This window comes from Lolium perenne, chromosome 4 (genome assembly GCF_019359855.2).
Source record: "Lolium perenne isolate Kyuss_39 chromosome 4, Kyuss_2.0, whole genome shotgun sequence".
NCBI lineage: Eukaryota > Viridiplantae > Streptophyta > Magnoliopsida > Poales > Poaceae > Lolium > Lolium perenne.
In genome coordinates this window covers 364,810,447-364,882,535 of record NC_067247.2, presented here as the reverse complement: position 1 = coordinate 364,882,535, position 72,089 = coordinate 364,810,447, and the positions used below count along the sequence as shown (strand labels likewise).

General features: G+C 44.2%; 3 protein-coding genes across 4 annotated transcripts in view; 1 reads left to right on the top strand and 2 right to left on the bottom strand.

Annotated features, from left to right (window-relative positions):
- The first annotated feature begins 30,093 nt into the window (after positions 1–30,093).
- On the top strand, positions 30,094–32,874 carry LOC127347938 (uncharacterized). 2 transcript variants are annotated; one of them, XR_011744012.1, is made up of 3 exons: positions 30,094–30,459; positions 32,378–32,481; positions 32,686–32,874. XR_011744012.1 is itself a non-coding variant. In XM_051374071.2 (3 exons), the coding sequence occupies exons 1-3, from the start codon at positions 31,493–31,495 to the stop codon at positions 32,693–32,695; spliced, it is 519 nt and encodes a 172-aa protein (XP_051230031.1). In that variant the 5' UTR covers positions 31,453–31,492; the 3' UTR covers positions 32,696–32,874. The 2 variants fall into 2 exon arrangements, 1 of the variants encoding a protein (XP_051230031.1); XM_051374071.2 differs by lacking the exon at positions 30,094–30,459 and adding an exon at positions 31,453–31,897.
- Positions 32,875–36,856: 3,982 nt separating this feature from the next.
- On the bottom strand, positions 36,857–39,470 carry LOC127349153 (WAT1-related protein At2g39510-like). The gene is made up of 6 exons (XM_051374936.2): positions 39,230–39,470; positions 39,053–39,115; positions 38,788–38,904; positions 38,304–38,694; positions 37,603–37,754; positions 36,857–37,168 (listed from the first exon to the last, which is right to left on the bottom strand). Exons 1-6 carry the CDS (start codon positions 39,427–39,429, stop codon positions 36,949–36,951), a joined length of 1,143 nt encoding a protein of 380 aa, XP_051230896.1. The 5' UTR covers positions 39,430–39,470; the 3' UTR covers positions 36,857–36,948.
- Positions 39,471–69,888: 30,418 nt separating this feature from the next.
- The window catches only part of LOC127296713 (WAT1-related protein At1g43650-like), a 2,651-nt gene continuing 450 nt past the window's right edge, over positions 69,889–72,089 (bottom strand). Inside the window, exons 3-6 of the mRNA XM_051326913.2 lie at positions 71,627–71,975; positions 71,006–71,164; positions 70,750–70,901; positions 69,889–70,456 (exon numbers count right to left, since the gene is read on the bottom strand). Of these exons, the coding sequence (XP_051182873.1) occupies positions 70,267–70,456; positions 70,750–70,901; positions 71,006–71,164; positions 71,627–71,975 (850 nt within the window). The 3' untranslated portion in view covers positions 69,889–70,266. The remainder of the gene's footprint in view (positions 70,457–70,749; positions 70,902–71,005; positions 71,165–71,626; positions 71,976–72,089) is intronic.

Below are 72,089 nucleotides of genomic sequence, written 5' to 3'. Positions count from 1 at the left end.
TATGCATAAGCATGTGGCAACAATTATTTTTCTCATATGAGATTGAGGATATATGTCCAAAACTGAAACTTCCACCATGGATCATGGCTTTAGTTAGCGGCCCAATGTTCTTCTCTAACAATATGCATGCTCCAACCATAAGGTGGTCGATCGCTCTTACTTCAGACAAGACGAACATGCATAGCAACTCACATGAAATTCAACAAAGAGTAGTTGATGGCGTCCCCAGTGAACATGGTTATCGCACAACGAGCAACTTAATAAGAGATAAAGTGCATAAGTACATATTCAATACCACAATAGTTTTTAAGCTATTTGTCCCATGAGCTATATATTGTAAAGGTAGAGAATGGAAATTTTAAAGGTAGCACTCAAGCAATTTACTTTGGAATGGCGGAGAAATACCATGTAGTAGGTAGGTATGGTGGACACAATTGGCATAGTGATTGGCTCAAGTATTTGGATGCATGAGAAGTATTCCCTCTCGATACAAGGTTTAGGCTAGCAAGGCTATTTGAAACAAACACAAGGATGAACCGGTGCAGCAAAACTCACATAAAAGACATATTGTAAACATTATAAGACTCTACACCGTCTTCCTTGTTGTTCAAACTCAATACTAGAAATTATCTAGACCTTAGAGAGACCAAATATGCAAACCAAATTTTAGCATGCTCTATGTATTTCTTCATTAATGGGTGCAAAGTATATGATGCAAGAGCTTAAACATGAGCACAACAATTTCCAAGTATCACATTATCCAAGACATTATAGCAAATTACTACATGTATCATTTTCAATTCCAACCATATAACAATTTAACGAAGCAGTTTCAACCTTCGCCGTGAAAATTAAAAGCTAAGAACACATGTGTTCATATGAACCAGCGGAGCGTGTCTCTCTCCCACACATGCATTTATTCAAACAAAACAAAAACAAAAACAAACAGATGCTCCAAGTAAAGTACATAAGATGTGACCGAATAAAAATATAATTTCAAGAGAAGGAACCTGATAATTTGTCGATGAAGAAGGGGATGCCTTGGGCATCCCCAAGCTTAGATGCTTGAGTCTTCTTGAAATATGCAGGGATGAACCACCGGGGCATCCCCAAGCTTAGACTTTTCACTCTTCATGATCATAGTATATCATCCTCCTCTCTTGACCCTTGAAAACTTCCTCCACACCAAACTCGAAACAAACTCATTAGAGGGTTAGTGCATAATAAAAAATTCACATGTTCAGAGGTGACACAATCATTCTTAACACTTCTGGACATTGCTCAAAGATACTGGAAGTCAATGGAACAAAGAAATCCATCCCACATATCAAAAGAGGCAATGCGAAATAAAAGGCAGAATCTGTCAAAACAGAACAGTCCGTAAAGACGAATTTTAAAGGGGCACCAGACTTGCTCAAATGAAAATGCTCAAATTGAATGAAAGTTGCGTACATATCTGAGGATCACTCACGTAAATTGGCATAATTTTCTGAGTTACCTACAGAGAATTTTGCCCAGATTCGTGACAGCAAAGAAATCTGTTTCTGCGCAGTAATCCAAATCTAGTATGAACTTTACTATCAACGACTTTACTTGGCACAATAAAACACTAAACTAAGATAAGGAGAGGTTGCTACAGTAGTAAACAACTTCCAAGACACAAAATAAAACCAACTACTATAGCAAAATAACACATGGGTTATCTCCCAAGAAGTTCTTTCTTTATAGCCATTAAGATGGGCTCAGCAGTTTTAATGATGCACTCGCAAGAAATAGTATTTGAAGCAAAAGAGAGCATCAAGAGGAAAATTCAAAACACATTTAAGTCTAACATGATTCCTATGCATAGGAATCTTGTAAATAAACAAGTTCAAGAAGCATAATGCAACAAGCATAGAAAGATAGAACAGGTGTAGCTTCAAAAATTTCAGCACATAGAGAGGCATTTTAGTAACATGAAAATTTCTACAACCATATTTTCCTCTCTCATAAAGATTTTCAGTAGCATCATGAGCAAACTCAACAATATAACTATCACATAAAGCATTCTTATCATGAGTCTCATGCATAAAATTATTACTCTCCGCATAAGCATAATCAATTTTATTAGTTGTAGTGGGAGCAAATTCAACAAAGTAGCTATCATTATTATTCTCATCATCAAATATAGGAGGTATATTGTAATCATAATCAAATTTATCCTCCATAACAGGTGGCACCATAAGAGTACTATCATTATAATCATCATAAATAGGAGGCAAAGTATCATCAAAGTAAATTTTCTCCTCCATGCTTGGGGGACTAAAAATATCATGCTCATCAAAACCAGCTTCCCCAAGCTTAGAATTTTCCATAGCATTAGCAACAATAGTGTTCAAAGCATTCATATTAATAACATTCCCATTAGCATGCATATAAAGTTCCATGGGTTTTTTAATTCTCTCTTCAAACACATCATGTCCTAATTCAAGATAAAGTTCATAAAGATCTCTCATATTTTTGTTGTTTTCCATTATGCCTAACTAGTGTAAACAAGAAACAAAAAGATGCAATTGCAGGATCTAAAGGAAATAGCTTCGAGCACAAACACAATGGCGCCAGAAAAGTACTGTTACCTGGAACCGAAGTATGAGTGCCTTTTACCTTTCCTCCCCGGCAACGGCGCCAGAAAATAGCTTGATGTCTACGCCCCCTCCTTTTCCTGTAGACAGTGTTGGGCCTCCAAGAGCAGAGGTTTGTAGAACAGCAGCAAGTTTTCCCTTAAGTGGATCACCCAAGGTTTATCGAACTCGGGGAGGAAGAGGTCAAAGATATCCCTCTCATGCAACCCTGCAACCACAAAGCAAGAAGTCTCTTGTGTCCCCAACACACCTAATAGGTGCACTAGTTCGGCGAAGAGATAGTGAAATATAGGTGGTATGAATAAGTATGGCGCCAGAAAAGTGCTTGCTGGCGTGTAGTTGATGGTGGTAATATTGCGGACAGTAGAAACACAGTAAACCAGTAAACAAGCAGCGATAGCAGTATTTAGGAACAAGGCCTAGGGATCATACTTTCACTAGTGGACACTCTCAACTTTGATCACATAACAGAATAAATAGATGAATAGATAAATGCTATACTCTACACTCTCTTGTTGGATGATGAACACCATTGCGTAGGATTACACGAACCCTCAATGCCAGAGTTAACAAGCTCCACAATATTTGATGTTCATATTTAAATAACCTTAGAGTGCATGACAGATCAACACAACTAAACCAAGTACTAACATAGCATGCACACTGTCACCTTCACACTATGTAGGAGGAATAGATCACATCAATACCATCATAGCAATAGTTAACTTCATAATCTACAAGAGATCACAATCATAGCCTACGCCAAGTACTAACACGGATGCACACACTGTCACCATTACACCGTGCAGGAGGGATAAACTACTTTAATAACATCACTAGAGTAGCACACAGATAAATTGTGATACAAAACACATTGCAATCATAAAGAGATATAAATAAGCACTTCACTATGCCATTCATAACAGTGAATAAGTATTATGTGAAATATAGCCTAAGAGACCCACACGGTGCACACACTGTCACCTTTACACACGTGGGACAAGGAGTCTCCGGAGATCACATAAGTAAAATTCACTTGACTAGCATAACGACATCTAGATTACAAGCATCATCATATGAATCTCAATCATGTAAGGCAGCTCATGAGATTATTGTATTGAAGTACATGGGAGAGAGATGAACCACATAGCTACCGGTACAGCCCCGAGCCTCGATGGAGAACTACTCCCTCCTCATGGGAGACAGCAGCGTTGATGAAGATGGCGGTGGTGTCGATGGAGGAGCCTTCCGGGGGCACTTCCCCGTCCCGGCGGCGTGCCGGAACAGAGACTCCTGTCCCCCAGATCTTGGCTTCGCGATGGCGGCGGCTCTGGAAGGTTTCTCGTACCGTGGCTTTTCCGTCTCGAGGTTTTAGGTCCAGGGGATTTATATAGGCGAAGAGGCGGCGTCAGGAGGTCGAAGGGGCGACCACACTATAGGGGGGCGCGGGCCCCCCCTTGGCCGCGCCGGCCTAGGGTTTGGTGGGCCTGTGCCCCCTCTCTGGCGGTTCTCGTGTGTTCTGGATGCTTCCGGGCAAAATAGGAACCTGGGCGTTGATTTCGTCCGATTCCGAGAATATTTCTTTACTAGGATTTCTGAAACCAAAAACAGCAGAAAACAAAGAACTGCCCTTCGGCATCTTGTTAATAGGTTAGTTCCAGAAAATGCACGAATATGACATAAAGTGTGCATAAAACATGTAGATATCATCAATAATGTGGCATGCAACATAAGAAATTATCGATACGTCGGAGACGTATCACTAACCCTTGAAGATTTCCAAAGCCTACGAGATTAGATCTCGTTGTTGCAGTAGACGATCACTTGCCGCTTTCAAAAGCGTGTAGAAGATCTTGACGGTGCCACAATCGGGCAGCACCTCCGTACTCGGTCACACGTTCGGTGTTGATGAAGACGACGTCCTTCTCCCCGTTCCAGCGGGCAGCGGAAGTAGTAGCTCTAATCCCGGCAGCACGACGGCGTGGTGGCGGTGTCGATGGAGATCTCCGGCGGAGCTTCGCTAAGCGTTTGCGGGAGAGGTGTAGGAGGAGGGCGGCTAGGGTTTGGGAGACGGGTGGCCGGCCACTTAGGGGGTGCGGCCAAGCTATGGCTTGAGGTGGCCGGCCCCCTCCCCTTGTCCCTCATTATATAGGTGGAACACCCAAGAGTTGGTCTACAAGTCTTCGAATAAGACCCCAAACCAAAACCTTCCATATAACATGAAACCTACCCAAGGTGGGATTCCCACTTGAGGTGGGATTCCCACCTTTCCTTGGGAGGGGGTGGCCGGCCACCTTAGGTGGAGTCCACCTGGGACTCCACCCCTTAGGGTTTGCCGGCCAAGCTTGGTGGAGTCCCTCCGGGACTCTGCCTTCCATAGTGATTTCTTCCGGACTTTTCTAGAACCTTTTAGAACTTTCCATAAATGTACCGGATCATTTTCAAACTTATAAAATGACTTCATATATATGAATCTTATTCTCTGGACCATTCCGGAACTCCTCGTGATGTCCTGGATCCCATCCGAGACTCCGAACAAAACTTCGAACTCCATTCCATATTCAATATCTACTAATACGACATCAAACCTTAAGTGTGTCACCCTATGGTTCGCGAACTATGTAGACATGGTTGAGATCTCTCTCCGACCAATAACCAATAGTGGGATCTGGAGATCCATAATGGATCCCACATATTCAACGATGACTTAGTGATCGAATGAACCATTCACATACGATATCGATTCCCTTTGTCACGCGATATTTTACTTGTCCGAGGTTTGATCATCGGTATCTCTATACCTTGTTCAACCTCGTCTCCTGACAAGTACTCTTTACTCGTATCGTGGTATGTGGTCTCTTATGAACCATTCATATGCTTGCAAGCTATTTAGATGACATTCCACCGAGAGGGCCCAGAGTATATCTATCCGTCATCGGGATGGACAAATCCCACTGTTGATCCATATGCCTCAACTCATACTTTCCGGATACTTAATCCCACCTTTATAACCACCCATTTACGCAGTGGCGTTTGATGTAATCAAAGTACCTTTCCGGTATAAGTGATTTATATGATCTCATGGTCGAAAGGACTAGGTAACTGACACGCGTACAGCACGCGACCGTTGGGAACCCCAAGTGGAAGGTGTGATGCGTACATCAGTAAGTTTCCCTCAGTTAGAAACCAAGGTTTATCGAACCAGTAGGAGTCAAGAAGCACGTCGAAGGTTGATGGCGGCGAGATGTAGTGCGGCGCAACACCAGGGATTCCGGCGCTAGCGTGGAACCTGCACAACACAACCAAAGTACTTTGCCCCAACTTAACAGTGAGGTTGTCAATCTCACCGGCTTGCTGTAACAAAGGATTAGATGTATAGTGTGGATGATGATTGTTTGCAGAAAACAGTAGAACAAGTATTGCAGTAGATTGTATTCGATGTAAAAGAATGGACCGGGGTCCACAGTTCACAAGAGGTGTCTCTCCCATAAGATAAATAGCATGTTGGGTGAACAAATTACAGTTGGGCAATTGAAAAATAGAGAGGGCATGACCATGCACATACATGATATGATGAGTATAGTGAGATTTAATTGGGCACTACGACAAAGTACATAGACCGCTATCCAGCATGCATCTATGCCTAAAAAGTCCACCTTCAGGTTATCATCCGAACCCCTTCCAGTATTAAGTTGCAAACAACAGACAATTGCATTAAGTATGGTGTGTAATGTAATCAATAACTACATCCTCGGACATAGCATCAATGTTTTATCCCTAGTGGCAACAGCACATCCACAACCTTAGAACTTTCTCACATCCTTGTCCTGCATTTAATGGAGGCATGAACCCACTATCGAGCATAAATACTCCCTCTTGGAGTTACTAGCAAAAACTTGGCCAGAGCCTCTACTAACAACGGAGAGCATGCAAGATCATAAACAACACATAGGTAATAGATTGATAATCAACATAACATAGTATTCTCTATCCATCGGATCCCAACAAACACAACATATAGCATTACAGATAGATGATCTTGATCATGTTAGGCAGCTCACAAGATCCGACAATGAAGCATATAATTAGGAGAAGACGACCATCTAGCTACTGCTATGGACCCATAGTCCAGGGGTGAACTACTCACTCATCACTCCGGAGGCGACCATGGCGGTGAAGAGTCCTCCGGGAGATGATTCCCCTCTCCGGCAGGGTGCCGGAGGCGATCTCCTGAATCCCCCGAGATGGGATTGGCGGCGGCGGCGTCTCTGGAAGGTTTTCCGTATCGTGGCTCTCGGTACTGGGGGTTTCGCGACGAAGACTATATGTAGGCGGAAGGGCAGGTCAGGGGGCCGCGCGGGGGCCCCACACACTAGGTCGGCGCGGCCAAGGCCCAGGCCGCGCCACCCTAGTGTTTGGCCACCTCGTGGCCCCACTTCGTCTCCTCTTCGGTCTTCTGGAAGCTTCGTGGCAAAATAGGCCCCTGGGCGTTGATTTCGTTCAATTCCGAGAATATTTCCTTACTAGGATTTCTGAAACCAAAAATAGCAGAAAACAGCAACTGGCCCTTCAGCATCTCGTCAATAGGTTAGTTCCAGAAAATGCATAAATATGATGTAAAGTATGCATAAAACATGTAGGTATTGTCAATAATGTGGCATGGAACATAAGAAATTATCGATACGTCGGAGACGTATCAGCATCCCCAAGCTTAGTTTCTGCTCGTCCCGAGCAGGTAAACGATAACAAAGATAATTTCTGGAGTGACATGCCATCACAACCTTGATCATACTATTGTAAGCATATGTAATGAATGCAGCGACCAAAACAATGGTAAATGACATGAGTAAACAAATGAATCATATAGCAAAGACTTTTCATGAATAGTACTTCAAGACAAGCATCAATAAGTCTTACATAAGAGTTAACTTATAAAGCAATAATTCAAAGTAAAGGCATTGAAGCAACACAAAGGAAGATGAAGTTTCAGCGGTTGCTTTCAACTTATAACATGTATATCTCATGGATATTGTCAATATAGAGTAATATAACAAGTGCAATATGCAAGTATGTAGGAATCAATGCACAGTTCACACAAGTGTTTGCTTCTTGAGGTGGAGAGAGGTAGGTGAACTGACTCAACATAAAAGTAAAAGAATGGTCCTTCAAAGAGGAAAGCATCGATTGCTATATTTGTGCTAGAGCTTTGGTTTTGAAAACAAGAAACAATTTTGTCAACGGTAGTAATAAAGCATATGTATCATGTAAATTATATCCTACAAGTTGCAAGCCTCATGCATAGTATACTAATAGTGCCCGCACCTTGTCCTAATTAGCTCGGATTACCTGGATTATCACCGCAATACATATGTTTTAACCAAGTGTCACAAAGGGGTACCTCTATGCCGCCTGTACAAAGGTCTAAGGAGAAAGCTCACATTGGATTTCTCGCCTTTGATTATTCTCAACTTAGACATCCATACCGGGACAACATAGACAACAGATAATGGACTCCTCTTTAATGCTTAAGCATTCAACAACTATTAATTTTCTCATATGAGATTGAGGATATTTGTCCAAAACTGAAACTTCCACCATGGATCATGGCTTTAGTTAGCGGCCCAATGTTCTTCTCTAACAGTATGCATGCTCAAACCATTCAACTCATGGTAAATCGCCCTTACTTCAGACAAGACGAACATGCATAGCAACTCACATGATATTCAACAAAGAGTAGTTGATGGCGTCCCCAGGAACATGGTTATTGCTCAACAAGCAACTTAATAGGAAATAAGATGCATAACTACATATTCAATACCACAATAGTTTTTAGGCTATTTGTCCCATGAGCTATATATTGCAAAGGTAAAGAATAGAAATTTTAAAGGTAGCACTCAAGCAATTTACTTTGGAATGGCGGAGAAATACCATGTAGTAGGTAGGTATGGTGGACACAAATGGCATAGTGTTTGGCTCAAGGATTTGGATGCACGAGAAGTATTCCCCCTCAATACAAGGTTTAGGCTAGCAAGGTTATTTGAAACAAACACAAGGATGAACCGGTGCAGCAAAACTCACATAAAAGACATATTGTAAACATTATAAGACTCTATACCGTCTTCCTTGTTGTTCAAACTCTTACTAGAAATTATCTAGACCTTAGAGAGACCAATTATGCAAACCAAATTTTAGCAATATGTATTTCTTCACTAATAGGTGCAAAGTATATGATGCAAGAGCTTAAACATGAGCACAACAATTGCCAAGTATCACATTATCCAAGACATTTTACCAATTACTACATGTATCATTTTCCGTTTCCAACCATATAACAATTTAACGAAGCAGTTTCATCCTTTGCCATGAACATTAAAAACTAAGAACACATGTGTTCATATGAACCAGCGGAGCGTGTCTCTCTCCCACACAAGCATTTATTCAAACAAAAACACAAACAAAAACAAAAAGACGCTCCAAGTAAAGTACATAAGATGTGACCGAATAAAAATATAGTTTCAAGAGAAGGAACCTGATAATTTGTCGATGAAGAAGGGGATGCCTTGGGCATCCCCAAGCTTAGATGCTTGAGTCTTCTTGAAATATGCAGGGATGAACCACCGGGGCATCCCCAAGCTTAGAGCTTTCACTCTCCTTGATCATAGTATATCGTCCTCCTCTCTTGACCCTTGAAAACTTCCTCCACACCAAACTCGAAACAAACTCATTAGAGGGTTAGTGCATAATCAAAAACTCACATGTTCAGAGGTGACACAATCATTCTTAACACTTCTGGACATTGCCCAAAGCTATTGGAAGTCAATGGAACAAAGAAATCCATCCAACATAGCAAAAGAGGCAATGCGAAATAAAAGGCAGAATCTGTCAAAACAGAACAGTCCGTAAAGACGAATTTCTAAGAGGCACCAGACTTGATCAAATGAAAATTCTCAAATTGAATGAAAGTTGCGTACATATCTGAGGATCACTCACGTAAATTGGCATAATTTTCTGAGTTACCTACAGAGAATTTGGCCCAGATTCGTGACAGCAAAGAAATCTGTTTCTGCGCAGTAATCCAAATCTAGTATGAACCTTGCTATCAAAGACTTTACTTGGCACAACAATGCAATAAAGTAAGATAAGGAGAGGTTGCTACAGTAGTAACAACTTCCAAGACACAAATATAAAATAAAAGTGCAGTAGTAAAATAAACACATGGGTTATCTCCCAAGAAGTTCTTTCTTTATAGCCATTAAGATGGGCTCAGCAGTTTTAATGATGCACTCGCAAGAAATAGTATTTGAAGCAAAAGAGAGCATCAAGAGGCAAATTCAAAACACATTTAAGTCTAACATGCTTCCTATGAAAAGGAATCTTGTAAATAAACAAATTCATGAAGCATAATGCAACAAGCATATAAGGATAAAACAAGTGCAGCTTCAAAATTTTAAGCATATAGAGAGGTGTTTTACTAACATGAAAATTTCTACAACCATATTTTCCTCTCTCATAATAACTTTCAGTAGTATCATGAGCAAACTCAACAATATAACTATCACATAAAGCATTCTTATCATGAGTCTCATGCATAAAATTATTACTCTCCACATAAGCATAATCAATTTTATTAGTAATAGTGGGAGCAAATTCAACAAAGTAGCTATCATTATTATTCTCATCATCAAATATAGGAGGCATATTGTATTCATAATCAAATTTATCCTCCATAACAGGTGGCACCAAAAGAGTACTATCATTATATTCATCATAAATAGGAGGTAAAGTATCATCAAAGTAAATTTTCTCCTCAATGCTTGGGGGACTAAAAAGATCATGCTCATCAAAACCAGCTTCCCCAAGCTTAGAATTTTCCATATCATTAGCAACAATGGTATTCAATGTGTTCATGCTAATATGTTCCATGGGTTTTTTAATTTTCGGATCAAACCATCCATGTCTTAAATCAGGAAATAGAATAAGAAGCTTATTGTTGTCCATTATGCCTAACTAGTGTAAACAAGAAACAAAAAGATGCAATTGCAGGATCTAAAAGAAATAGCTTCGAGCACACACACAATGGCGCCAGAAAAGTACTGTTACCTGGAACCGGAGTATGAGTGCCTTTTACCTTTCCTCCCCGGCAACGGCGCCAGAAAAGTGCTTGATGTCTACGGGAGCTTCTATTCTTGTAGACAGTGTTGGGCCTCCAAGAGCAGAGGTTTGTAGAACAGCAGCAAGTTTCCCTTAAGTGGATCACCCAAGGTTTATCGATCTCAGGGAGGAAGAGGTCAAAGATATCCCTCTCATGCAACCCTGCAACCACAAAGCAAGAAGTCTCTTGTGTCCCCAACACACCTAATAGGTGCACTAGTTCGGCGAAGAGATAGTGAAATACAGGTGGTATGAATAAGTATGAGCAGTAGCAACAACACCAGAAAAGTGCTTTGCTAGCGTGTGGTTGATGGTGGTAATATTGCGGGCAGTAGAGATGCAGTAAAACAGTAAACAAGCAGTAATAGCAGTATTTAGGAACAAGGCCTAGGGATCATACCTTCACTAGTGGACACTCTCAACATTGATCACATAACAGAATAAATAGATAGATGCTAGACTCTACACCCTCTTGTTGGATGATGAACACCACTAACTGTGTAGGATTACACGAACCCTCAATGCCGGAGTTAACAAGCTCCACAATATTCGATGTTCATATTTAAATAACCTTAGAGTGCATGACAGATCAACATAACCAAACCAAGTACTAACATAGCATGCACACTGTCACCTTCACACTACGAAAGGAGGCATATATCACATCAATACCATCATAGCAATAGTTAACTTCATAATCTACAAGAGATCACAATCATAGCCTACGCCAAGTAGTACACGATGCACACACTGTCACCATTACACCGTGCAGGAGGAATAAACTACTTTAATAACATCACTAGAGTAGCACATAGATGAATTGTGATACAAAACACATTGCAATCATAAAGAGATATAAATAAGCACTTCACTATGCCATTCATAACAGTGAATAAGTATTCTGTGAAATATAGCCTAAGAGACCCACACGGTGCACACACTGTCACCTTTACACACGTGGGACAAGGAGTCTCCGGAGATCACATAAGTAAAACCCACTTGACTAGCATAATAACATCTAGATTACAAGCATCATCATATGAATCTCAATCATGTAAGGCAGCTCGTGAGATTATTGTATTGAAGTACATAGGAAGAGAGATTAACCACATAGCTACCGGTACAGCCCCGAGCCTCGATGGAGAACTACTCCCTCCTCATGGGAGACAACAGCGTTGATGAAAATGGCGGTGGTGTCGATGGAGAAGCCTTCCGGGGGCACTTCCCCGTCCCGGCGTCATGCCGGAACAGAGACTCCTGTCCCCCAGATCTTGGCTTCGCGATGGCGGCGGCTCTGGAAGGTTTCTCGTACCGTGGCTTTTCCGTATCGAGGTTTTAGGTCGAGGGGCTTCTTATAGGCGAAGAGGCGGCGTCAGAAGGTCAACGAGGCGACGACACGCTAGGGCGGCGCGGCCAGGGCCTGGGCCGCGCCGGCCTACCTCCTGGGCCCCCTGTGGGTCCACTCTGGCGGCTCTCGGGTGTTCTGGATGCTTCCGGGGATTCTAAGATGCTGGGCGTTGATTTCGTCCGATTCCGAGAATATTTCCTTACTAGGATTTCTGAAACCAAAAACAGCAGAAAACAGCAACTGGCCCTTCGGCATCTCGTCAATAGGTTAGTTCCAGAAAATGCATAAATATGATGTAAAGTATGCATAAAACATGTAGGTATTGTCAATAATGTGGCATGGAACATAAGAAATTATCGATACGTCAGAGACGTATCAGTGCACAATTAAAATTTACGTGTTCAGAGGTGACATAATCATTCTTTACACTTCTGGACATTGCACAAAGCTACTGAAAGTTAATGGAATCGAAAAATCCATCAAGCATATCAAAACAGGCAATGCGAAATAAAAGGCAGAATCTGTCAAAACAGAACAGTTCGTAAAGACGAATTTCTAAGAGGCACCAGACTTGCTCAAATGAAAATGCTCAAATTGAATGAAAGTTGCGTACATATCTGAGGATCACTCACTTAAATTGGCATAATTTTCTTAGTTCCCTACAGAGAATTATGCCCAGATTCGTGACAGCAAAGAAATCTGTTTCTGCGCAGTAATCCAAATCTAGTATGAACCTTACTATCAACGACTTTACTTGGCACAACAAGGCACAAAACTAAGATAAGGAGAGGTTGCTACAGTAGTAACAACTTCCAAGACTCAAATATAAAATAAAAGTGCAGTAGTAAAATAAACACATGGGTTATCTTCCAAGAAGTGCTTTCTTTATAGCCATTAAGATGGGCTCAGAAATTTTAATGATGCTCACATAAGGAATAAGAGTTGAAGCAAAAGAGAGCATCAAAAAGCAAGTATGAAACAAATTTAAGCCTAACCCACTTCCTATAAAAAGGAATCTTGTAAATAAACAAGTCAATGAAGAACAAAGTGATTAGCATAGGAAGACAAAACAAGTGTAACTTCAAAAATTTCAGCGTATAGAGAGGTGTTTTATTAACATGAAAATTTCTACAACCATATTTTCCTCTCTCATAATAATTTCCAGTAGCTTTATGAAAAAACTCAACAATATAACTATCACATAAAGCATTCTTATCATGAATCTCATGCATAAAATAATTACTACTCCCAACATAAGCATAGTCATTCTTATTAATTGTAGTGGGAGCAAATTCAACCAAGTAGCTATCATTATTATTCTCATCACCATAATCATCAAATGTAGGAGGCATAGTATAATCATAATAAACTTTATCCTCAATAGTAGGTGGCACCAAAATACCACTATCATCATAAATGGGAGGCAAAGTGTCATCAAAGTAAATTTTCTCCTCCATGCTTGGGGGACTAAAAATATCATGCTCATCAAAACCAGCTTCCCCAAGCTTAAATTCTTCCATAGCATTAGCAATAATAGTGTTCAAAGAATTCATACTAATAACATTGCCATTAGCACGCATATAAAGTTTCATAGGTTTTTTAATTTTCTCTTCAAACACCTCATGTCCTAACTCAAGATAAATACTATAAAGATCTCTAATATTTTTGTTGTTTTCCATTAAGCCTAACTAGTGAAATAAAAGCATGCATGGAATTAAGTAAAGTAAAACAAGTAACTAATTTTTTTGTGTTTTTGATATGGAGTATGCAAACAAGACAGTAAATAAAGTAAAACTAGCAACTATTTTTTTTGTATTTTGATTTAGTGCAGCAAACAAAATAGTAAATAAAATAAAGCAAGACAAAAACAAAGTAAAGAGATTGGATTGTGGAGACTCCCCTTGCAGCGTGTCTTGATCTCCCCGGCAACGGCGCCAGAAATTTAGCTTGACACGCGTACAGCACGCGACCGTTGGGAACCCCAAGTGGAAGGTGTGATGCGTACAGCAGTAAGTTTCCCTCAGTTAGAAACCAAGGTTTATCGAACCAGTAGGAGTCAAGAAGCACGTCGAAGGTTGATGGCGGCGAGATGTAGTGCGGCGCAACACCAGGGATTCCGGCGCCAACGTGGAACCTGCACAACACAACCAAAGTACTTTGCCCCAACTTAACAGTGAGGTTGTCAATCTCACCGGCTTGCTGTAACAAAGGATTAGATGTATAGTGTGGATGATGATTGTTTGCAGAAAATAGTAGAACAAGTATTGCAGTAGATTGTATTCGATGTAAAAGAATGGACCGGGGTTCACAGTTCACTAGAGGTGTCTCTCCCATAAGATAAATAGCATGTTGGGTGAACAAATTACAGTTGGGCAATTGACAAATAGAGAGGGCATGACCATGCACATACATGATATGATGAGTATAGTGAGATTTAATTGGGCATTACGACAAAGTACATAGACCGCTATCCAGCATGCATCTATGCCTAAAAAGTCCACCTTCAAGTTATCATCCGAACCCCTTCCAGTATTAAGTTGCAAACAACAGACAATTGCATTAAGTATGGTGCGTAATGTAATCAATAACTACATCCTCGGACATAGCATCAATGTTTTATCCCTAGTGGCAACAGCACATCCACAACCTTAGAACTTTCTGTCACTGTCCCAGATTTAATGGAGGCATGAACCCACTATCGAGCATAAATACTCCCGCTTGGAGTTACTAGCAAAAACTTGGCCAGAGCCTCTACTAACAACGGAGAGCATGCAAGATCATAAACAACACATAGGTAATAGATTGATAATCAACATAACATAGTATTCTCTATCCATCGGATCCCAACAAACACAACATATAGCATTACAGATAGATGATCTTGATCATGTTAGGCAGCTCACAAGATTCGACAATGAAGCACATAATTAGGAGAAGACGACCATCTAGCTACTGCTATGGACCCATAGTCCAGGGGTGAACTACTCACTCATCACTCCGGAGGCGACCATGGCGGTGAAGAGTCCTCCGGGAGATGATTCCCCTCTCCGGCAGGGTGCCGGAGGCGATCTCCTGAATCCCCCGAGATGGGATTGGCGGCGGCGGCGTCTCTGGAAGGTTTTCCGTATCGTAGCTCTCGGTACTGGGGGTTTCGCGACGAAGACTATATGTAGGCGGAAGGGCAGGTCAGGGGGCCGCACGGGGACCCCACACACTAGGTCGGCGCAGCCAAGGCCCAGGCCGCGCCGCCCTAGTGTTTGGCCACCTCGTGGCCCCACTTCGTCTCCTCTTCGGTCTTCTGGAAGCTTCATGGCAAAATAGGCCCCTGGGCGTTGATTTCGTCCAATTCCGAGAATATTTCCTTACTAGGATTTCTGAAACCAAAAACAGCAGAAAACAACAACTGGCTCTTCGGCATCTCGTTAATAGGTTAGTGCCGGAAAATGCATAAATATGACATAAAGTATGCATAAAATATGTAGGTATCATCAATAATGTGGCATGGAACATAAGAAATTATCGATACGTCGGAGACGTATCAGTAACTATGTATCGAAAGCTTATAGCAAATAACTTAATGACGTGATCTTATGCTACGCTTAATTGGATGTGTCCATTACATCATTCATATAATGACATAACCTTGTTATTAATAACATCCAATGTTCATGATCATGAAACTATGATCATCTATTAATCAACAAGCTAGTTATACAAGAGGCTTACTAGGGACTCATTGTTGTTTACATAACACACATGTATCAATGTTTCGGTTAATACAATTATAGCATGGTATATAAACATTTATCATAAACACAAAGATATATAATAACCACTTTTATTATTGCCTCTTGGGCATATCTCCAACAGTCTCCCACTTGCACAAGAGTCAATAATCTAGATTACATTGTAAGGTACCTAACACCCATGGCATTCTGGTGTTGGTCATGCTTTGCCCTAGGGAGAGCTTTAGTCAACGGATCTGCTACATTCAGATCAGTGTGTACTTTGCAAATCTTTACTTCTCCATCTTCGATGTACTCGCGAATCGAATGATAACGCAGCTTGATATGCTTCAGCCTCTTGTGTGACCTTGGTTCTTGTGCATTGGCGATGGCACCCATGTTGTCACAGTAGATGACTAGTGGGTCCAATGCACTAGGAACCACACCGAGCTCTACAATGAACCTCTTCATCCATACCGCTTCTGATGAAGCCTCTGAAGCCGCTATGTACTCCAATTCTGTTGAAGACTTCGCCACCGTGCACTGCTTCGAGCTTGACCAGCTTACTGCAGCACCATTCAATATAAACACGTACCCAGACTGAGACTTAGAGTCATCAGGATCAGTGTTCCAACTTGCATCGGTGTAACTGGTTACAACGAGCTCTTGGTCACCTCCATAACAAAGAAACATATCCTTAGTTCTTTTCAAGTACTTCAGGATATTCTTGACCGTTGTCCAGTGTTCCATTCCTGGATCACTTTGATATCTGCTAGTCAAACTAACAGCATGTGCTATATCCGGTCTAGTACATAGCATGGCATACATGATAGAACCTACTGCCGAGGCATAGGGGATCTGATTCATCCTTTCTCTTTCTTCTGCCAGCCGGACCTTGAGTCTTACTCAAGACCTTACCTGGTAACATAGTTAAGAACCCTTTCTTACTTTCGTCCATTCTAAACTTCTTTAGAATCTTGTCCAGGTATGTACTCTGTGAAAGCCCTATTAGGCGTATTGATCTATCTCTATAAATCTTGATGCCTAATATGTACGATGCTTCACCAAGGTCTTTCATTGAAAAACTATTATTCAAATAACCTTTTACACTGCTTAATAGTTCTATGTCATTCCCAATCAATAATATGTCATCTACATATAATATCAGGAATGCTACAGAGCTCCCACTCACTTTCTTGTAAATACAGGCCTCTCCATGACACTGTATAAACCCGAAGTCTTTGATCACCTTATCAAAGCGTCGGTTCCAACTTCTGGATGCTTGCTTCAGTCCATAAATTGAACGCTGAAGTTTGCACACCTTGTCAGCATTTTTAGGATCGACAAAACCTTTGGGTTGTACCATATACAACTCTTCCTCAATGTCTCCATTAAGGAATGCCGTTTTCACATCCATCTGCCAAATCTCATAATCGAAAAATGCAGCTATTGATAACAAAATCCTCACAGACTTTAGCTTTGCTACAGGTGAGAAAATCTCATCGTAGTCAACACCTTGAATTTGTCGGAAACCCTTTGCGACAAGTCGAGCTTTATAGACAGTAATATTACCATCAGCATCTGTTTTTCTCTTGAAGATCCATTTATTCTCGACAGCCTTGCGGCTATCAGGTAAGTTTACCAAAGTACACACTTTGTTATCATACATGGATCCCATTTTGGATTTCATGGCTTCTTGCCATTTGTTGGAATCTGGGCTCATCATCGCTTCTTCATACGTCGCAGGGTCTTCATCATTGTTATCCGCAATCATGACATTTAGACAAGGATCATACCAATCAGGAGTGGCACGTTCCCTTGTCGATTTGAGAGGTTCAGTAGCTATCTCATTCGAAGTTTCATGATCATTATCATTAGCTTCCTCTGTTACCGGTGCAGGCGGCACAGGAACAACTTCCGGTGCTGCGCTACTCTGATCAACGAGAGAAGATTCAGTAATCTCGTCGAGTTCTACTTTTCTTCGAGTCACTTCTTTAGTGAGAAATTCTTTCTCAAGAAAGGTTCCGTTCTTAGCAACAAAGATTTTGCCTTCGGATTTGTGATAGAAAGTGTACCCTATAGTTTCCTTAGGGTATCCTATGAAGACGCATTTCTCCGCTTTGGGTTCTAGCTTGTCCGGTTGTAACTTTTTTACATAGGCTTCGCAACCCCAAACTTTAAGGAATGACAACTTAGGTTTCTTATTAAACCATAATTCATACGGTGTCATTTCAACGGATTTAGATGGTGCTCTATTTAAAGTGAATGCAGCTGTCTCTAATGCATAACTCCAAAATGATAACGGCAAATCAGTAAGAGACATCATAGAACAAACCATATCTAAGAGGGTTCGATTACGATGTTCGGACACACCGTTTTGTTGTGGTGTTCCCGGCGGTGTCAATTGTGAAAGATTCCGCATTTCTTTAAATGCATATGCTAAACTCATAACTCAGATATTCACCTCCGCGATCAGATCGTAGAAATTTAATCTTCTTGTTACGTTGATTTTCTACTTCACTTTGGAATTCTTTAAACTTCTCGAAAGTTTCGGATTTATGTTTCATGAAATAGATATACCCATATCTACTCAGATCATCCGTGAATGTTAGAACATAACGATAACCACCGCGCGAAGCTACACTCATTGGTCCGCACACATCGGTATGTATGATTTCCAATAAGTCTGTAGCTCGCTCCATAATACCAGAGAATGGAGTCTTAGTCATTTTTCCCATCAGACATGCTTCGCATCTATCAAGTGACTCAAAGTCAAGTGATTCAAGTAATCCATCGGTATGAAGTTTCTTCATGCGTTTCACTCCAATATGACCAAGGCAGCGATTGCCACATATAAGTAGAATTATCATTCAATTTAATTCGTTTAGAATCAACGTTATGAACATGTGTATCACTACTATCGAGATCTAATAGAAATAAACCATTCTTCTCAGGTGCTCGACCATAAAAGATATTATTCATAAAAATAGAACAACCATTATTCTCAGACTTGAATGAATAACCGTCTTGCATTAAACAAGATCCAGATATAATGTTCATGCTCAACGCAGGTACAAAATAACAATTATTGAGGTTTAAAACTAATCCCGAAGGTAGATGTAGAGGGAGTGTGCCGACAACGATCACATTGACCTTGGATCCATTTCCAACGCGCATCGTCACTTCATCCTTCAATAGTCTTCGTTTATTCTTTAGTTCCTGTTTCGAGTTACAAATATGAGCAACCGAACCAGTATCAAATACCCAGGTACTAGTACAAGAACCAGTAAGATAAACATCTATAACATGTTGATACGTCTCCGACGTATCGATAATTTCTTATGTTCCATGCCACATTATTGATGTTATCTACATGTTTTATGCACACTTTATGTCATATTCGTGCATTTTCTGGAACTAACCTATTAACAAGATGCTGAAGTGCCAGTTGCTGTTTTCTGCTGTTTTTGGTTTCAGAAATCCTAGTAAGGAAATATTCTCGGAATTGGACGAAATCAAAGCCCAGGGGCCTATTTTCTCACGAAGCTTCCAGAAGTCCGAAGGAGAGACGAAGAGGGGCCACGGAGGGGCCACACCCTAGGGCGGCGCGGCCCCCCCCTTGGCCGCGCGGCCCTGTGGTGTGGGGCCCCCGTGCCGCCTCTTGACCTGCCCTTCCGCCTACAAATAGCCTCCGTGACGAAACCCCCAGTACCGAGAGCCACGATACGGAAAACCTTCCAGAGACGCCGCCGCCGCCGATCCCATCTCGGGGGATCCAGGAGATCGCCTCCGGCACCCTGCCGGAGAGGGGAATCATCTCCCGGAGGACTCTACGCCGCCATGGTCGCCTCCGGTGTGATGTGTGAGTAGTCTACCCCTGGACTATGGGTCCATAGCAGTAGCTAGATGGTTGTCTTCTCCCCATTGTGCTTCATTGTCGGATCTTGTGAGCTGCCTAACATGATCAAGATCATCTATCTGTAATTCTATATGTTGCGTTTGTTGGGATCCGATGAATAGAGAATACTTGTTATGTTGATTATCAAAGTTATGCTTATGTGTTGTTTATGATCTTGCATGCTCTCCGTTACTAGTAGATGCTCTGGCCAAGTAGATGCTTGTAACTCCAAGAGGGAGTACTTATGCTCGATAGTGGGTTCATGCCTGCATTGACACCGGGACGATGTGACGAAAGTTCTAAGGTTGTGTTGTGCTGTTGCCACTAGGGATAAAACATTAGTGCTATGTTCAAGGATGTAGTCACTAGTTACATTACGCACCATACTTAATGCAATTGTCTGTTGCTTTGCAACTTAATACTGGAGGGGGTTCGGATGATAACCTGAAGGTGGACTTTTTAGGCATAGATGCAGTTGGATGGCGGTCTATGTACTTTGTCGTAATGCCCAATTAAATCTCACTATACTCATCATGATATGTATGTGCATTGTCATGCTCTCTTTATTTGTCAATTGCCCAACTGTAATTTGTTCACCCAACATGCTGTTCGTCTTATGGGAGAGACACCTCTAGTGAACGGTGGACCCCGGTCCAATTCTCTTTCTTGAAATACAACCTACTGCAATACTTGTTCTACTGTTTTCTGCAAACAATCATCTTCCACACAATACGGTTAATCCTTTGTTACAGCAAGCCGGTGAGATTGACAACCTCACTGCATTTCGTTGGGGCAAAGTACTTTGGTTGTGTTGTGCAGGTTCCACGTTGGCGCCGAATCACGGTGTTGCGCCGCACTACATCTCGCCGCCATCAACCTTCAACGTGCTTCTTGACTCCTACTGGTCCGATTAAACCTTGGTTTCTTACTGAGGGAAACTTGCCGCTGTGCGCATCACACCTTCCTCTTGGGGTTCCCAACGGACGTGCCAACCACACGCATCAAGCAAATTTCGGCGCCGTTGCCGGGGAGATCAAGACACGCTGCAAGGGAGTCTCCACTTCTCAATCTCTTTACTTTGTTTTTGTCTCGCTTAGTTTTATTTACTACTTTGTTTGCTGCACTAAATCAAAATACAAAAAATTAGTTGCTAGTTTTACTTTATTTGCTATCTTGTTTGCTATATCAAAAACACAAAAAAATTAGTTTACTTGCATTTACTTTATCTAGTTTGCTTTATTTACTGTTGCTAAAATGGCCAACGCTGAAAATACTAAGTTGTGTGACTTCACAACCAAAAATAATAATGATTTCTTATGCACACCTATTGCTCCACCTGCTACTACAGCAGAATTCTTTGAAATTAAACACCTTTCTTTGAATCTTGTTATGCGAGAGCAATTTTCTGGTGTTAGTTCTGATGATGCTGCTGCCCATCTTAATAATTTTGTTGAATTATGTGAAATGCAAAAATATAAAGATGTAGATGGTGATATTATTAAATTAAAATTGTTCCCTTTCTCATTAAGAGGAAGAGCTAAAGATTGGTTGCTATCTCTGCCTAAGAATAGTATTGATTCATGGACTAAATGCAAGGATGCTTTTATTGGTAGATATTATCCCCCTGCTAAAATTATATCATTGAGGAGTAGCATAATGAATTTTAAACAATTAGATACTGAACATGTTGCTCAAGCTTGGGAAAGAATGAAATCTTTGGTTAAAAATTGCCGAACCCATGGACTGACTACTTGGATGATCATCCAAACCTTCTATGCAGGACTAAATTTTTCTTCGCGGAATTTATTGGATTCAGCTGCTGGAGGTACCTTTATGTCCATCACTCTTGGTGAAGCAACAAAGCTTCTTGATAATATGATGATCAACTACTCTGAATGGCACACGGAAAGAGCTCCACAAGGTAAGAAGGTAAATTCTGTCGAAGAAACCTCTTCCTTGAGTGATAAGATTGATGCTATTATGTCTATGCTTGTGAATGATAGGACTAATATTGATCCTAATAAAGTTCCATTAGCTTCATTGGTTGCACAAAAAGAATATGTTGATGTGAATTTCATTAAAAATAACAATCACAATGATTCTAGGCCATACCCTGCTAATGGTAATTCTTATGGTAGATATGCTTCATCTAATGAAGAAAAGATGCTAGAAATTGAAAGATCCACTAAGAGCTTTATGCAATCACAATATGAGCAAAATAAATTGTTTACTAAAACTATGAATGAGCAATCTACCTTGTTGAAGAATATAGGGAATCAACTTGAAAATCTGAATAGGGAGATTTCGGGGTTGCAAACTAAACTTGCTAATGCTGAAACCCGAATCTCATACATGTCTGCATCACAATCTTCTTTAATTAATAAAATGGCTGCTAAACCTGAGGATTTAGATGATAAAATTACTACTACAGCAAATGCCATTCAAGTTAGAATTAATGAGAATATAAGATTAATGGCTGAACTGCGTGCTAGGTGGGATAGAGAAGAAAATGAAAAACTAGCTAAAGAGAAGAATGTAGCTAAAGTTTGGACTATTACCACCACTAGTAATGTTAATGCTACACATGTTGCTGCACCCCCTACTAATACTAATAAAAGAATTGGTGTTAGCAATGTTTCCACTTCTAATGCAAAGCGCGAAAAGCTCAAACTGTTTAAAACTCATTAAACTGCACAGTGATAAAGTCATGAAATTTTTTCCAACATTGGGGATGATGATCCCATTGCTTTAGATTATAATGGTTTGAATTTTGATGATTGCCACATCTCTGAAGTTATAAAGTTCTTGCAAAAACTTGCTAAAAGTCCTAATGCTAGTGCTATAAATTTGGCTTTCACGCATCATATTACAAATGCTCTCATAAAAGCTAGAGAAGAGAAACTAGAGCGTGAAGCCTCTATTCCTAAAAAGCTAGAGGATGGTTGGGAGCCCATCATTAAGATGAAGGTTAAAGATTTTGATTGTAATGCTTTATGTGATCTTGGTGCAAGTATTTCTGTTATGCCTAAGAAAATTTATAATATGCTTGACTTGCCACCGCTGAAAAATTGTTATTTGGATGTTAATCTTGCTGATCATTCTACAAAGAAACCTTTGGGTAAGGTTGATAATGTTCGCATTACCGTTAACAATAACCTTGTCCCCGTTGATTTTGTTGTCTTGGATATTGAATGCAATGCATCTTGTCCCATTATATTGGGAAGACCTTTTCTTCGAACTGTTGGTGTCAAGTATTGATATGAAGGAAGGTAATATAAAATATCAATTTCCTCTCAAGAAAGGTATGGAACACTTCCCTAGAAAGAGAATGAAGGTACCTTTTGACTCTATTATGAGAACAAATTATGATGTTGACACTTCGTCTCTTGATAATACTTGATACACACTTTCTGCGCCTAGCTGAAAGGCGTTAAAGAAAAGCGCTTATGGGAGACAACCCATGTTTTTACCTACAGTACTTTGTTTTTATTTTGTGTCTTGGAAGTTGTTTACTACTGTAGCAACCTCTCCTTATCTTAGTTTTGTGTTTTGTTGTGCCAAGTTAAGCCGTTGATAGAAAAGTAAGTACTAGATTTGGATTACTGCACAGTTCCAGATTTCTTTGCTTTCACGAATCTGGGTCCACCTCCCTATAGGTAGCTTAGCAAATTAAGCCAATTTACGTGCATGATCCTCAGATATATACGCAACTTTCATTCAATTTGAGCATTTTCATTTGAGCAAGTCTGGTGCCATTTTAAAATTTGTCAATACGAACTGTTCTGTTTTGACAGATTCTGCCTTTTATTTCGCGTTGCCTCTTTTGCTATGTTGGATGAATTTCTTTGATCCACTAATGTCCAGTAGCATTATGCAATGTCCAGAAGTGTTAAGAATGATTGTGTCACCTCTGAATATGTCAATTTATATTGTGCACTAACCCTCTAATGAGTTGTTTCGAGTTTGGTGTGGAGGAAGTTTTCAAGGATCAAGAGAGGAGTATGATGCAACATGATCAAGGAGAGTGAAAGCTCTAAGCTTGGGGATGCCCCGGTGGTTCACCCCTGCATATATCAAGAAGACTCAAGCGTCTAAGCTTGGGGATGCCCAAGGCATCCCCTTCTTCATCGACAACATTATCAGGTTCCTCCCCTGAAACTATATTTTTATTCCATCACATCTTATGTGCTTTTTCTTGGAGCGTCGGTTTGTTTTTGTTTTTTGTTTGAATAAAATGGATCCTAGCATTCACTTTATGGGAGAGAGACACGCTCCGCTGTAGCATATGGACAAGTATGTCCTTGGTTTCTACTCATAGTATTCATGGCGAAGTTTCTCCTTCGTTAAATTGTTATATGGTTGGAATTGGAAAATGATACATGTAGTAATTGCTATAAATGTCTTGGGTAATGTGATACTTGGCAATTGTTGTGCTCATGTTTAAGCTCTTGCATCATATGCTTTGCACCCATTAATGAAGAAATACATAGAGCATGCTAAAATTTGGTTTGCATATTTGGTTTCTCTAAGGTCTAGATAATTTCTAGTATTGAGTTTGAACAACAAGGAAGACGGTGTAGAGTCTTATAATGTTTTCAATATGTCTTTTATGTGAGTTTTGCTGCACCGGTTCATCCTTGTGTTTGTTTCAAATAAGCCTTGCTAGCCTAAACCTTGTATCGAGAGGGAATACTTCTCATGCATCCAAAATACTTGAGCCAACCACTATGCCATTTGTGTCCACCATACCTACCTATACTACATGGTATTTTCCCGCCATTCCAAAGTAAATTGCTTGAGTGCTACCTTTAAAATTCCATCATTCACCTTTGCAATATATAGCTCATGGGACAAATAGTTTAAAAACTATTGTGGTATTGAATATGTAATTATGCACTTTATCTCTTATTAAGTTGCTTGTTGTACGATAACCATGTTCACTGGGGACGCCATCAACTATTCATTGTTGAATTTCATGTGAGTTGCTATGCATGTCCGTCTTGTCTGAAGTAAGAGAGATCTACCACCTTATGGTTAAGCATGCATATGTTAGAGAAGAATATTGGGCCGCTAACTAAAGCCATGCTCCATGGTGGAAGTTTCAGTTTTGGACAACAATCCTCAAATCTCAAATGAGAAAATTATTAATTGTTGTTATATGCTTATGCATAAGAGAGGAGTCCATTATCTGTTGTCTATGTTGTCCCGGTATGGATGTCTAAGTTGAAGAATAATCAATAGCGAGAAATCCAATGCGAGCTTTCTCCTTAGACCTTTGTACAAAGTGACATAGAGGTACCCCTTTGTGACACTTGGTAAAAACAATGCATTGCGATGATCCGGTAGTCCAAGCTAATTAGGACAAGGTGCGGGCACTATTAGTACACTATGCATGAGGCTTGCAACTTATAAGATATAATTTACATGATGCATATGCTTTATTACTACCGTTGACAAAATTGTTTCATGTTTTCAAAATCAAAGCTCTAGCACAAATATAGCAATCGATGCTTTTCCTCTATGGAGGACCATTCTTTTACTTTCAATGTTGAGTCAGTTCACCTATTTCTCTCCACCTCAAGAAGCAAACACTTGTGTGAACTGTGCATTGATTCCTACATACTTGCTTATTGCACTTATTATATTACTCTATGTTGACAATATCCATGAGATATACATGTTACAAGTTGAAAGCAACCGCTGAAACTTAATCTTCTTTTGTGTTGCTTCAATGCTTTTACTTTGAATTATTGCTTTATGAGTTAACTCTTATGCAAGACTTATTGATGCTTGTCTTGAAGTGCTATTCATGAAAAGTCTTTGCTATATGATTCACTTGTTTACTCATGTCATATACATTGTTTTGATCGCTGCATTCACTACATATGCTTTACAAATAGTATGATCAAGATTATGATGGCATGTCACTCCGTAAATTATCCGTGTTATCGTTTTACCGCTCGGGACGAGCAGAACTAAGCTTGGGGATGCTGATACGTCTCCGACGTATCGATAATTTCTTATGTTCCATGCCACATTATTGATGTTATCTACATGTTTTATGCACACTTTATGTCATATTCGTGCATTTTCTCGGAACTAACCTATTAACAAGATGCCGAAGTGCCGATTGTCAATTTCTGCTGTTTTTGGTTTCAGAAATCCTAGTAAGGAAATATTCTCGGAATTGGACGAAATCAAAGCCCAGGGGCCTATTTTCTCACGAAGCTTCCGTAAGTCCGAAGGAGAGACGAAGAGGGGCCACGGAGGGGCCACACCCTAGGCGGCGCGGCCCCCTTGGCCGCGCGGCCCTGTGGTGTGGGGCCCCGTGCCGCCTCTTGACCTGCCCTTCCGCCTACAAATAGCCTCCGTGACGAAACCCCCGCATCGAGAGCCACGATACGGAAAACCTTCCGGAGACGCCGCCGCCGCGGATCCCATCTCTGGGATCCAGAGATCGCCTCCGGCACCCTGCCGGAGAGGGGAATCATCTCCCGGAGGACTCTACGCCGCCATGGTCGCCTCCGGTGTGATGTGTGAGTAGTCTACCCCTGGACTATGGGTCCATAGCAGTAGCTAGATGGTTGTCTTCTCCCCATTGTGCTTCATTGTCGGATCTTGTGAGCTGCCTAACATGATCAAGATCATCTATCTGTAATTCTATATGTTGCGTTTGTTGGGATCCGATGAATAGAGAATACTTGTTATGTTGATTATCAAAGTTATGCTTATGTGTTGTTTATGATCTTGCATGCTCTCCGTTACTAGTAGATGCTCGGCCAAGTAGATGCTTGTAACTCCAAGAGGGAGTACTTATGCTCGATAGTGGGTTCATGCCCGCATTGACACTCGGGACAAGGATGTGAGAAAGTTCTAAGTTTGTGTTGTCTTGTTGCCACTAGGGATAAAACATTAGTGCTATGTTCAAGGATGTAGTCACTAGTTACATTACGCACCATACTTAATGCAATTGTCTGTTGCTTTGCAACTTAATACTGGAGGGGGTTCGGATAATAACCTGAAGGTGGACTTTTTAGGCATAGATGCAGTTGGATGGCGGTCTATGTACTTTGTCGTAATGCCCAATTAAATCTCACTATACTCATCATGATATGTATGTGCATTGTCATGCTCTCTTTATTTGTCAATTGCCCAACTGTAATTTGTTCACCCAACATGCTGTTCGTCTTATGGGAGAGACACCTCTAGTGAACTGTGGACCCCGGTCCAATTCTCTTTACTGAAATACAACCTACTGCAATACTTGTTCTCTGCTTTCTCGCAAACAATCATCTTCCACACAATACGGTTAATCCTTTGTTACAGCAAGCCGGTGAGATTGACAACCTCACTGTTTCGTTGGGGCAAAGTACTTTGGTTGTGTTGTGCAGGTTCCACGTTGGCGCCGGAATCACTGGTGTTGCGCCGCACTACATCTCGCCGCCATCAACCTTCAACGTGCTTCTTGACTCCTACTGGTCCGATTAAACCTTGGTTTCTTACTGAGGGAAACTTGCCGCTGTGCGCATCACACCTTCCTCTTGGGGTTCCCAACGGACGTGCCAACCACACGCATCACATGTATATCAGATATACCTTCTTTCTTCTTCTTGACGTAGCCGCTCTTCAGATCAGCCAAATACTTGGAGCAATTACGCTTCCAGTGTCCCTTCTCCTTGCAGTAATAGCACTCAGCGTCAGGCTTAGGGCCAGTCTTAGGTTTCACAGGAGGCGTGGCAGCTTTCTTGCCACCCTTCTTGAATTTGCCTTTAGACTTGCCCTGTTTCTTGAAACTGGTGGTCTTGTTGACCATCAACACTTGGTGCTCTTTCTTGATCTCAATCTCAGCAGATTTCAGCATGGCGAAGAGTTCAGGTAACTCTTTATTCATGTTCTGCATATTGTAGTTCATCACAAAGTTCTTGTAACTAGGTGGCAGTGATTGAAGGACACGATTAATCCCCAGTTTGTTAGGAATCACTATTCCCAGATCACTGAGTTTCTTCGCATGCTCGGTCATGGCGAGCATGTGCTAACTAACGGAGCTGCCTTCTTCCATCATGCAACTGAAGAAGTGTTTCGATGCTTCATAGCATTCCACGGGCGCATGAGTTTCAAAGATAGCTTTCAGCTCATTGACCAACTCATGAGGATCGTGGTGCTCAAAATGTTTTTGAAGATCGGCTTCCAGACTGCATAGGATGGCACACTGAACTTGAGAGTACCGAGTTTTCCGAGTCGCGTAAACATTCTTTACTTCATCGGTTTCAGTTTCTGCAGGAGGGTCACCTAGCGGTGCATCAAGCATATATTGCAGGTTTCCACCAGCGAGGAAAATCCTCACATGACGGAACCAATCGGTGAAGTTGCTACCGTTGCTTTTAAGCTTTTCTTTCTCTAGGAACTGGTTAAAATTGATTGGGGACGCCATGATCTACAACATATATTTGCAATAGTTTAGACTAATGTTTATGACAAATTGAGTTCAAATTTTAATTTAACAAAATTAAAAACTAGGTGAACTCCCACTCAAAACAATATCCCTCGAATTGTCTTAGTGATCACACGAACCAAATCCACCACACCAAGTCCGATCATCACGAGACAAGATGTAACTTCAATGGCAAACACTCAAAGTGTTCATCATATCAATCATATGATTCATGCTCTACCTTTCGGTATCATGTGTTCCGAGACCATGTCTGTATATGCTAGTCTCGTCAAGGCAACCTTAGTATCCGCGTGTGCAAAACTGGCTTGCACTTGTTGTATACACTTGTTGAATCTATCATACCCGATCATCACGAGATGTTTCGAAACGACAAGTATTAGTAACGGTGCTACTAAGGATGAACACTTTGTTATCTTGATATTTTAGTGAGAGGGATCATCTTATAATGCTACCGTCGCGATCTAAGCAAAATAAGATGCATAAAAAAGGATTAACATCACATGCAATTCATATGTGATATGATATGGCCCCTTTGTCTTTGCGCCTTTGATCTTCATATCCAAAGCACGGACATGATCTCCATCATCAAAGGGCATGATCTCCATCATCGTCGGCGTAGCGTCAAGGTCAATGGCGCCGTCTTCATGATTGTTCTCCCATGTAGCAATTATTACAACTTCTTTGAAATACTACTCAACATGAAATTTAAAGACAACCATAAGGCTCCTGCCGGTTGCCACAATACAATAATGATCATCTCATACAAATTCATCATCACATTATGGCCATATCACATCACCAAACCCTGCAACAAAAAATTAGACGTCTCTAATTTGGTTTGCATATTTTACGTGGTTTAGGGTTTTCGAGTAAGATCTAATCTACCTACAAACATGAACCACAACGGTGATACTAGTGTTGTCAATAGAAGAGTAAATTGAATCTTCACTATAGTAGGAGAGATAGACACCCGCAAAGCCACTTATGCAATACAAGTTGAATGTCGAGCGTGGAGCAAATCTCATGAACGCGGTCATGTAAAGTTAGCTCGAGCCGCTTCATCCCACTATGCCACAAAGATGCAAAGTAAGCATCAACGCCCACAAAACAATTGTGTTCTACTCGTGCAACCATTTATGCATAGACACGGCTCTGATACCACTGTAGGGATTCGTAGCATAGAAAACAAAAAATTTCCTACCGCGAGAACGCAATCCAAGCCAAGATGCAATCTAGAAGACGGTAGCAACGAGGGGATGAACGAGACTAACCCTTGAAGATTTCCAAAGCCTACAAGATTAGATCTCGTTGTTGCAGTAGACGATCACTTGCCGCTTTCAAAAGCGCGTAGAAGATCTTGACGGTGCCACAATCGGGCAGCACCTCCGTACTCGGTCACACGTTCGCTGTTGATGAAGATGACGTCCTTCTCCCCGTTCCAGCGGGCAGCGGAAGTAGTAGCTCCTCCTTGAATCCCGGCAGCACGACGGCGTGGTGGCGGTGTCGATGGAGATCTCCGGCGGAGCTTCGCTAAGAGTTTGCGGGAGAGGTGTAGGAGGAGGGGCGGCTAGGGTTTGGGAGAGGGGTGGCCGGCCACTTAGGGGGTGCGGCCAAGCTATGGCTTGAGGTGGCCGACCCCCTCCCCTTGTCCCTCATTATATAGGTGGAACACCCAAGAGTTGGTCTACAAGTCTTCGAATAAGACCCCAAACCAAAACATTCCATATGACATGAAACCTACCCAAGGTGGGATTCCCACTTGAGGCCTTGTTTGGCACTGGGGTATTCGCGGGGATTCGCGGGGATCATCCCGGCCCATCCCCAAATCCCCACTTTTTCCCAAATAGCTGTTTGGTGCTAGTGTTTTGGCCAAATTGATCCCCGCCCATCCCTGCCTATCCCCGACACAAATTCACTTTTTGCCTAAAACTAAATCCACGCCCCTATCCTCGCGTATTATCCCCGTCCCCGTCTCTTCTCCGTCCTCGTTCTCGTACGAAGCCTGTCGAGACAACTCCACGGTAGCGGCCGGCGGTGGGCAGAGCGACGGTGGGCAGAGCGACGGCGAGCGGAACAGCGGCGAGCGGAGCGGCGGCCAGTGGAGCGGCTGCGGGAGGGGTGGGAGAGGCGGAGCATCTTACAGGCGTGAGGGGATGAATCCCGCCTAGCCGCTCCACATCAGATCGCCGCAATTCTTGGAGTAGGACCAGCGCCGCTCTTCTCGAAGTACGACCGCCGCCGCCATCTACTACGGTTCATCTTCGGTAAACTCCCCTGTATCTCGCCCTTTCTTTCTACCCCTGTCTCACCGCTGCTTGCCCGCACCGCAGCCGTCAGTTAGCTGCAGTTCTGAACCTCATGCCGGGCACTGTGCTATGGTTCCTCTTACGCGTGCAGCTGCCTGCCGGTTCGCTAGCTCTACATAATGCTCCAGATCGGGTAAAACCGCCGAATAGTTGCATGTACTTCCCATCCTTTTCTGTGTAGCAAGCCGTATACTGCGTCTTGATGCCAAATAAGCTGATAGTACACTGGTCGACTCTGTTTGCAGCTCGCTCTACATCTTTTGCAAATTTGCATTGATTCGGTTGATCTGTTTGTATTGTCTTCTTGGCAGATTTCACTTCTTTGCTTTGCTTGGCTGACTATTACTAGTTGTAGATATCAATACATATGATGATTCCATCTCGGTTTCTATCTAGGATAGTGCTACCTAGCGGCACCGCACATTTGTGATTTCGTGCGGCGGCTCCACTGTATCGTTGCAGCATGCAAAAAAGCCACGAAGCGGGCTGCCTCCTCCCTAATCATGCGCGGCTGGTAACAACCATTCCATGCTCCAAAGTCAACCAACTTTTTTCTCCTAGTACATGCAGCCACACAAGGTGAGACATTGTTGTAGCATGCAGCCATGCACTACTAACAGACATTACCAATACAGATTATTAGTCTTGGTTGCCAATTAAAAAATTGAAATAATCGTTTCTAATTCCAGTAATCGTCACTAATTGCCAGGTTTTTTTGCGGGTTACTAGTTGCCAGGTTAACTATTCTTAACTGCCATATTAATTAGGTTACTCCTAATTTCCAGGTTAATTACTTTCTAATTGCCCGGTTAGTTGTTCTTAATTGCCATATTAATTAGTATATATACTTGCCCGATTAGTAACTTCCAGATTACTTAAATCCTAATTACCAGGCTCAAACCATCTAATTGCCAGATTAATTGAGTCTAAGGTTCAAAACATCTGGATTGAGCAGGTCGCGTACGTCCTTGCGCTGCCGTGTAGTTCCTCCATGGCGGCCTCCACCGGAGTGCCGTGGTCGGCGGCAGCGACCTCCGCCGCGGCTCCGTGGCCGGCCAGCGCAGATCTGTACTCGGCGGCGAGAACTAACTCCCCGCATGCTCCATGCTCGGCGGCGGCCTCCAGTGCAGCTCCGCGGTCGGCCGCGGCGGCCTCCACCGCAGCTCTGTGCTCGGCGGAACCAACTAACTCCATCGCTCCTCCCTGCTCGGCGGCGGCCTCCCCCGCTGCTCCCTGCTCGGCGGCGAAGTCTACCTGCCCCGCTGCATCGTGCGGCGACCTCCCCTGCCGCGTCTTGCTGCGACGGCGGCCTCCCGCGCATGGCCCCGAACTCGCAGCGACGGTCCTTCCAATCTCTTGGCTCTCGCGTTGTGTGGTCGAGAGCACTCGGGATAAGGTGCGTGTGGAACTGGGGTCAGGATAAGATGACCGGTCATTAGGGGAGCGATGCAGTTTTGTTTCCAATATGACCCGCCGACGGATGTGGAAGTTATGCGGCGCTTTTCCGTAGATTTTCCCTTCTATCTAAGCTCTCAACTTTGCATTTACAGTGCAACTTTCTAAAATATAGTAGTACAAAGTTAACATGGACTGTTCATTTGGATGGATTAGTCTACGATGCATTGACTATATATCAACTCCCGGTTTTGATAATTCACTCAAAAATGTTTATACCCTTCTCCCAAAACTCTGAACTTCTAAACTCCTGTTAAGGTAAAGTTCAAAAGTTGCATGACTAGTTAGCTGCAGTTCTAGATATACTTATTCTTGTGATAGATCCTGTTTGTTTTTCTTTAATTCACTGACAGCATATAGCAAAAAATAAGTTTGACATGTTTTTCTAGTTTTTAAGCATAACACTTTCCATTGTCTGAAGCTTGGTGTTGAAGAACTGATTCTGATGCCTGGAGGTTTGTTTGGAAAGAAACTGATATGTGAAGCTTGGAGGCGTACCAAGGCTGCACCACCTAGATGTTACTGGTAGGAATTACTAGTGTTCCTGTGGTTTTGAGTTTTGACATTTCACATGATAAGTTCCATGGTTTAATTTCATTTATCTGCAGTAACGATAATGGTCTGTATGTATACTTGCCTGCTTATTTATATAATATGGTTTAATTTCATTATCTGCACTAAAGAACATGATTGTGCACCAACGTCTAACATCTTCGCATATAATTTCAGGAAATCGTAAGGCCTGACTTGTGTTCCTTGAAGATCACATGGACAGTTTCCAAGAGTCGTCTTTTGTCACAAAAAAAAAACATTGCTAGGAATAGTTGTATGAAATATGTAATTTATGACGAATGGTTGCAAATAATGTGACTGAAACTTTGTGTTTTGAATGCTGATAACTGCTGGATGTTGACTTTACAGACTTCTTTTAATTTGTTGCCATAAAAATCAGATCTTCTATAAGTTGCGCTGAGTTGTCTTCATCGTTGCTTGTTATGGTGTTATGAGCTTATGAACAAACCCTGGCTACCAAATACATTGTTTTGGAAACAGGGGATTGGAGATTGGGAGAAGAGAGTATTTGTGGGGATTGGGTGATAGGTGGGGATTCACCCAATCCCCTAGCGGATTATCCCCACTAATCCCCACAAATACTCCACTACCAAACAAGCCCTGAGGTGGGATTCCCACCTTTCCTTGGGAGGGGGTGGCCGGCCACCTTAGGTGGAGTCCACCTGGGACTCCACCCCTTAGGGTTTGCCGGCCAAGCTTGGTGGAGTCCCTCCAGAACTCCGTCTTCCATAGTGATTTCTTCCGGACTTTTCTAGAACCTTCTAGAACCTTCCATAAATGCACCGGATCATTTTCAAACTTATAAAATGACTTCCTATATACGAATCTTATTCTCCGGACCATTCCGGAACTCCTCGTGATGTCCTGGATCCCATCCGAGACTCCGAACAAAACTTCGAACTCCATTCCATATTCAATATCTACTAATACGACATCAAACCTTAAGTGTGTCACCCTACGGTTCGCTAACTATGTAGACATGGTTGAGATCTCTCTCCTACCAATAACCAATAGCGGGATCTGGAGATCCATAATGGCTCCCACATATTCAATGATGACTTAGTGATCGAATGAACCATTCACATACGATACCGATTCCCTTTGTCACGCGATATTTTACTTGTCCGAGGTTTGATCATCGGTATCTCTATACCTTGTTCAACCTCGTCTCCTGACAAGTACTCTTTACTCGTACCGTGGTATGTGGTCTCTTATGAACCATTCATATGCTTGCAAGCTATTTAGACGACATTCCACCGAGAGGGCCCAGAGTATATCTATCCGTCATCGGGATGGACAAATCCCACTGTTGATCCATATGCCTCAACTCATACTTTCCGGATACTTAATCCCACCTTTATAACCACCCATTCACGTAGTGGCGTTTGATGTAATCAAAGTACCTTTCCGGTATAAGTGATTTATATGATCTCATGGTCGAAAGGACTAGGTAACTATATATCGAAAGCTTATAGCAAATAACTTAATGACGTGATCTTATGCTACGCTTAATTGGGTGTGTCCATTACATCATTCATATAATGATATAACCTTGTTATTAATAACATCCAATGTTCATGATCATGAAACTATGATCATCTATTAATCAACAAGCTAGTTATACAAGAGGCTTACTAGGGACTCATTGTTGTTTACATAACACACATGTATCAATGTTTCGGCTAATACAATTATAGCATGGTATATAAACATTTATCATAAACACAAATATATATAATAACCACTTTTATTATTGCCTCTTGGGCATATCTCCAACATTTACTGCAACAAGCTTTGCTCATGAAGGGATTATTACCTCTGTGGTGCGATTTTACTGGGCAGTATATTAAAGGAGGGAGTGTAGAAATAAAGGTTAATGATGATATTGGTCGTTATTTTCAAACTACGAAGGGATTGAGATGGGGGGGACCTGTTGTCTCTGATGTTATTTAATATTATTGCATATATGTTGGTTATTTTAATAGCAAGAGCCAAAGAAGATGGTCAAGTGGGTAGTCTGGTTCCTCATCTTGTTGAGGGAGGAATATCAATTTTGCAATGTGTTGATGATACAATTTGGTTCAGGAACATGACTTAGAGAAAGTGATAAACATGAAGTTAATATTGTCTTTCATTGAGAAATTATCTAGTTTTAAAATTAATTTTCACAAGAGCAAGATTTTTTTTGGGAAAGCCAAAGGTGAAGAGGAACAGTACAAACAACTATTGAGTTGTGAACCTGGTCCTCTTCTTTTCAAGTACTTGGGGGTCCCTATCCATTATAGGAAACTGTGAATTTATGGGTGGTATCCTGTCTAGAGCCATTTTGAGACAAAACTTAGTTGTTATGCAGGTAAGTTATTATCATACGACGATCGGTTGGTACTGATCAACTCAGTCCAAAGGGGTAAGAAAACGACTAAATTTTTATAGATCTCTCTTTTTGTAGCAATGGACACAAAATAAACGCAAATATAGGTTAACGAAATGGAATATGATTTGCAGACCAAAAGATCAGGTGGACTAGGTACCGAGGTAATCAATATTAAAATAAATGTTTACTCATCAAATGGATGTTTAAGTTAATTAATGAAGAGGCGGTGTGGCAATAATTGCTACCCAATAAATATTTGTCTCAAAAAACTCTAGCTCAAGTTAAAAGAAAACCGACAGACTCTAAGAGTTTTGGAAATGCCTTATGAATGTTAAAAGACGAGTTCTTTAACAAAGGGCCTTTTCAAAGTAGGGGATGGTTCTACTGTTCGGTCTTGGGAAGATACTTGGCTCGGTTTATACCCACCTGCTCTTCAGTACTCTGTTGCAAGTGTGCTAGCATCGATTCCCATAAATATGGGTTTCACGCGTCGTTTAGATGGCAATAAATGGGACTTGTGGGTACATTTATGCAGCCGCCTTATGGGGGTACGATTGAATAATGGGGCGTATTCTTTTGTCCAAAAATTGACCAGTTTAGGTACATTCACAGTAAAATTGATTATTACGGATTTAATGAATGGACACACTCGTTTTTTCACAAATATCTCTGAAAGTTGAAAATCCTACTGAAGATAAAAAAAATTATGTGGTTCCTAAATAAAAAGTACTTCTAATCTAGCTAAAAGGAATCGGATGGAACTAGCTGCTAATGGTTGCTCATGATATTTTTTACTAGGTGGCGGCCAATAAGTAGACTACAAGATGTTTAGGGATAGAAGATACTGCTTTTTCTTTCGATGGTTGATTTTTGTATCGACTCTCTCTGGTTCATCATGTGTAAACTTTGATTTTTTTTCTTCATATTTCCAATATAAGGCTTTGTGCATCTACCGATGCAGAGGCCGGGGCATCCCCCATTTCGAAAATAAAAACTACGCCAGAAACCTAAAGTATAACTATACTGAAGCACACTCGAAGTACAATGCTAGGAATCCAAAGTATAGCTACAACGAAACCCAAGTACACCAAAAGTAAAACTGTGGTATTTGAGAAAGTACCCAAAAAAAGTTTCAGAAAATCTTACATGGAGATCCAGTTTAAGATCTTGACCTCCGGATCTCAAAAATGAAAACAATTCATAATTTGAACAACCGCTTTTTAAGATATCTTGTTTTAAAATTGAATTTTGAAAAATACAATCGGAAAACTAAGTAGCCCACCCTTCGACGTCTATCTTTCTCATCCCTCCTACCAACTTTGCTCTCCCTTGCGACAAGTGGCGAGAAAAAAGATTACTTCATGGAAGTTTCGTGACACTGCAAGCAAGAAGCAACCACGTGACGACTTTACAAAGCGCATGTTTTCCTTTACCAATATTTTTTTTGCCCTTCGAAAAAATGTTTCCTTTTATCAATGATTTCGCTAGTTTTTTTTTTTGAGAAACCAATGATTTCGCTAGTTTTTATTTTGAGAATCAATGATTTCGCTAGTATACTGTCAAAGTTCAGGCAGAGACAAAGTCAGGGAAAAGCCTTCGAAGGCCTGATTTTTTTTTTAGGGAACCTTGGAAGGCCTGCTGAAAAGTCCCGAATTCATACAGCGCCAACTAGCCCATTTCGCAGGTGGAAAAGAAAATGAGATAGGCCAAACCAAACAAATTGGCTCATGTGCTGCGCCAGGCTCAGCCCAGAATGCGGTTTATCCAGTAGCCATATTCCATTCTTGTAGTCATTTTTTTTTTTACATAGTGTCGCAAATGCTCACGCACCGATTTTCAAAGCATTTTTTTTTTTGGGTTTATCAGCTGTGTCAAGGAGACGTGCCATATTCCAGAAAACACTACGCATATGAATGTTGCAACAGAACTACAAAAGTACACAAGGATGTGCCAAATCACGGAAACCTTTTCTTTTTTGCTAGGGAACTCTAGGAAATTTCCTCTCACAATATGGTTCAGGCTGCTAGTCACGGGCTTCGAACATCCTATTCATGCGAATGGCAATATATCCCCTCTTGTCTAGTCGTATTACTGTCCTCTTCCGAGCCGCTCTTCCCTGGAGAGACGTTGGTTATGTTTGCTCGCTGCATCTCGCAGTCCAGATCGGCTACCCGCTCTTCGCTGCTCGCGTTGTACTGTTGATCCTTGTCCTTGCCCCATAACAACATGTAGAGGCCAAGTATCACCACCACTCCTCCGATTATGCTGCAGATCAATAAAAACAACAATAGATCGACAAAGATAAGAGTTAGAGCATTGGGAGGCGACGTTCCCGTCGACTGCGAGCCGTCTGTGGTGACTTCATCAATTTCATGATTCGATTCGCCGACTCAGTCTTTCGAAAGTGCTCATAGGGGGTAGGGTGTGCGTGTATGCGTTTATAAGGGTGAGTGTATGCGCGTGTATGTGAGCGTCTGCGTGTGTACCGTGTTTCTCAAAAAAAAAAGTAACAAGAAAATCTGAAAAGGAGGTTGCACCGCAAGCTAAGATTTAGTTGCCTCAGGAATATGGGAACCGTACGAGTGAGCAAGGCTTGAGACGACTAATCATTCATGAATTTGGTGTGTGCTATCTTTGTATGGATGTCATGCAAAAAAGGAGCACTATGCACGTTCAGGACAACCATATCGATCACGTACCTCCCGACGTATAAGTTTTCGCCGAAGATGAAGTAGGCCAAGATGGCCACCATGATGGTGGAGAGGGGGGTGGACATGGTGACGAAGACAGGGCCTTTCTTCTTTGTGCACCATAACTGTGCAAACACAGCAAACCCACTGCACGCTATCCCCTGAAACAATAAGGCCCTTTTTCATTTGCGGGATTATAGAAACACCGAAATAAGAAAACATAGGATTGCAATGTCATTTTCAGTCCTATATGATTCCATATATATGCGCCAAAATTTATTTTATTACAACCCAGGAAAAACAAAAGATTCTAAAAAATGGTTTTAGTAGATGTTAGATTTCTTATGACATCTAGTGCAAGGGATTTCTTTAAAAAAGGGATCCCATCAGAAGTGAAATAACCATTATATGGAAAATTCCCAAAGTTTTGAATCTTGTTCAGTTTTTATGCAAATCATTTAAATCAAAGAGGTCCAGGTATGGGCACACACTACTTAACACGGAGAAATGGAAGGGCAAGATTGGCTACTTATGGGATATATGGCCTTCGAAATGGGACGAAAAGACTAGCAGAAATTTGTGGTTAAACTAAATGCAGCATCTTGTTAAAAAAAGGGAGGATAAATTCAATGAGTAACTTTTTTTGAAACGGAAAATTGAATCAACTGAAGTACGCGCATTTTTTGTCCACTCACTGATTGGGCACGTACAGAGTAGATGATGCACCAGAACTTGAGGCCGAAGCCTATGAGCCAGTCCTCCTTGTGGTGCTTCAGGATCACCGTGAAAGCTAGCGACTGTATCCCTCCCACCGTCGCCATCCACGCCGTAAGCGACAACTCCGCTGGGTATCTCTTCACCGACGTCGCCTGCATAATGTACCAAATGGACCAGCACACGCAGCTGGCCACGGCGAGGAACGCGCCTTTGAGCCAGCTCTGGTGCACGGCGTTGCTGCCGTCTATGTGGATCGGCGCCTTCCATGGGCTCGCGATCGCCGTTCCTTTGTACAGCGTCATGGTGGTCACTCCGGCGAACGACACCACGGTCCCACCGACCTTCGCGAGCCCTCGCGCGCTCTTCACGTCCACGATCTCCATCCTATAGGAACCAGGGATCGATGCTGCAGTTAGCTTAACTAGATATTGCGTGCATGCATCAGATGTTGGCCGCCGTGTCGATCGGATCGGTCACCTGAGGACGATGGCGATGACGAAGGTGATGGAAGCGACGGCGTTCACCATGGAGGCGACGAATGTCGGGGAGGTGTACTTGAGGCTCGCGAAGTACATGTTCAGAGTTAAGCTCACCCTGCAACCAGTTCAATTCAGGATCAGATATTGAGTAGCTTAAATCGTAGCTTGTCAGAATGATATAAATTTTTGTGTATATATGCAGACATGAAGTTTCCTAAATACGAACGAAACATATATATATATTTATTGAATCTAGTTCTTACCCCACAAGCGACAGTACGAAGATCTCCAGGAACAGCATCCACGTCATCTTGGGCCTCAACTTCCTGACGTACGTCCAAGAAAAAAAGAAGCAGAATGAGCACAGCAACAGAGATCATACTACCAAGTCTGAATTCTTCAAATTTATGAACACTAGAACACTAGATCAAATTATATACTTCTCATGGTAGTAGGCGAAAGGCCAGAGGACGACTGCAACGAGGAGGTGGCGGTAGGTGACATAGACGTAGGGGTTGAGGCCGCGGTTGAAGGCGGCCTCGGTGAAGAAGTACATGAAGGTGTAGCTGAGCTGCACCAGGATCATCATGTTGTGCGGCGCGTACCTCCTCCACACCTCCCCTCCCATTCCAACAGCCATGGCAACCTCAAAGTTCAAGCTCTCTCCCCTTCGAAAGCGGGGCGAAGTGTTTCGGTCGATCAAGAAGAGATAAATGGAGCGGATAGACCGACGAGTGCTGAGTGCAGAGCCTGTCCTCTCCTTATAAAGGCCGCGGAGTTGGGACAGCTATGGTGGAGAAATAGCAACCAATTCATGCATGGAGGTGTCACTGTCAGTGGTAGGCTGCCGTGATGAGACAGGAAATTCCTATTGATTGGATTCCTATGTCTCAATTCCGTAGGAATTTGAACATCCACTCAAACCTCTCTTTTAGATTCAAGTGCATAGGATCAAGGCACTTTTCCCGTGTATTCCATGTGTTTCATCCAAACGACTTTTTTTTTTAATTTTTTTTGCAGTGTTTTACAATCCTCTATTATTCTATTTCACACAAATGATTCTTGTATTTTTTTGTATTCCTTGGTTTCTCAACATTGCGATCCAACGAGGCCCTAACGGGGTCGGGAACTCCTCCTAGGCAGCACGAGGGGAAACCCTTGTGCCATCACCCAACCAACTTCGCCATCCCTCGCCCCCGATGACGTTAGACTTGGCCGCGGTGGTGGCAGAGCCCGCGCCGAAGGTGTCCGATGAAGCCTCGTATATTGTTTGCATGGTCAAACCTGTAAGGGGCAGCAGGGGTCGTCTCGTCGGTGTGTTATCCTTGGGGGCGGATCTCGCACCCACAATTACGGTTTGGGTGTGGCGTAGGCAAAAACTGTTGGCATGGGGACGGCGAGTCTTGGTGCCCCTCTCACACAAAGATGTTGCCAATACTAGATTTGACTCAGTTGTGGGTCGAATCAGGGCACTAGCGGGCAACTTCATCTAGGCATCGCATCCAGCAGCACTTATGGATAGACTCTATCGTGATGTGCACGTCAACCATCGACGAAACAACAATACAACTATGATTAGAAGCAATGCGAGAGTGCGTTCCTCTCTGGTGTTTTCTCATTGGTCGGCTAGTTCTGTCCTGCTAGTTTTGCACTAAGAGGGGTTAACTATCGGTTTTTTACTTTCATCGAACATCTGACTACAAGAGCTCATCTCAATATCTAATTTAGAAGATATTTAGCGAAAATAAAATAGGAAACTTGGCTACAATTAGTGTGAAGGTTAATGAGAGTTAATTTACCAATTGAAGATGATAGATCATATGGAATCTTTCAAACATGGGCTCTTTCAATGTGAAATGTTGAATGGTCATACTTTTTTTTAGGAAATACTATTGGAAAATGAAAGCACCTTTAAAGATCAAGATCTTTATGTGTTTCTTTCATAAAAAAGTTATACTCACAAGAGATAATCTTGCTAAGCAAAATTGGAATGGTTGTAAGGAGTGTGTTTTCAGTGATTCTGAGGATTCTATTAACCATCTCTTTTTCGCTTGTCCCTTTGCCCATCTTATTTGGGGAGTTGACACTTTACCTATAATATTCCTCCACCCTCCTCTAATGTTACCAACATGTTGGCTTAATGGAGTAGAAAAGCAAACTAAAGCTCGTATATGTATAAGCTTTTGTGCTCTAGTATGGGCTCTGTGGAACTGTAGAAATGATATAGTTTTTAACAAGGTTTAAACTACTCATTTCTTACAGAAAATATGTACAACTACTTTTTTGTTCCGCGAATGGTGCTACCAAGGCGCAACGAGGGCATATGGATACTGGATGCAACCGTTTAAAGAAGGTTGCACGGGCTATCTACAATTAGGGTGGCTGGTGACTTGTTCTAAATGATGCTTAAGCGCATTGCTTTTTTGTTACTCCAGTGGTTGATTTTTATGTACACGATGTGTGATCAATCAGCAATAAATTTGTATGACTTTGAAACCCTAAATAATGCAGTAAAATGTTGGGTGCGCCGATTTATGCGGCCGGGCTTCGCTCCCCTTTTCAGGAAAAGAAACGTGTCACGAATATAGTATTATGTGGAAACCTTGATCAATTCAGCCGTTAGTCGTGTGTGATATGTTAATCAGCAGAGATGTCACTGTATGCAGAAATGAGCAGCCGCGAAAAACAAATAGTCATATTTAATCTGCGAGTTGTGACCATTTCTGGCACGTTGGACGAAAAACGATGCATGAACACGTTTCAGAAACTGGAAACGAAAGGATCCATGAGGTCAGTCCAAGTAACATTTTCTTCGTCTGGAGTTATGATCACTCGTGAGAATTCCATGCATATATATTCTCCTGAGCTCAGCATATGATCTGTGCGATCCTTTTTGTGCTAACTCTTTTAATTATTGAAAATTGCCAAGTCTTTTGCCACTGTTAATAAAAACAAATAGTAGCCAGGATCGTCTGGACTTCTCGATCACCCGTGCAGATTTGCATGCATTCTCCCGAGTAATGGTGATTTGGCCATGCATCTTGACAGTAGCCTGTTTTTTCTCCCGTGTGTTGCTACAAACCGGCGAATGATGTACTTCCTCCGGGAGTATAAGTGTACCATATGAATAACTCTTTTTATTTCGTGAATGTTGGTGCCCTTGTCCTGCTTCGTCCCAATTTGGCTTTTAATTTCGTTCGTGTTGTATGTCTACTTCAACCTAGGCATACACGATAAGGTTCCCCTCTGTGGCTCTGTCCTTCTTCAACTATATTTTAGCTCCGTTGACATAGCTAAGGTGGAATCAGCTACACATTGGACAGAAGGTGTGACAAGATACACATTGCGTAGTGACATCAACACGACCTGTTCTCCAATTTATCGTCCCGCTGGTTGACATTTGGGTTTTCACACGTTGTATCATCACAAGCAGAAGGAAAAAACCTAGTTTTTTTTATCTTCTCCCTGAACACCTGTTCAATTTTTAGCTTCCTACTAAGTGGGATTTTCCTTTTTTGTTCTATATAAACGAAGTTGAACACAACCAAGGTGAATACTATCAAGAAAGCTAAAATGACAAAGACAATTAATTCGGATTTGCTAAAAAAATCTCCAACTTAATAATTTAGTGATTTTAATGCTATACCACAGAATTCATATCACTACATTTTCTTTCCGAAAAGGGCAGAAGGACCTGGCTCTGCGCACTCATCGATGCATACAACCTTATCATCGATGCATACAACCTTATACTCCTTCTATTCTTAAATATAGGCCATAGAGTTTTTTGCACGAATATCAAAGAACACACTTAGAGGGAAGGCTACATCAGTTTGGGGCGAGCTCACTTCTCACTAATTAAGGTGATAAAATAGAGGAGGTTACAGTAGATAAGGAAACATAATAAAATTCCTAAAAAAATCTCCATACAAGCAATGCAATGCGATATACCTTATATTTTGGAAGTTTTCTCAAAAAACTATATGGCTTATATCATGGAACGGAGAAAGTATTTGTTGATGAGAATTCATAATGGTACTAGTATCTGAAAGTGTTTTGTGATTCGAGAACACCCAAGATAAGCTTAATGTTTAATGTAGTATTTCCCCCAACTAGGTCATAAATGATCAGAAGAACTTTACGGTGGTTGTGTTGGGTTGTAAAGAGCACCAAATCCAGACAGTTTCACCAAAATTGGAGAACAATCAAAAGAAAACTAAGATCAACAAAAGAGACAAGGAATTGCCATTTTCAGGGGCTGGAGGCTCCGGCTCAACTTGGCAGAAGCATCTAAGTTGTCAAAAAATCTGAGACCTCATAGAATATTTGCTTGAAAATCCTCGAACGAGAGGTGAAAATGATGGAATTGTCTAAAGCCAACAAAAGCAAGTGTAGATCAAGACCAAAAGCACCAAATACGTGGATCAACACCAACAAAATCCCACAAGAATACCCAGAATGATCTAGTACCAGCTGGGGCTATTTTGTGGGATATATGAAATTAAGAAAGATTTTTCCAACAAAGTCTAGTGATTTAGGAGAAATAGAAAAAAAAGTCAAACCTTGGCAACCAAGAGCCCTGATACCATGTGATATGGGTTGGGGTCTCGATATTCACACTTCCACCATGAAACGATGGGGAAAACAAATAAGACAAAGATAACACACAAAGTAATTGGGATACATAGCGAGCATGGATGAATTAAAGGCGTCCATTTACGAGTGCCTACTGAAAGATCGAGATGTCGCCTAGAGGGGGGGTGAATAGGCAATTACAAACTCTTGCGGATTTGTCTTGTAATAATGCGGAATTAAACTATCGTTTAGTTTACAAGCACAAACCCTAACTATGCTAAGCTCAACTAAGTGTAACAATAGCAACTAGAATTAAGCAAGATAGGCACAAGATATATGTAGCACAAGTGATAGCAAGATATATGTACTTCAAGCACGATGGCTATCACAAGGAAAGAGAGCTCGGGTATAGAAATAACCGAGGCACGCGGAGACGAGGATGTATTGCCGTGTTCCCTTCCTTTGCAAGAAGGTACGTCACGTTTGGAGGAGTGGAGGTCCCACGAAGGATTCCCCGCGCCACGAAGGCTCACCCTATTCTCCGAACCACACCCACGAAGGATAATGGCCCTTTCCTTATGGTTAGCTTTTCCTCCGCTCCGGAGATGGCAAGCTCCACAACCACTTCACAAGCTCCACGAAGGAGAAGCCTGGGCCTCTTCACAATCTTCTTGAAGAGATCACCGGAGCACCAATCACCAAGCCAACTAGGAGGTCTCCCTCCAAGAGTAACAAGCTCACGGTCTCTCACTCGAACTAATCGTGGTAGAGAGCTCAACACTATGCAATGATGCAAAGCAAGAACACTAGAGGTGTTCAAGTCCTTCACACTCAAATCCCACCAAAGCAACGAATGCTAGGATGAGATTGGAGAGGAAGAACAAAGGGGAAAGTCAACCAAAGACTCCAAGATCTAGATCCCAAGAGATTCCCTCACTTAGAGAAGAAATGGATTGGTGGAAGTGTAGATCTAGATCTCCTCTCTCAAATCCTCAAGAATGAGCAAGAATGGTTGGAGGAATCAAAGGGGAGAGCAAGTTCTTCCAAGAGCAACAATGGAGGTGAAGAAAGGGGAAGAACAACCCTAGCTCAAGGTGGAAGAAGGGCATTTATAGCTAAGGGGGAAATAGAACCGTTGGGGAAAAAACAGAGCAAATAGCAAGAAAAACGGGCTGAGAAAATGCCCCAGCCGGCAGGGAGGCTGGCCTGGCCGGGGCCAGCGCCGGGCAGCCCGGTAGGCGACCGGACCCTGGGCCGGACCAGGACGGGAGAGGCCCAGAATGCCGCCCGGTCGGCGTTAAGCGCCTGAGCCGGTTTCGGCCGGGTGGGCCGGCGCCTGGCCCGGTCCGGTTGGCGCCCGGTGGTCGACCGGGTGGACCGGTGGCTGGGCCGGTCGGCCGGCTGGCCCCTGCCCTTTTCTTTTTCTTCTTTTACCTTTTCTTTAATAACAAATGCTCCCGAACTCCGATTCGAATGAAACCAATTTTGTTTGAGAGATAAGAACAAATGCTATCCTATGGAAAGTGAAAACACACGAATCTGCAGGAGGGGATTTTATCATAAATATAAAAGGTAGAACCTTATATCATGAATAACCGATAAAATCACCCAACCTCGAAAACGCAATAGAAGATGCATGCGAACTCCGTTTTCGATGAACTTGGGCTTGTTGTAAAGCTAGCAACAAGCTCAAGAACCTTACACATAGAAACACCAAGAAGCAATAAGGATATGCAAAGTATGCAAAGGGTTGAGCTCCCTAAGACGATGTGATCAAATTACCCAACCGAAAGCCCCTCTTGATAGTGCAGCTATCTATCCTATAATCCGGTCTCCCAATAACCACCTTGAGACCGGTAAAAGGAAAACCTAGCAAGGCCATACCTTTGCCTTGCGCATCCCGCTTGATCTTGATGATAACTCTTCAAGCTCTACTCAAACCGTGTTATCACCAAATTTTGGTCAAATCAGGAGGTGGGCCGTGAGGGAGATGGGCTTGGAAGATTACACGTGGAAGATCTCTGAAGCGGCCTTGCACGAAGAGTTTGGGCTAGATTGCCCGTGTATCTTTAATTATGGTAGATTGTATCTTAGATTAAAAGTTAGAGTTTGTATCGTACACGGTGGGGATTATTCCCACGTTAGAAAGTCCCCCGGACTATAAATATGTATCTAGGGTTTATGGAATAAACAACAACCAACGTTCAACCAACCAAATCAATCTCGGCGCATCGCCAACTCCTTCGTCTCGAGGGTTTCTACCGGTAAGCAACATGCTGCCTAGATCGCATCTCGCGATCTAGGCAGCACAAGCTCCACGTTGTTCATGCGTTGCTCGTACTGAAGCCTTTTTGATGGCGAGCAACGTAGTTATCATAGATGTGTTAGGGTTAGCATAGTTCTTCGCGTAACATGCTAGCGTAGTGCAACCCTTGCATATCTAGCCGCCCTTACACCTATCTTAGGTGTAGGGGCGGCACCCCGCTTGATCATTATTTAGTAGATCCGATCCGTTACGGTTGCTCCTTGTTCATCAAGGATTAGTTTAATATCTGCAATAGTTAGGCCTTACAAGGGGCTGGAGGATCCAGCGGTACGTAGGGTGTCGTTTGCTAGTCCTAGACGGGATGTTCCGGGGATCAACCTCGTGTTGGTTTTTAGGCCTTGTCTAGGATCGGCTTACGATCACCGTGCGTGGCCGCGAGGCCCAATCCTGAGTAGGATGATCCGATTATGCGGTGAAAACCCTAAATCGTCGTAGATCTCATTAGCTTTATCTTGATCAAGCAGGACCACCATATATTCGTGCACCCCGTATGAATCATGGGTGGATCGGCTCCTTGAGCCGATTCACAGGATAACCTGAGAGCCGATCGAGGCTCGTATTTAATGTTTACGTGTATGCCATGCAGGAAACTAAGCGAGGCATCTCCATCACCTTCTTGACCAGGTATAGGTCAGGTGGCACGCCCTTGCAATCAGCATCGGACGTGTGACCAGAAGGCTTTGCGGGCCGTCGCTCGGAGGGACCTCAGCCAGCCGCAGCTCTAGGTTGTTCCCGGCTCTACTGTGTTGCCCGTCGCTGCCCGCCGGTGGGTTTCGGACGTCAACACATTCTGGCACGCCCGGTGGGACAAGCGTCTACATCAACCACATCGCCATCTACATCTGAGATGGCGGACGGCACGCCAGTCACGTACGAGGATCTGACCGACGAGCTCAAGAAGAAGTATGACGAGATCAAGGTCATCCTCGAAGCCGATGATACGTCTCCGACGTATCGATAATTTCTTATGTTCCATGCCACATTATTGATGTTATCTACATGTTTTATGCACACTTTATGTCATATTCATGCATTTTCTGGAACTAACCTATTAACAAGATGCCGAAGTGCCAGTTGCTGTTTTCTGCTGTTTTTGGTTTCAGAAATCCTAGTAAGGAAATATTCTCGGAATTGGACGAAATCAAAGCCCAGGGGCCTATTTTTCCACGAAGCTTCCAGAAGTCCGAAGGAGAGACGAAGAGGGGCCACGGAGGGGCCACACCCTAGGGCGGCGCGGCCCCCCCCCTTGGCCGCGCGGCCCTGTGGTGTGGGGCCCCCGTGCCGCCTCTTGACCTGCCCTTCCGCCTACAAATAGCCTCCGTGACGAAACCCCCAGTACCGAGAGCCACGATACGGAAAACCTTCCAGAGACGCCGCCACCGCCGATCCCATCTCGGGGGATCCAGGAGATCGCCTCCGGCACCCTGCCGGAGAGGGGAATCATCTCCCGGAGGACTCTACGCCGCCATGGTCGCCTCCGGTGTGATGTGTGAGTAGTCTACCCCTGGACTATGGGTCCATAGCAGTAGCTAGATGGTTGTCTTCTCCCCATTGTGCTATCATTGTCGGATCTTGTGAGCTGCCTAACATGATCAAGATCATCTATCTGTAATTCTATATGTTGCGTTTGTTGGGATCCGATGAATAGAGAATACTTGTTATGTTGATTATCAAAGTTATGCTTATGTGTTGTTTATGATCTTGCATGCTCTCCGTTACTAGTAGATGCTCTGGCCAAGTAGATGCTTGTAACTCCAAGAGGGAGTACTTATGCTCGATAGTGGGTTCATGCCTGCATTGACACAGGACGATGTGAGAAAGTTCTAAGGTTGTGTTGTGCTGTTGCCACTAGGGATAAAACATTGATGCTCTGTCTAAGGATGTAGTTGTTGATTACATTACTCACCATACTTAATGCAATTGTCTGTTGCTTTGCAACTTAATACTGGAGGGGGTTCGGATGATAACCTGAAGGTGGACTTTTTAGGCATAGATGCAGTTGGATGGCGGTCTATGTACTTTGTCGTAATGCCCAATTAAATCTCACTATACTCATCATGATATGTATGTGCATTGTCATGCTCTCTTTATTTGTCAATTGCCCAACTGTAATTTGTTCACCCAACATGCTTTGACCGTTTTATGGGAGAGACACCTCTAGTGAACTGTGGACCCCGGTCCAATTCTCTTTACTGAAATACAATCTACTGCAATACTTGTTCTACTGTTTTCTGCAAACAATCATCTTCCACACAATACGGTTAATCCTTTGTTACAGCAAGCCGGTGAGATTGACAACCTCACTGTTTCGTTGGGGCAAAGTACTTTGGTTGTGTTGTGCAGGTTCCACGTTGGCGCCGGAATCCCTGGTGTTGCGCCGCACTACATCCCGCCGCCATCAACCTTCAACGTGCTTCTTGGCTCCTCCTGGTTCGATAAACCTTGGTTTCTTTCTGAGGGAAAACTTGCTGCTGTGCGCATCATACCTTCCTCTTGGGGTTGCCCAACGAACGTGTGAAATACACGCCATCAAGCACATTTTCTGGCGCCGTTGCCGGGGAGATCAAGACACGCTGCAAGGGGAGTCTCCACTTCTCAATCTCTTTACTTTGTTTTTGTCTTGCTTAGTTTTATTTACTACTTTGTTTGCTGCACTAAATCAAAATACAAAAAAATTAGTTGCTAGTTTTACTTTATTTGTTATCTTGTTTACTATATCAAAAACACAAAAAAATTAGTTTACTTGCATTTACTTTACTTGATTCATCATGTTTCCTTTTAATTTTACCACAAAAGACATACCGGTAGGACGTGGGTCTATAGTTGGGAGAAATAATATAGAAGAATTTTTCAATCATGTTAGTACTATTGAAAATTTTGAAGATAGACACTTGGTAGACCTTGCGCCTACTTATGAAATTGCTGCTGCGCATTTAGTTCGCCTGTTGGAAACTAAATTTGTTAATCTTAATCCTATAATCCAACACATGTTTTTCACACTTGGCGATATGGAAGAAGGGGAAAAGAGAGATTTTGTTTTAGAAACCCTTCTTAGAGAATTTGGTGGTCTAGCAAGAGAAGCTAGAAAGGTCTTTGCTAAATTTAATATGCTTGGTTCTCATACTAATTTTGTTAGTCTCCTTGAAAAGATGGACATGGATAGAATAAGATACACTAATAATATTGATGATGGTGGGGAGATTGAAGCACCAATACCACGTAAACTCTTAGCTATGAATGATGCACTAGAAAATAACTATGCTTGGCTTGTTCCTGAAAATTTGTTTGATGAGAGTAGCACGCCTAAGACTAATGAAAAAGGAAATGCTAAAACTTATGTATCTAATATACTATGCCTGGTTGAGAAAACTCCGCACCCCGCTGAGAATGCAACACCCTTCGATAATACTTGATATACACTTTCTGCGCCTAGCTGAAAGGCGTTAAAGAAAAGCGCTTATGGGAGACAACCCATGTTTTTACCTACAGTACTTTGTTTTTATTTTGTGTCTTGGAAGTTGTTTACTACTGTAGCAACCTCTCCTTATCTTAGTTTTGTGTTTTGTTGTGCCAAGTTAAGCCGTTGATAGAAAAGTAAGTACTAGATTTGGATTACTGCGCAGTTCCAGATTTCTTTGCTGTCACGAATCTGGGTCCACCTCCCTGTAGGTAGCTCAGAAAATTAAGCCAATTTACGTGCATGATCCTCAGATATGTACGCAACTTTCATTCAATTTGAGCATTTTCATTTGAGCAAGTCTGGTGCCATTTTAAAATTCGTCAATACGAACTGTTCTGTTTTGACAGATTCTGCCTTTTATTTCGCATTGCCTCTTTTGCTATGTTGGATGAATTTCTTTGATCCACTAATGTCCAGTAGCATTATGCAATGTCCAGAAGTGTTAAGAATGATTGTGTCACCTCTGAATATGTCAATTTATATTGTGCACTAACCCTCTAATGAGTTGTTTCGAGTTTGGTGTGGAGGAAGTTTTCAAGGATCAAGAGAGGAGTATGATGCAACATGATCAAGGAGAGTGAAAGCTCTAAGCTTGGGGATGCCCCGGTGGTTCACCCCTGCATATATCAAGAAGACTCAAGCGTCTAAGCTTGGGGATGCCCAAGGCATCCCCTTCTTCATCGACAACATTATCAGGTTCCTCCCCTGAAACTATATTTTTATTCCATCACATCTTATGTGCTTTTTCTTGGAGCGTCGGTTTGTTTTTGTTTTTTGTTTTGTTTGAATAAAATGGATCCTAGCATTCACTTTATGGAGAGAGACACGCTCCGCTGTAGCATATGGACAAGTATGTCCTTGGTTTCTACTCATAGTATTCATGGCGAAGTTTCTCCTTCGTTAAATTGTTATATGGTTTGTTATCACCAGATTTTGGTCGAATCCAGAGGTGGGCCGTAAGAGAGATGGGCTTGGAAGATTACACGTGGAAGATCTTTGAAGCGGCCTTGCACGGAGAATTTGGGCTAGTTTGCCCGTGTATCTTTAATTATAGTAGGTTATATCTTAGATCAAAAGTTAGAGTTTGTATCGTGCACGGTGGGATATTCCCACGTTAGAAAGTCCGCTGGACTATAAATATGTATCTAGGGTTTATGGAATAAACAACAACACAACGTTCACCCCAAAAACAAACCAATCTCGGCGCATCGCCAACTCCTTCGTCTCGAGGGTTTCAATCAGGTAAGCGACATGCTGCCTAGATCGCATCTTGCGATCTAGGCAGCACAAGCTCCACGTTGTTCATGCGTTGCCCGTACTGAAGCGTCTTTGATGGCGGGCAACGTAGTTATCATAGATGTGTTAGGGTTAGCATAGTTCTTCGTATAACATGCTTACGTAGTGCAACCCTTGCATGTCTAGCCGCCCTCACGCCTATCTCGGGTGTGGGGCGGCACCCCTGCTTGTACTTGATTTAGTAGATCTGATCCGTTACGAGTGCTCCTTGTTATGCAAGGACTAGTTTAATATCTGCAATAGTTAGGCCTTACAAAGGGGGGGAGGATCCAGTGGCACGTAGGGTGGCGTTCGCAAGTCCTAAACAGGATGTTCCGCGGATCAACATCATTGTTGGTTCTTTGGCCTTGTTTAGGATCGGCTTATGAGCACCGTGCGTGGCCGCGAGGCCCAACCTGGAGTAGGATGATCCGATTATGCGGTGAAAACCCTAAATCGTTGTAGATCTCATTAGCTTTATCTTGATCAAGCAGGATCACCAAGTATTCGTGCACCCCGTACGAATCATGGGTGGATCGGCTCTTTGAGCCGATTCACAGGATAACCTGAGAGCCGATCGAGGCTCGTATTTAATGTTTACGTGTATGCCATGCAGAACTAAGCGAGGCATCCCCATCACCTTCCGACCAGGTATAGGTCAGGTGGCACGCCTGCACTTCGCATCGCCGCGTGTGACCGTAAGAGCATTGCGGGCCGTCGCTCGGAGGGTCTCAGCCAGCCGCAGCTCTAGGCTCTTCCCGGCTCTACCGTGTTGACAGGGCGCTGCCCGCCGGTGGGTTTTGGCGATCAACACATTCTCGCACGCCCGGTGGGACAATCATCTACATCAACCACATCGCCATCTACATCCGAGATGGCGACGGACGGCACGCCGATCACCTACGAGGAGCTGCCTGCTGAGCTCAAGAAGAAACATGACGAGATCAAGGCCACCCTCGAAGCCGACCTCATCGGCTCTTTTCAGAGAACCCGTTCCCATGGCATCAGATGGAAGGGATTCTCACCGCAAGGTGCACTCGATGGGATAGATCTCTCTGCCCCGTCGGAGGAATGCACCAGGGGCCTACGGCAGGAGATCAACTACTTGGTGGCTCACTCGCTACACCGCCACTCTGAAAACTTGGTCAACGTGTTGGAGCGTCTTGCTCTGCGCGTGATCCAGGAGATCATGAGCCACCAGTACTCGCCGTCAGGACCAGCTCTCGGGACGCATCAAGGAGAGTTGCCACTCCAGTCCCGTCCACCGCTGCCATATGCGTTGGCAGCACCAGCTGAAGTGCCGGCTACACCGGCATTCGTCGTCTACAAGATCGGTGGTGACCCTAGTGACTACCGGTTCTTGGCTGAGGCGCCTAAGGAGATCCCTCAAGGATACGCGTGCACGTATGTGCCAGATTGTGGCAACCGGGCACTCTCAAACCAGGCCACAACGTCGGGGACTCCGGCGCGAGACGGGAGGGACGTCGGCGACAGAGCTTGAGAAGCGAGACGTGGCTAACTAAGTACGCCACCCCGACGAAACTCGAGCCCAGCTCCTGCGGTTGGCTCGAGCTGGAAAAGCAAACATGGCTGGCTAAGTACGCCACCCCGGTGAATCTTCGAGTGCATCTCCTGCAGCCGGACGGCGGATCAGATCGGTACCATCTTGAGAGACCAGTTCGGCATTATGCCGAAAAGGAGGGCAATCGGCTATTCCAAGCCGTACCCCGACGAGTACGAGATGATCCCGCTGCCACCTAAATATCGGCTCCACGACTTCTCCAAATTCAGTGGATCAGATGGCTCCAGTGCATCGAGCACATCGGCCGATATTTGGCGCAACTAGGACCGGCTTCGGTGTCGGATCAGCTACGTGTGAGGCTCTTTTCACGGTCCCTCACAGGATCGGCTTTGGATGGTATACCTCTTTGCCGGCAAACTCCATCCAGTCTTGGAAGCAATTGGAAGAACAGTTCCATATGCAATATCATTCAGAAGCTTCCGAGTCTAGCATTGCCGATCTAGCACAACTACGTCAGAAGCGCGGAGAAACGGTGACAGAGTACATCCAGCGCTTCAGGAATCTTAGGAACCGATGGTAGTCGGTTCGGATAGCTGAAAAGGAAGCGATCGAGTTGGCGTAGCTGGCCTTGCAACACAGCTCAAGGACATGGCCTCCCAAGCAGATTATCCCTCGGGCGCACATGGTTCAGAAACTATCAGCATATGAACAGCGCCACCCGGACCTGTACCAAGACAAGTTCAAGCGTGCGATGAGTCATGGTCGATACGAGAGGAAGGTGAAGTGCTGCGGAGACCAAGAAGTAGCAGTGGCTGAATGGACTCGGGGAGGAACCCCTGTGTCCTGCAAATGGGTAAAGCCACCGGGGCCGCCCCAGGGATTTGATTTTGACGTGACCAAGACTGAACAAATCTTCGACCTCCTGCTCAAGGAGAAACGATTGACGATTCCTGAAGGTCTCAAGTTCCCTACGGCGCAAGAGCTAAACGGAAAGCCATACCGCAAGTTCCACAACTCGCTTTCCCATGCCACCAACGACCGCAGGTGTGGCGTCGGCACATCCAAGCGGCGATAGAGAAGGGGCGTTTAATTTTCAACCAGTACGCCATGAAGGTAGACACCCAGCCCTTCCCCGCCGTTAACATGGTAGAAGTCATCTACCCTGAGAGTTGCCAGCCAGGTCCCACGTTCAGCATCAACATGGTAGGACACAGGAACCACTCGCAAAGATGGAGATGAGGGCAGCTGCTCTCATAGCAAGGATACGAGAGGAGGCCGCTCCACGCGATCGGCTCCATCATGATGGCAAGCGCTACGTTACAGAGGGAGAAGTGAAGAACATAAGATATCAACGACCTCTCTCTGATCACCTCCTCAACAAATATGTGAGACAGTATGACCAACGCCGACGGTCCAACTATGATGATGAAGGGGATCGTCTGGCTAGAGAAGCCAGAAGACATCGTCGGCAGGATCGCTATGAGGAGGAGCACGAGCGCCGTGCCACAGACAAATCAAGGGAGCAAGATGACAACGACAGACACTGGGACTGCCCTTTCTTCAGACACTGCTGGGATTCAGGAATGAGCCGATTGCCCACAATCGGCAATTGCCCAGAATGCAACAAGAAGAAGAAGGAGGCAGCCAACGTGTCTGTGTTTGAGCGCTTAGGGCCTCTCCCACCACCAAGCAAACGTGCTGAGTCACTTCGTTGGGCAGATCTTGAGGATTCCGAAGACGAAGGACTAGAAGAAGAAGAAGACAGGTGCCACCGTCCAAGGTGGTGCCCTGACGGACTCAGCCGTTCACAAAAACGCAGGGTTCAGCGGTTGCGCGGCCTGGAGGAAGCCGAAAGGTTATACCTGCATACGCTAAGGAAGGCACGGCCTGATCTGGCCGCAAAGGTTCAGCGAGCCCTGGATGAAGAGGGTCGTCCACGAAGAATGGAGTGGCGTCCCAAGCAAAAGAAAGCCGATGATGAAACATCGGCTGGCACAAACATGGTGCTTGTCTTGCCGACGGAGCTTAGTGTTCCACGATTATACGATGCACTTAAGGTGGACGACAGCAGGCGCGTCAAGTCAGAGGTTGGGTTGGTTTTATCCAGCCTAACCGAGTAGCAAGATTAAACCAATGAGCAAACCGTGCGAGGCTGATCCTTGTGATCGGCCCCAAAAGTTTATGGAGGGACATTACAAAACCTTCATCGAACGAGCAAGGTGGAGGCCGATTCCAGCAATCGGCCAAAATTATCTTCTGCACATATTCTGTTTGTGGTCAGCAACGATCTACTGGGCAGTGGCCACGTCGGCAGATGAAAGTCAGCATAAGTCTTTGCGAAGCCGACGTGCAAGTACAGTGCCCTGACTAACCATGAAAGCCGATATCTGCAGTCATTTGACAGATTCGGCTCGGGGGGCATATAGTCAGATAAACATGTGCAGGTAACACGTGCAGGCGTGCGTGCAGTGGAACATTGGGGGGGCCGATTAAGAAAAATCGGCCAAACAAAAAAAAAAAAAATTCGCAAGAAGCAAAGCCGATGCGCAGCCATCGACTTTAGTACAGTTACGCAAGATCACGACCTACTGACTATGTACTCAAGGTTTGCATCAACGTCGACGTTCAGTAGAAGAAAGATGGTCAGCGACCTGTGCATCCTTGCCGGTGTTCTTGCCTTAATTAAGGCTCGGGGGGCAGCTCACCCTGAAGGTTCTCTGCTCTGGAGAGCCGATTTTGCTGAAATCGGCTGGTTCCGCATCATGACTTGGAAACCGATGGCGACACATTTGGTCAGTCCACTGATATGCTCGCCTTGATAAAGGCTCGGGGGGCAACTGATGGCGCAGAGTTTGCCGTTCTTAAGAAGCCGATTGAGATTTCATCAGGCTGAAAACCCAGTGGTATCGACTTCAGGATCAAGTCGTTTTCGGCAGCAATTCTGGGGCTCTCGTGAGAACGACGATTTGCATAGTTGTCCGCCAGAGCTCAAAGGGGTGGGGCATTGAGATACTGGTGCGTTGTTATCGGCTCGTTGGGCATTGGCTAAGTGACGATCGGCAGGGTCAGCGGAAGAGGGAATCGGCTCGATTAAACTCCGAAGAAATCGGCAAACTCAAATTGGGGAAAAGTTCTTCATTGATAAACCAGATTTCTTACATAGAAGAGCTGATTGCTCTCAAAAGGGAGTACTAAGGGGATACATTGCCCCGTCTACTGTTGCTGATCCTATTCTAGAGGACCTATTCTACGGGCCGTCACTGCCCTCGTCGTCGCCATCGTCAGCGCTGTCGGCGCTGCTCCCGGCGAGCTCGTCGTCGCTGCTGTAGCGGCCGCCGGCAGGACCTTCGTTGTCCTCGTCCTCCACGTCGTCGTCGTCGTCGCTATCATAATCACTGAGATTCCCTGGCCAGGGGCAATGGCGCTTGGCCGGCGGCTCGTCGGAGAGGCTGTCGTCGTCGTCCTCCTCTTCCTCTTCCTCTTCCTTCACCTCGGAGGAGGTAAAGTCATCCCAGGAGAAGCGATCGTCATCGCTCTCCTCTTCCGATTCCCCGTTGGCGAGGAAGCGGAGGTCGCTCTCCCCGTCCGTCGAGGATTGGTCGTCCTCGGACCAGATGGAGAAGTCATGGTCTGACTCCTCCCCGGCCTCAATGGCGCGGCGGATGTTGGCCGCATGGATTTCTTGTGGGCTCAGTGCTGGCATCGGCTCGGGAGAAGAGGACTCGAAGGAAAGTCCCGACGAGGCAGAGGAAGAAGAGGACATGGTGCGCAGAAGGGTTTTTTGGAGTGCCGATGGCTGGAACAGAGGAAGGGGATAAAGATGACTATTCAGTCGGCACGGTTAAATAATGAGAAACCTGGTGGGAATTACTGCCATCACAGTTTCCGAAGGGGTAATGTCAGAGCTGTCAAATTTTGCAGAGAAGCTGAAAGGACAGGGCATAATGATGACGGAGGCTGCAAATGGCTCTGTTCTGCCACGACATGACCCTTCGAGAGGAAAATATAATGATTTTGGAAAAATTATTTCCAAAACCAGGGGGGCATGTGTTATCACCAGATTTTGGTCGAATCCAGAGGTGGGCCGTAAGAGAGATGGGCTTGGAAGATTACACGTGGAAGATCTTTGAAGCGGCCTTGCACGGAGAATTTGGGCTAGTTTGCCCGTGTATCTTTAATTATAGTAGGTTATATCTTAGATCAAAAGTTAGAGTTTGTATCGTGCACGGTGGGATATTCCCACGTTAGAAAGTCCGCTGGACTATAAATATGTATCTAGGGTTTATGGAATAAACAACAACACAACGTTCACCCCAAAAACAAACCAATCTCGGCGCATCGCCAACTCCTTCGTCTCGAGGGTTTCAATCAGGTAAGCGACATGCTGCCTAGATCGCATCTTGCGATCTAGGCAGCACAAGCTCCACGTTGTTCATGCGTTGCCCGTACTGAAGCGTCTTTGATGGCGGGCAACGTAGTTATCATAGATGTGTTAGGGTTAGCATAGTTCTTCATATAACATGCTTACGTAGTGCAACCCTTGCATGTCTAGCCGCCCTCACGCCTATCTCAGGTGTGGGGGCGGCACCCTGCTTGTTCTTTATTTAGTAGATCTGATCCGTTACGATTGCTCCTTGTTATGCAAGGACTAGTTTAATATCTGCAATAGTTAGGCCTTACAAAGGGGGGGAGGATCCAGTGGCACGTAGGGTGGCGTTCGCAAGTCCTAAACAGGATGTTCCGCGGATCAACATCATTGTTGGTTCTTTGGCCTTGTTTAGGATCGGCTTATGAGCACCGTGCGTGGCCGCGAGGCCCAACCTGGAGTAGGATGATCCGATTATGCGGTGAAAACCCTAAATCGTTGTAGATCTCATTAGCTTTATCTTGATCAAGCAGGATCACCAAGTATTCGTGCACCCCGTACGAATCATGGGTGGATCGGCTCTTTGAGCCGATTCACAGGATAACCTGAGAGCCGATCGAGGCTCGTATTTAATGTTTACGTGTATGCCATGCAGGAACTAAGCGAGGCATCCCCATCACCTTCCTGACCAGGTATAGGTCAGGTGGCACGCCCTTGCACTTCGCATCGCCGCGTGTGACCAGAAGAGCATTGCGGGCCGTCGCTCGGAGGGGTCTCAGCCAGCCGCAGCTCTAGGCTCTTCCCGGCTCTACCGTGTTGACAGGCCGCTGCCCGCCGGTGGGTTTTGGCGATCAACAGGTTGGAATTGGAAAATGATACATGTAGTAATTGCTATTAATGTCTTGGGTAATGTGATACTTGGCAATTGTTGTGCTCATGATTAAGCTCTTGCATCATATGCTTTGCACCCATTAATGAAGAAATACATAGAGCATGCTAAAATTTGGTTTGCATATTTGGTTACTCTAAGGTCTAGATAATTTCTAGTATTGAGTTTGAACAACAAGGAAGACGGTGTAGAGTCTTATAATGTTTACAATATGTCTTTTATGTGAGTTTTGCTGCACCGGTTCATCCTTGTGTTTGTTTCAAATAAGCCTTGCTAGCCTAAACCTTGTATCGAGAGGGAATACTTCTCATGCATCCAAAATACTTGAGCCAACCACTATGCCATTTGTGTCCACCATACCTACCTATACTACATGGTATTTTCCGCCATTCCAAAGTAAATTGCTTGAGTGCTACCTTTAAAATTCCATCATTCACCTTTGCAATATATAGCTCATGGGACAAATAGCTTAAAAACTATTGTGGTATTGAATATGTAATTATGCACTTTATCTCTTATTAAGTTGCTTGTTGTGCGATAACCATGTTCACTGGGGACGCCATCAACTATTCATTGTTGAATTTCATGTGAGTTGTTATGCATGTCCGTCTTGTCTGAAGTAAGAGAGATCTACCACCTTATGGTTAAGCATGCATATGTTAGAGAAGAACATTGGGCCGCTAACTAAAGCCATGATCCATGGTGGAAGTTTCAGTTTTGGACAACAATCCTCAAATCTCAAATGAGAAAATTATTAATTGTTGTTATATGCTTATGCATAAAAGAGGAGTCCATTATCTGTTGTCTATGTTGTCCCGGTATGGATGTCTAAGTTGAAGAATAATCAATAGCGAGAAATCCAATGCGAGCTTTCTCCTTAGACCTTTGTACAAAGTGCATAGAGGTACCCCTTTGTGACACTTGGTAAAAACAATGCATTGTGATGATCCGGTAGTCCAAGCTAATTAGGACAAGGTGCGGGCACTATTAGTACACTATGCATGAGGCTTGCAACTTATAAGATATAATTTACATGATGCATATGCTTTATTACTACCGTTGACAAAATTGTTTCATGTTTTCAAAATCAAAGCTCTAGCACAAATATAGCAATCGATGCTTTTCCTCTATGGAGGACCATTCTTTTACTTTCAATGTTGAGTCAGTTCACCTATTTCTCTCCACCTCAAGAAGCAAACACTTGTGTGAACTGTGCATTGATTCCTACATACTTGCTTATTGCACTTATTATATTACTCTATGTTGACAATATCCATGAGATATACATGTTACAAGTTGAAAGCAACCGCTGAAACTTAATCTTCTTTTGTGTTGCTTCAATGCCTTTACTTTGAATTATTGCTTTATGAGTTAACTCTTATGCAAGACTTAATTGATGCTTGTCTTGAAGTGCTATTCATGAAAAGTCTTTGCTTTATGGTTCACTTGTTTACTCATGTCATATACATTGTTTTGATCGCTGCATTCACTACATATGCTTTACAAATAGTATGATCAAGGTTATGATGGCATGTCACTCCAGAAATTATCTGTGTTATCGTTTTACCTGCTCGGGACGAGCAGAACTAAGCTTGGGGATGCTGATACGTCTCCGACGTATCGATAATTTCTTATGTTCCATGCCACATTATTGATGTTATCTACATGTTTTATGCACACTTTATGTCATATTCGTGCATTTTCTGGAACTAACCTATTAACAAGATGCCGAAATGCCGATTCTTTGTTTCTGCTGTTTTTGGTTTCAGAAATCCTAGTAAGGAAATATTCTCGGAATTGGACGAAATCAAAGCCCAGGGGCCTATTTTTCCACGAAGCTTCCAGAAGTCCGAAGGAGAGACGAAGAGGGGCCACGGAGGGGCCACACCCTAGGGCCGCGCGGCCCCCCCCTTGGCCGCGCGGCCCTGTGGTGTGGGGCCCCCGTGCCGCCTCTTGACCTGCCCTTCCGCCTACAAATAGCCTCCGTGATGAAACCCCGATGCCGAGAGCCACGATACGGAAAACCTTCCAGAGACGCCGCCGCCGCCGATCCCATCTCGGGGATCCAGAGATCGCCTCCGGCACCACTGCCGGAGAGGGGAATCATCTCCCGGAGGACTCTACGCCGCCATGGTCGCCTCCGGTGTGATGTGTGAGTAGTCTACCCCTGGACTATGGGTCCATAGCAGTAGCTAGATGGTTGTCTTCTCCCCATTGTGCTATCATTGTCGGATCTTGTGAGCTGCCTAACATGATCAAGATCATCTATCTGTAATTCTATATGTTGCGTTTGTTGGGATCCGATGAATAGAGAATACTTGTTATGTTGATTATCAAAGTTATGCTTATGTGTTGTTTATGATCTTGCATGCTCTCCGTTACTAGTAGATGCTCTGGCCAAGTAGATGCTTGTAACTCCAAGAGGGAGTACTTATGCTCGATAGTGGGTTCATGCCCGCATTGACACAGGACGATGTGAGAAAGTTCTAAGGTTGTGTTGTGCTGTTGCCACTAGGGATAAAACATTGATGCTATGTCTAAGGATGTAGTTGTTGATTACATTACGCACCATACTTAATGCAATTATCTGTTGCTTTGCAACTTAATACTGGAGGGGGTTCGGATGATAACCTGAAGGTGGACTTTTTAGGCATAGATGCAGTTGGATGGCGGTCTATGTACTTTGTCGTAATGCCCAATTAAATCTCACTATACTCATCATGATATGTATGTGCATTGTCATGCTCTCTTTATTTATCAATTGCCCAACTGTAATTTGTTCACCCAACATGCTGTTCGTTTTATGGGAGAGACACCTCTAGTGAACTGTGGACCCCGGTCCAATTCTCTTTACTGAAATACAATCTACTGCAATACTTGTTCTACTGTTTTCTGCAAACAATCATCTTCCACACAATACGGTTAATCCTTTGTTACAGCAAGCCGGTGAGATTGACAACCTCACTGTTTCGTTGGGGCAAAGTACTTTGGTTGTGTTGTGCAGGTTCCACGTTGGCGCCGGAATCCCTGGTGTTGCGCCGCACTACATCCCGCCGCCATCAACCTTCAACGTGCTTCTTGGCTCCTCCTGGTTCGATAAACCTTGGTTTCTTTCTGAGGAAAAACTTGCTGCTGTGCGCATCATACCTTCCTCTTGGGGTTGCCCAACGAACGTGTGAAATACACGCCATCAGCCGACCTCATCGGCTCTTTCCACAGAACCCGTTCACATGGCATCAGGTGGAAGGGGTTCTCGCCTAATGGTGCACTAGATGGGATAGACCTCTCTGCCCCGTCGGAAGAACGCACCAGGTCCCTGCGGCAGGAGATCAACTACTTGGTGGCTCACTCGCTACACCGCCACTCTGAGAACCTGGTCAACACGTTGGAGCGTGTCGCTCTTCGCGTGATCCAGGAGATCATGAGGCACCAGTACTCGCCGTCAGGACCAGCTCTCGGGACGCATCGAGGAGAGTTGCCGCTCCAGTCCCGTCCACCGCTGCCATTTGCGTTGGCAGCACCAGACGTGCTGGATTCACCGGCATTCGTCGTCTACAAGATCGGTGGTGACCCTAGTGACTACCAGTTCTTGCCTGAGGCGCCTAAGGAGATCCCTCACGGGTACACGTGCACGTATGTGCCAGATTGCGGTAACTGGGCACTCACAAACCAGGCCACAACATCAGGGACTTCTGGGAAAACAGGAGGGACATCAGCGACGGAGCTTGAGAAGCAGACGTGGCTAACTAAGTACGCCACCCCGACGAACCTCCAGAGCTCAGCTCCTGCAGTTAGCTCAGAGCTGGAAAAGCAAACATGGCTGGCTAAGTACGCCACCCCGGCGAATCTTCAGAGTTCAACTCCTGCAGCCAGCACAGCGGATCAGATCAGTACCATACTGAGAGACCAGTTCGGCATGGTGCCGAAAAGGAGGGCAATCGGCTATTCCAAGCCGTACCCCGACGACTACGAGATGATCCCGCTACCACCTAAATATCGGCTCCCTGATTTCTCCAAATTCAGTGGATCAGATGGTTCCAGCTCCATCGAGCACGTGGGCCGATATTTAGCACAGCTAGGACCGGCCTCAGTGTCGGACCAACTACGCGTGAGGCTCTTTTCACAGTCCCTCACGGGATCGGCTTTCGGGTGGTACACCTCGTTGCCACCGGACTCCATCCGGACTTGGAAGCAGTTGGAAGAGCAGTTCCATATGCAGTACCATTCAGAGGCTTCCGAGTCCGGCATTGCCGATCTAGCACAACTACGTCGAAGCGTGGAGAAAGCGTGACGAGAATACATCCAGCGCTTCAGAATCTTAGGAACCGATGTTACTCGGTTCGTATAACTGAAAAGGAAGCGATCGAGTTGGCGATGGCGGGCCTTGCAACACCGCTCAAGGACATGGCCTCCCAAGCGTACTATCCCTCATCGGCGCACATGGTTCAGAAAGCGTCGGCATATGAACAGCGCCACCCGGACTGTGCCGGGACAAATTCAAGCGTGCAGTAGTCCTGGTCGATGCAGAGGAAGACGAAGTTTCTGCGGGAGATCAAGAGGTAGCAGTGGCTGAATGGACTCGGGGAGGAACCCCCGTGTCCTGCAAATGGGTAAAGCCACCAGGCCCGCCCAGGGGATTTGATTTTGACGTGACCAAAACTGAGCAAATCTTCGACCTCCTGCTCAAAGAGAAGCAGTTGACGATTCCCGAAGGTCTCAAATTCCTCACGGTGCAAGAGCTAAACGGAAAGCCATACTGCAAATGGCATAACTCGCTCTCCCATGCCACCAACGACTGCAGGGTGTGGCGTCAGCACATCCAAGCGGCGATAGAAAAAGGGCGTCTAATTTTCAACCAGTACGCCATGAAGGTCGACACCCAGCCCTTCCCCGCCGTTAACATGGTAGAATGCACTTACCTTGAAGGTTGCCAGCCAGGATCCTCGTTCAGCATCAACATGATAGGACCTGGACACCACTCTGGCAAAGATGTAGACGAGGGCAGCTGCTCTCGTAGTAAGGACACAGAGGAGGCCGCTCCACGCGATCGGCTCCATCATGATGGCAAGCGCTACGTCACAGAGGGAGAAGTGAAGAATATAAGATATCAGCGACCCCTCTCTGATCACCTCCTCAACAAGTATGTAAGTCAGTATGACCAACGCCGACGGTCCAGCTATGATGATGAAGGAGATCGTCTGGCTAGAGAAGCCAGAAGATATCGTCGGCATGATCGCGATGAGGAGGAGCACGAGCGCCATGCCATAGGAAAATCAAGGGAGCAAGACGACAACGACAGGCACTGGGACTGCCCCTTCTTCAGACACTGCTGGGATTCAGGAATGAGCCGATTGCCCACAATCGGCAGTTGCCCAGAATGCAACCAGAAGAAGAAGGAGGCAGCCAACGTATCTGTGTTCAGGCGCTTAGGGCCTCTCCCGCCACAAAGCAAACGCGCTGAGTCCCCTCGGTGGGCCGATCTCGAGGATTCTGAAGACGAGGGACAAGAAGAAGAAGAAGACAGGTACCACCGTCCAAGGTGGTGCCCTGATGGACTCAGCCGTTCCCAAAAGCGCAGGGTTCAGCGATTGCGCGGCCTGGAGGAAGTCGAAAGGTTGTACTTGCATACGCTAAGGAAGGCACGACCTGATCTGGCTGCGAAAGTTCAGCGAACCCTGGACGAAGAGGGTCGTCCACGGAAAATGGAGTGGCGCCCCAAGCAAAGGAAAGCCGATGATGAAACATCGGCTGGTACAAACATGGTGCTCGTCCTTCCGACGGAGCTTAGTGCTCCACGATTCTACGATGCACTCAAGATGGACGACAGCAGGCGCATCAAGTCAGAGGTTGGGCTGGTTTTATCCACCAGCCTGACCGAGTAGCAAGAACAAACCGAGGAGCAAACGGGGCGAGGCTGATCCTTGTGATCGGCCCCAAAAAATATGAAGGAGCATTACAGAACCTTCAATCAACGCTTCAATTGATATGGAGGCCGATTCCCGCAATCGGCCAAAATTATCTTCACCACATGTTCTGCTTGTGTTCAGCATCGATCTACTGGGCAGCGGCTACGTCGGCGGATGAAAGTCAGCACGAATCCTTGCGGAGCCGACGTGCACGTGCAGTGCCCTGGCTAACCATAAAAGCCGATATCTGCAGTCATCTGGCAGATTCGGCTCGGGGGGCATATAGTCAGATGAACATGTGCAGTAAACATGTGTACAATGAAACATTAGGGGCCGATTAGGAAAAATCGGCCAGTAAATTTTTTTTTTTGCATAACAGACAGCCGATGCAAGGGCATCGACTTTAGAATTGAGAAGCAGCCGATGCGCAGCCATCGACTCTAGTACAGTTACACAAGACCAAGACCTACTGGCTGTGTGCTCAAAGTTCACATCAACATCGACGTTCAGTGGAAGAAAGCTGATCAATGACCTGTTCATCCTCGCCGGTATTCTCGCCTTGATTAAGGCTCGGGGGGCAGCTAACTTGGTAGATGTTCTGTTTTGGGAGCCGATTGGAGTCGCATCGACTGACCCTGCATCGTGATCCTCTCTGAAAGCAGTTCAGGTGTTGCAAAAGAAAACTGCTAAAGCTACGGAGAGGAACCGGAAAAGAAGGCCGTCGGCTTTACAGGTTTTGGACCGTCCTGTTGCTGCAAGAAAAGGAAAGGGACCGGATTCTCAAAATAGCCGATGAGTAGTCATCGGCTAAGGGATTGCGGAAAATTATGGTCATATATCAAATCGCAGCCTGATTTTGAGAAGTGCTTAACTGACGGTCTAAATCGACATTTGAGTCCGGCTTCGCGGACGTCCAAAGGAAAAGGAATCCGATACGTTGCTATCGGTCTTGGTATGACTAGCGGAAGGAGCGAAATTGGATTAATTGAAAGATGAATTGAAAGAACAATTTTCATTAATTCAAAGGAGCGGCTTTACAAGAAAGAGCCGATGGCTCTCAAAAGAGGGATCTGGTGCCTAGTGCACTGCTACTACTAGTCCTACTCTACTAGTCGTCGCTGTCCTCATCGTCACCATCGTCGAGGTCGTCGGCGCTGCTCCCAGGAAGCTCCTCGTCGCTGCTACCCCAGCCCTTGGCCGGAGCTTCGTCTTCCTCGTCATCATCATCATCCTCGCTGTCCACCCAGGAGCGGAAGCGCTTGGTCGGCGGATACCCGATGGAGGAGAAGGATTCATCCTCCTCCTCTTCCTCCTCGTCATCATCATCGTCTTCGCTGTCCGCCCAAGCGCGGAATCGCTTGGCCGGCAGAAGCTTAGCGGGGGAAGAAGGGCCGCCCTCCTTTTCTTCTTCCTCTTCCTCTACTTCTTCCCCCTTCCCGTCGGGGGAGGTGGGTTTCGCCCAGGGATGGAGGTCGTCTTCATTTTCGCTCATCAGCTCCCCATCGATGAGGAACTTGAGGTCCTCTTCCCCATCGGTCAGAGGCAGGTCGCCCTCTGGCGCGTGATCGGAGTTCCACTCCGGCTCGCTTGAAGAAAAGGATTGGAGAGAGGTGGAAGAGGAGGAAGAAGAAGACATGGCTGAGGGAGAAGAGGGTTTTTTGGTGCCGATGGCTAGAACAGAGGAAGGGGATGAAGAGAGCTAATCAATCGGCACAGTTAAATAATGAGAAGCCTGGTGGAAATTTAATGCCATTGCAGTTTCCGAGGAAGTGATGCCAAAGCTATCGAATTTTGCAGAGAAGCTGGAAAGACAGGGCATCATGATGAAGAATACTGCGACAGGTCTGCTCTGCCACGACATGACCCTTCGAAGGAAAAACAGAGTGGTTTTGAAATTATCATTGCCAAAACCAGGGGGGCATGTGTTATCACCAGATTTTGGTCAAATCAGGAGGTGGGCCGTGAGGGAGATGGGCTTGGAAGATTACACGTGGAAGATCTCTGAAGCGGCCTTGCACGAAGAGTTTGGGCTAGATTGCCCGTGTATCTTTAATTATGGTAGATTGTATCTTAGATTAAAAGTTAGAGTTTGTATCGTACACGGTGGGGATTATTCCCACGTTAGAAAGTCCCCCGGACTATAAATATGTATCTAGGGTTTATGGAATAAACAACAACCAACGTTCAACCAACCAAATCAATCTCGGCGCATCGCCAACTCCTTCGTCTCGAGGGTTTCTACCGGTAAGCAACATGCTGCCTAGATCGCATCTCGCGATCTAGGCAGCACAAGCTCCACGTTGTTCATGCGTTGCTCGTACTGAAGCCTTTTTGATGGCGAGCAACGTAGTTATCATAGATGTGTTAGGGTTAGCATAGTTCTTCGCGTAACATGCTAGCGTAGTGCAACCCTTGCATATCTAGCCGCCCTTACACCTATCTTAGGTGTAGGGGCGGCACCCCGCTTGATCATTATTTAGTAGATCCGATCCGTTACGGTTGCTCCTTGTTCATCAAGGATTAGTTTAATATCTGCAATAGTTAGGCCTTACAAGGGGCTGGAGGATCCAGCGGTACGTAGGGTGTCGTTTGCTAGTCCTAGACGGGATGTTCCGGGGATCAACCTCGTGTTGGTTTTTAGGCCTTGTCTAGGATCGGCTTATGATTACCGTGCGTGGCCGCGAGGCCCAATCCTGAGTAGGATGATCCGATTATGCGGTGAAAACCCTAAATCGTCGTAGATCTCATTAGCTTTATCTTGATCAAGCAGGACCACCATATATTCGTGCACCCCGTACGAATCATGGGTGGATCGGCTCCTTGAGCCGATTCACAGGATAACCTGAGAGCCGACCGAGGCTCGTATTTAATGTTTACGTGTATGCCATGCAGGAAACTAAGCGAGGCATCTCCATCACCTTCCTGACCAGGTATAGGTCAGGTGGCACGCCCTTGCAATCAGCATCGGACGTGTGACCAGAAGGCTTTGCGGGCCGTCGCTCGGAGGGACCTCAGCCAGCCGTAGCTCTAGGTTGTTCCCGGCTCTACTGTGTTGCCCGTCGCTGCCCGCCGGTGGGTTTCGGACATCAACAAACCGGAATGCCTCACTTGATCAATGTTGCTTAGTGAAGACTCACAAATGCTCCCCCATACACTATGATGGGAAAGCTCCATTGATGCATATCTTCACATGTCCATTATCACCAAATGGACGGCAAGCTTCAAGCATATGATCCACTCAAGATGCTCATCTTGAACTTGCCCAACTCAACCTTGTATCTTCTCATACTCACTTAAGATAGAGCATGGCTAATATTGAGTTTCACATAAGAACTCCATCTTCATTTCTTCTTCTTGATCATATCACATATATATCTTCAAACCGATGATCTTGATGCCAATACACAAAGTATACCTTTATCTTCATGGCATCCATACTTGAATCCAACACATGGAATACAAGTAGTACCTATGGAATATTCCTTCATATAAGCTCAATGAAAACATTAGTCCATAGGGGTTGTCATTAATTACTAAAACCACACATAGGGGCAATGTACCCTTACACCTACGCATAAGAATTTGGATCGCTCAACTCAAACAACCCACTCTTGATGACACCGCTCTATCCAAACGGTCGATCGACCGATCTAGTAGAATCCACTAGGGAAAGATTTGCTGGGCAAAACTAGTGGACGGCTTAGACTCCACAAGGGGAGGGTCTTGGATTACACATGGGGAATTTAGGAAGCAAAGGTCTAGGTTTCACATTATGAGTAACCTTACATTTGATGAGAGAGGAAGGTTACTTATAGTCTTTTTTTGTAGGTAGGTTATTGATAGTCTAAGCATGACGTGGTATGATGAGGCATAGGTTACACAGTTCCTTTCCGAAATGTTGTGCGCAAGTAGTCCGGATCTTCCATACTTCTTGGAGAAGTGTTAGGCCAAGCCATAACAAGGTTGGTCAGACCTCCGGGGGATTCGTTCGACTCCACTTGGTTGTTGTGTAAAGGCCCCGGCCATGTTTTCTTTCCGGGTTTTTTCCTCTCGCATGAACATTTTTTTTACGTCCCTATCAAATCTTTTTACTATAAGTTCCCGCTTGGTTCAGTTTATTTTAGTTAAACCGGGTGTAAAATTTCCCGGCGGTAACCATTTCCATACTGAGCGTTTGGTTCACCTTATTTTAGTAGGTCCTTTTTTTCCACCAGACGTTTATGCATGGCGGACAGGTTAAGTCTACAAACGTCCCATGCTCCGTTTAAACATGGGCACAACAAAACCGGGCAACCAAATTTTACGGACATGTATTTGATATGTCATTCCAAGTGGGCCCTAAGAACTTTTTTCTTTACACAATTTCTTTTTAAATTGGTGAACATTTTTTAAAACCTGTCAATATTTTCCTCGACGTTATAAAATGTCTTATTTATACTATTCATTACTAAAAAACATGGTATGTTACAGGGCCCTCCTAGATGTGGCCCATCTATTATATACTAAAAGCACAATACAGAGGTCTAAAATAGAGACACCACGTTAATCCACATCATCAAAATTATTTTAACTATTAGATCAATAATTTACAGCTATGATTTAACGAGAATTAAAAGTTATGTAACGTAACATGGGTCGTGTACAGGAAAAGTCATTGTTCATATCTTGACACGCTCATATCCCTTAATCAGATACATGCAGGGACGGAGCTAGCAGGGGGCTGGCTGGGGTTAATCAGAATTAAAAACCTTGGTTAATCTATGTATTTGACCTGTAATTTGCCTAAATTTACATATATGGCCTCCTCCAATAAATTTACATGCAATTGGTCTTCCTTGTGTTACTTTTCAGTCTCCATCCCTGGATACATGACCGCATCCAGGTATCAAGGCGTGTAGTCTAGGGACTCTTTAAATAAACATGTTTCCACATGAGATGAGCCCGCATGTAAACCACCTAAAGTCCATATATTCAGATTCAGATTGTTGAATTCCTATCTAATTGTGGAGATTTAGAGGAAGATGGGCGCGTAGAAAACACACAATGTTTCAAATATCGATGAGCCATATACTATGAATTAGAGAGCAATAGTTCATCGCATTCTGTTGATAGATCACCTTCACGCCAGTGGCGGATTGCAAACGTTTTGTTCTCAGTGAAAAAATTGACTATGGAACAGTATTTCCGGTTTTTCAGAAATTTTGAGAATACTTGCCAAAATATCATCAAAATTGTCAAACCAATTCAGAAATTCGTCCAAAATTCATTGAAAAGAAAGAAAATGTTGCCAAAATATGTACATACATGTAAATTGCCCCACTAATATGTTTTCTCGATAGTCTCATGGCCGATGGGGCGGCTGCTAGGGTTTTTTGATTTGTGGAAAAAATAACTGCATGCAACGATATTTCAGGTTTTCGGAAATTTCGAAAATATTTCCTGAAATTTTTCAAAGAAATTTACAGATTATTCGAACATTCCTAATTTTTTTTTAGCAAATTATCTAAATATAGATCAATTTCTACTATAATATTTTCTCGGTTGATTAACCAGAAAAACCGGTTTCCGGCAAGATACCGGAAATACCAGTCGAAAAAACAAATCCCCATCGGATGCTCGCAATGCTAGGCTAAGCTTCAAGAGAAAAAAGTGGTGCAAATTATCTAACTATAGATTAATTTCTACTATAATATTTTCTCGGTTGATTAACCAGAAAAACCGGTTTTCGGCAAGATACAAAAATACCAGTCGAAAAAACAAATCCCCGTCGGGTGCTCGTGATGCCAGGCTAAGCTTCAGGAGGTATGCGAGAAGACCGACGAGCGGGATAGCCCGGTGGTACAGAAAACATCGTGGGATAGTATGCATATTACGTTCTAAACCTTTAGTAACAACAAATATTTGGAGAAAACGGGGTCCTAAGATCTTAGGCCACTGAGCTAATATCGATGATCTTTAAGGTTATTTGTAACCATTCACTAATGTAACACAACACACAAAATCTACATGCTAGCTCACGATATGGATTTAATCCTATAAAAAGGTATAATATCACCATGTACAAAACATCATATGTACTCTAACGATATTTATGGTTTTATCCTAATTGGTAAAGTAAAATTTCAACCAAAATTAAGGAATATAAAGAAGTTATTGTAGATGCAAGATATTATTAGGGTGACTATGGATTCAAAAAAATCAACAATGATAATACATGGTATTATTGTTGATTCCATAATGTGAAATATAATATTCCTATCACTTTCGAGAAAATAAAGATAATGCCCTCGCATTTGCGAGGGCCACCTTGCTAGTTTAACAAAATGCCTCTAGGGCGGAGCTCCCCAAATTTTCACAGCATTGTTTCTGATTTTTTGTATCTGTTAGAGCATCTCCAGTCGCGTTTCTCAAAAAACGTCCGACACGATGATTTGGAACGTGTTTGGAGACAGCACCAAACAAAAAGAGACCAAATCCGCCGAGGCGCCTGTGATGACTTCGTCAACTTCAAAATCCAATCCGCCGGCTCAGTCTTCCGGAGGTGCTCATAGGGATAGAGTGTGCGTGTGTGCGTTCATAGGGGTGAGTGTATGCGCGTGTATGTGACCGTCTGCGTTTGTACTGTGTTTCTCAAAAAAACAGACCAAAAATTTGTAAAAAAAAGACCTTTCCCAACTATGTCCCTTAAAAAGCGTTCGGATGCATGCATTTTTAATAGAGGGGATCACCCATGTGAGAAAAATAGGTGAGAAAAAGTGGTAAAAAGAGGCTGCCATGTGAGAACTATGAGCTGCATGCATGCACGTAGATATTGTTTTTGTGTCCGACGTCCCCGGTAGAGACTCTATACATAGAGGGGATCACATAGAGTCTCTACTTTTTAGCTTTAAAGAAGCGACTGAAAATATTTTTTCTCCATTTCCTATCCGCGAGACGCGAGTGGAGATGCTCTTAGTTTCCACTGAGAACGAGCCACATTGCGGCAAACACAGCGCATACTCATGTTGCAACACAAAGTGCACACATGGATCTCACGGAACTTGTTTTGTTTGGCGAGTGCACTCATCGGAAACCTGTTGAATTAATTGGCACACCATGCCATCGGTTCAGGGTGCACATCGAACATCGCCTTCACCCGGATGGCAGTCTGATGCCCCCCTATCTGGTCGTCTTCGCCTCCTGTTCCGAGCCGTTCTTCGCCGAAGAAGCGCCTGTTATCTTTGCCTGCTGCTTCTCGCAGTCCAGATCGGCTACATGCTCTTCGCCGCTCGCGTTGTACTCCTGATCCTTCTCCTTGCCCCACAGCAGCATGTACAGGCCGGCGATGACCACCACTCCTCCGATTATGCTGCAGATCAACAACAACAGTAGATCCATGGAGTTAAGAGTTGGAGCATTTTACACCGACAAAACGCAAACGTCACAACTCTGGAGGCAGTAATTGAGTTGAGTTTATTTTTTAACCGGCAAAAAGCTTTGCCTTTTCGAAAAGGAGGTTGCGCCGTATCAGCAAGACTTTTGGTGCTCTGACGGATCATCCATGCGTTTATTGTGTTGTGCTATCTTGTACGTATGGATGTGATGCAGAAAAGGGGCACTACGTATGTTCAAGACCACGCATATCGATCATGAGATACGTACCTTCCGACGTATAGGTTTTCGCCGAAGATGAAGTAGGCGAGGATGGCCACCATGATGGTGGAGAGGGGGTTGAACATGGTGACGAACACGGGGCCTTTCTTCTCCGTGCACCACAGCTGCGCGAACACCGTGAACCCGCTGCACGCGATCCCCTGAAACAACAACATACATACAATTCCATCGTGAGCACCAGTGCACCACTTACTACTCTGAAATTGGAAATAACTGAATTTCTGTACACTGATCTCTGACATACAGAGTATATGATGCACCAGAACTTGAGGCCGAAGCCAATGAGCCAGTCTTCTTTCTTGTGCTGCAGGAACAGCGTAAAGGCCAACGACTGTATCCCTCCGATCGTCGCCATCCACGCCGTCAGAGACAGCTCCGCCGGGTACCTCTTCACAGACGACGCCTGCCATTTCAGCACGAAAGTGTCCATAGCTGATCACAGGTCCTCGATACATTTTCTTACATCCCAGCTTAATTATCTCATTTTATGAAACAACTCTAAACGTTGACCAACGGGGGAATGATCCCTCCCTTGGCTATACGTTGTTAGGTAGAAATGAGACTCTCCCCGCGGATGGACGCTAGGATGATAACCCGATTAAAGTTCGTCCCTCCCGCGAAATTACCGCGAGATGGGGATTCGAACCCGGGTGGGCTGGCTGCGCACTCGCTTGCCTTGCCACTGAGCTGGAACTCAGTTCTCATTTTATGAAACAACTCTTATGTGTCACTCTAAGCCATGGTGATCGTTTTTTATTTCTTGACAAAATATGCATGTGAGTGTCTAAGTCTGAATTTGCTATTTCTCTGCGTTCTAGTGTGGATCACTGAGTATCTGTAGTTGGAGGAGGTTACAGTTGCATACCTGCAGGATGTACCAGATGGACCAGCACACGCAGCTGGCCACGGCGAGGAACGCTCCTTTGAGCCAGCTATCATGCACGCCGTTGCTGCCCTGTATGTGAATCGGCGCATTCCAGGGGCTCGCAAACGCCGCTCCCTTGTACAGCGTCATGGTGGTCACTCCAGCGAAGGACACCACGGTTCCCGCGATCTTCGCGAGCCCTCGCGAGCTCTTCACGTCCACGATCTCCATCCTGAGGACGATGGCGGTGACGAAGGTGATGGAAGCGATTGTGTTCACCACGGAGGTGACGAACGTCGGGGACGTGTACTTGAGGCTCGCGAAGTACATGTTCAGAGTTAAGCTCACCCTGCAATCAGTTCAATTCAGAGGCCGGGAATACCCATTTCGAAGTTGTGTTACTAATTTTTCTTCTGTGAATGACATGAGCATACGTTAGCTTCTCAGTTGAAAATTTTCTTGT

Excerpts from the sequence above, each read along its gene's own strand:
- LOC127347938 (XM_051374071.2), top strand. The coding sequence starts at position 31,493 with ATGGCGGCCTCCACCGGAGTGCCGTGGTCGGCGGCAGCGACCTCCGCC. Across the intron at positions 31,898-32,377 it reads TCGAGAGCACTCGGGATAAG|CTTGGTGTTGAAGAACTGAT; the intron begins GTGCGTGTGGAA and ends CATTGTCTGAAG.
- LOC127349153 (XM_051374936.2), bottom strand. The coding sequence starts at position 39,429 with ATGGCTGTTGGAATGGGAGGGGAGGTGTGGAGGAGGTACGCGCCGCAC. Across the intron at positions 38,905-39,052 it reads TTCGTACTGTCGCTTGTGGG|GGTGAGCTTAACTCTGAACA; the intron begins GTAAGAACTAGA and ends AACTGGTTGCAG. Across the intron at positions 38,695-38,787 it reads GTCATCGCCATCGTCCTCAG|GATGGAGATCGTGGACGTGA; the intron begins GTGACCGATCCG and ends TGGTTCCTATAG.